The sequence below is a fragment of the Platalea leucorodia genome (assembly GCF_965183815.1).
Source record: "Platalea leucorodia genome assembly, chromosome: 17".
NCBI lineage: Eukaryota > Metazoa > Chordata > Aves > Pelecaniformes > Threskiornithidae > Platalea > Platalea leucorodia.
Genome location: NC_138839.1, coordinates 7,925,138 through 7,994,602, shown reverse-complemented (window position 1 = coordinate 7,994,602; position 69,465 = coordinate 7,925,138). Strand labels below are relative to the sequence as shown.

At 51.4% G+C, this 69,465-nt stretch overlaps 1 protein-coding gene across 2 annotated transcripts; it reads left to right on the top strand.

Annotated features, from left to right (window-relative positions):
- The first annotated feature begins 11,907 nt into the window (after positions 1 to 11,907).
- ARHGEF10L (Rho guanine nucleotide exchange factor 10 like) lies at positions 11,908 to 28,619 on the top strand. 2 transcript variants are annotated; one of them, XM_082328723.1, is made up of 26 exons: positions 11,932 to 12,092; positions 12,356 to 12,544; positions 12,663 to 12,690; positions 13,417 to 13,502; positions 13,616 to 13,699; positions 13,975 to 14,150; positions 15,589 to 15,697; positions 17,028 to 17,134; positions 17,349 to 17,426; positions 17,509 to 17,688; positions 17,907 to 18,023; positions 18,112 to 18,204; positions 18,456 to 18,629; positions 19,265 to 19,410; positions 19,967 to 20,151; positions 20,248 to 20,363; positions 20,550 to 20,677; positions 20,769 to 20,869; positions 21,778 to 21,899; positions 22,181 to 22,267; positions 22,384 to 22,613; positions 22,714 to 22,868; positions 24,380 to 24,525; positions 25,884 to 26,058; positions 27,417 to 27,539; positions 27,622 to 28,619. In XM_082328723.1, exons 1-26 carry the CDS (start codon positions 12,056 to 12,058, stop codon positions 28,104 to 28,106), a joined length of 3,657 nt encoding a protein of 1,218 aa, XP_082184849.1. In that variant the 5' UTR covers positions 11,932 to 12,055; the 3' UTR covers positions 28,107 to 28,619. The 2 variants fall into 2 exon arrangements, with proteins under 2 accessions (XP_082184850.1, XP_082184849.1); XM_082328724.1 differs by having other exon boundaries at positions 11,908 to 12,092; positions 19,967 to 20,363.
- The last annotated feature ends 40,846 nt before the right edge of the window (positions 28,620 to 69,465 follow it).

Here is a 69,465-nt window from a genome sequence, read left to right as displayed (position 1 = left end):
AAAGGGCTGCAAAGGGGGGATTTGCAAAGGGGGGGTTGTAAAAGTGGGGTGCAAAGGGGGGGTGCAAAGGGAGGGTTTTGCAAAGGGGGGGTTCAAAAGGGGGTTACAAAGGGGGTTGCAAAGGGGCTGCAAAGGGGCGATTTGCAAAGGGGGGGGTTGCAATAGTGGGGTGCAAAGGGAGGTTACAAAGTGGGTTACAAAGAGGGGGTTGCAAAGGGGGGTTGCAAAAGGGGTGCAAAGGGGGGATTTGCAAAGGGGGGGGTTGCAACAGTGGGTTACAAAGAGGGGGGTTGCAAAGGGGGATTTGCAAGGGGGGGGTTGCAAAAGTGGGTTGCAAGGGGGAGTTGTAAAGGGGGGGGTGCAAAGGGGCGGTGCAAAAGTGGGGTGCAAAGGGGATGCAAAAGGACGATTTGCAAAGGGGGGATGCGCAAAAGTGGGGGTGCAAAGGAACGATTTGCAAAGAGCAGGGTTGCAAAGGGGGGGTGCAAAGAGGAGGTTTGCGGAGAGGGGTTGCGGGGGCGTTGGAAAGGGGCGATTTGCAGATGGGGGTGCAAAGGGGGGTTTGTGGGGGTGCACGGGGGGAGTGCAAAGAGACTTTGCAAAGGGGGGCTGCAAACGGGGGGTGTAAAGGCGGATGTAAAGGGGGGCTCAAGGGGGGGGGGTGCAAAGGGACGATTCGCAAAGGGGGGGGGGGGGATTCACAACCCGGGGGGGGAGTTGCACGGCAAGAAACCGGCCCGGAGACAAAAGCCCCCCCCCAGGGAAGTGCACGGGGGGTTGGGGACCCCCCCGCACCCCCCCTGCGCTGGGGGGGCCCCGCCTGCGCCCCTGCCACCGCCGGCCTTTTTAGTTGCTTAATTTCTGGGGGGGTTCTTTCTTGTTGGGGGGGGGATGATATTTGGGGGAGGGGTGTGCAATAAAACCCCCAGCCCCCGCGTGGCTGCCCCCCCATCCCTCTCCCTCCATCTGCCCCCCCTTTTTTTTTAATTTCCCCTCTATTCTCGCCGCTGAACAATGGCATCTCTGTCTGCCCCCGGGAACCCACGTGGATCCGCCTGCCTGCTCCTTTTCTTTTTTTTTTTTAAGGCTTTTTAAGCCCCCCCCTCCCCCTTTCCCCTCCTCCCCCCCCCCCATTCCCTGCCTCCCCCCCCCCCCGGTTGCAAACCTGATTTTAGGGCGAAGGGTGCAGCATAAAGAAAGCAACAACTCGGGGCCTTTGCAATATTTTTGGTGGTGTTTCCTGTTGCAGAAAAAAGGAGGTAATTTTTTTTTTCTCTCTTTTTTTTTTTTTTTCCCTTTCCTCCCTTAGCGCCCACCCACCAGATGCACTTAAAATGTAAATATGAGCCGCCAGAACAAATGCTACAATACAAAACAGAAACACATGTATGGGCAGGAAAGGGGAAAAAAAAAAAAAAAAGAAACTCATCCTGCTTTGGAGAGGAAGAGGCTGCGGGCGCAGCGCGGCACGCACAGCTCCATCTTTAGGCCGGGAAGACTCGAGAGCAAAGCAACTGCAAAAGGCTTCCCCGCCTGCAGCAGCAAAGGTGCAGGCGCTCCCCTTCTTGCTGAGGGGTTCGTTGCTTTGCAAAGGAAAATGCATGCCTTCTTGCAAAGAATAATTACCTTTTTTTTTTTTTTTTTGCAAGAGCAAAATTGCATTTGCTCCCTTCGTTGCAAAGGGTTTTTTTTTTCCCAAGAAAAGAATGCACGTATTGCCTTTATTGCAAAGTGGGTTTTTTCCCGAGAAAGAAATGCACATATTCCCTTTATTGCAAAGTGGTTTTTTCCCCAGAAAAAATGCACATATTCCTTTTATTGCAAAGTGGGTTTTTTTTCCAAGAAATAAATGCATGTAGTCCCTTATTGCAAAGTGTTTTTTTTTCCCCGAGAAAGAAATGCACGTATTGCCTTTATTGCAAAGTGGTTTTTTCCCCAGAAAAAATGCACATATTCCCTTATTGCAAAGAGTTTTTTTCCCCAGAAAAAATGCACATATTCCCTTATTGCAAAGTGGTTTTTTTTTCCAAGAAATAAATGCATGTAGTCCCATATTGCAAAGTGTTTTTTTTTTTCCCCGAGAAAGAAATGCACATATTGCCTTTATTGCAAAGAGGTTTTTTCCCCAGAAAAAATGCACATAGTGCGTTTATTGCAAAGGGTTTTTTTTTCCCAAGAAATAAATGCACGTAGTCCCTTACTGCAAAGGGGTTTTATTCCCCAAGAAATAAATGCACACATTCCCTTTATTGCATAGAGTTCTTGCAAAGGAAAGGTGCACTTCTTCCCCTCAGTGCAAAGATTTCTGCGGGAGCAAAGATGCCTTCCCTCGCCTTCTTGCAAAGAAAGTTTTATTGCAGAGGGAAGACGCACTCCATCTCAAGAAAGATTTTAGTTTTGCAGGAGGGAAGATGCGCTCATTCTCCTTATTGCAGATTTTTTTACCAGAAGATTCCCTTTTTTGCACAGAGAGATGTTGCAGGAGGGGAAGACACGTGCATTTGCCCTGATCTTTCTTAGCAGCTTCGTTTTTGCTGTCCCCATGCCGTCCCGTCCAGGCACACCGGGATAGGATGCATCTGCAATTTGCCATGCATTTGCAATATGTGATGCAATTGCAATTTGCGATGCATTTGCAATTTGCGATGCGTTTCCAATATGTAAGGCAATCGCAATGTGTGATACAATTGCGATTTGTGATGCATTTGCAATCTGGGGACCTGGGCCCATGGGCTGCTGGTGGGCACCATTTGCAAAAACACTGCAAAATGCCAACCCGCTGGCAAAACCCCGGCGTTATTTGAGAAAAAATAACCTTGGTGGTGGTTTAAAGGGGATAAAAAATTAATATATGACTTACTGAATCATCCGCGAAGCATCTCGGCACGGCGATGTCCTGTCCCGCCGACGCTCCGGCAGGATTTGGGAGATCAAAGGTCGGATGCAGGAAACTCCGGCGCGATGCGCTGCGCCGGGAAGGAGGGCAGAGAGGCACGGCGGCCTCGGCCCATCAGCACCCGAAAAAAAAAAAGCCGGTGCAACGCTGGGGTTTGCAAAGGGCTTTTGCTGAGGAGGAATAATTTGGCGGTGATGATTCCCCTCGCTGCCGGGATGGGTTTCGGCGTGCAAGCCCGAGCGCCCGGGCCAAATTCCCCTCCCATTTACCTGCTTGCCCGTATCAACGGCCGATTTTTGCCTTAAAATTTGGGATATTTGGGGGAATATTTTGCAGTTTTTTGTCCTAATTCCGGTAAAAATGAAAATTAAAAGCCTCACTTCCAGGAGCGGGGGGGAACTTTGTTTATTTAGGGGATTTCCATGATACCGATAGCAACATGATGCAACTAAAACCCTGCCAGCGCCGGAACCCGGCCGGTTGTCCCTAAAAATGGAGGTTTTTTTCCCCCCAAACACCCACTGGGTTACACAGGGTGGATGGGAAGATTTCGAAGCGATCTTGGCAGGTTGCGTCAGGCTGTGGGTTAAACTGGTTTTTCCTGGGATAAGGCAAAACTGGTCTTACCTGCTAATTCCCAAGGTGTCTGGGCTGGGGGAGTGGCTCGCCTTGGGTAACCTTGGCCTTGCTTTACCTTCCCCGATCCGGGGTTTGCATCCCCGGCCGATGACATTTGGGGTATCCCTGGGGATGGTGATATTTGGGATGCACTCGGAAAAGGGGGTTTGCAGCAAGACCCTCTGCAAAACTCACCCCGTCCCCGGGAGAGGGTGGCTCTGGGTGCAGCGTGGGAATGGGGGCAGGGGGATTTGCATGCTCTGCCTGCAGCGAGGGAGCAAAAAACCGGCTCGTGCATCCGGCAGGAGATTTGCTGCAATAAATGCAAGTCCCTTTTCATCCTCCTTTTGCAGCCGGAGTTTTTAAGCAAGTTGCTGATGCTCTGGGAGGTGATTTATCCTGCGGGTGAAGCGTAGGTTGAACTTTCCCAAGCATTCAGTGCAAGTGAGAGGGGAATTGAAGGTCTGGCTTGCCTCCGACTGGCGGGACGTTGCAGGCAGATGGAGTCTCAGGAGGGTTTTGCTGCCAAGAACCCTGTTTTGCTGGGAATTGTGCAGCGGGGAGATACGGAGGAAGCAAGGGATAAGCTAAAAAAATGAATGCATGCCTTGCAAGCTTGCATCTGCATGGTTTGTGCATCTCCGAGGGGTTTTCAGCTGGGGCACCAGCGAGCAAAACCAGCCCAGCTGCTCTCTTGCATCCTTGCACCATGCACCAAGAGCTCCGGCATTTTCGCCTGGGATTTCTAGCAACGCCGTGATGCTACGGACATCAGCTCTGGGTGCCTCTCTGCAAGGTCTTTCCAAAAAATAAACCTCTGGAGAAGCTGGGACACCTCTTGGAGAAGGCGTCCCAAAGCCTTCCCCAGGAGGATGCCAGCAGAGGGCATCCCCGGACCAGCTCCATCACCCCAACTACATAGATCTCTATAAATATATATATATATTTATTCACATGGAATGGTTATATTTAAATAAACACCCTCCCGCCATGCACATCTGTTGCACCCCGTATCATATACAAACGCACTTACACAGATATTTAAACGCCAAATATTTAAAGTTCCTTGAAAGAGTCTCTGTTCACGCCCATGAAAACAGGTTTATTGAGTTTCTGGTAAGTTATATATCGTAAAGCTTTATGAGGAGGGTGTAAATCTGCACAGGGAGGGGTGTTAATTTTTCGCTGGGGCAGGGTTTTGCTTGGGGTTTCCATTCTGAGCCAGGCGGCGGGGGGTTTTGCAGGGAGCGGGGCAGGATGAGGCCAGCTGGGCTCCATCAGCAGCGCTGGGAGAGGAGGAGGAGGAGGAGGAGGCAGCTGCTTATTTAAGGGCTGAGCAGGGGTGCAAGCTGTTTGCTTGCCCGAATATCCTGGGGGTCCTTTCCTGGAGGTGCGAAGGTCTGGATCCTTGATGTAAAAAAACCCCCTGGCAGGGAGGATTAAACCACGGGTGGGCGAACCCCCTCCTGCACCGAGCATCCCCCATCTTTCGTGGGTGAATAAAACCACAGTGCTGGAGCCGATGGACTTTTTTTGGCTAAATGGAAGTTGCCCCGCATGCAAGCGGGAGGTGCATGAAGTTGCTTCCAAGCAAGGAGCTGGAAAAGCGTCCTTAACCCGTGCGGGTGTTTGCAATCCTGCTGCAAAAATGCAGCCCTGCACCTTGCGAGGGGGCTTTAGGGGGTCTTGGCTGGTTGCTGCAGCCAGGACCCCCCTTGGCTTGCAGGGGCGATGATCTGCAGGGTGATATTTTATCGTTAATTTATTTTTATTCTGAATTTCTTTCTTTCTGGGGGTTGTTTCAGCTCCCAGCACCCCAGGGTGGCCCAGCCCTGCTGACGCCGGCACCCAGCCCCAGCTGAGTCAGTGCCGCCGGCACGCTGGGCACCGCGCCGGTGCCAACACGCCGGCCGCCAGCAAGCAAATCTCTCCTTGCTCCTATTTTTGCTGAACGCAGGTGAGTTTTTGGGGCTGGGGGCACCCTGTGGGTGCCAGGGAGGTTAACGCTCCGGGGTGCATTGGTGCACCCTTGCAAGGGGGTTTGCAAATCGCTGCTGGGCGCGTTGGGTGCCCGGGGAGGGGTTGTGTGCGTGTAATTCGGGGTGTGCACCAACTCACCCCCCTGTGCCAATGCAACCGTGCCGGTAAACCCTGTCATCGCCGGCCAGCGCTGACTCAGCGGGAGGGTGAGTCCCTATACATCCATGAGGATGTATGGCGGTCCTGTATAGAGCCGGCTGCGGGTCCAAAGTCCCCTGCTGCAGGTGCACCAGCACCTTTCTGCTCGGTGCTGCGTGCACCCCGGGGATGCATTGCTGCTTGGCTGGTGCAAAGCGAGATGCAAGCGGTCTGCAAAAGGGTGGGTGCTTTGGGTGCTCTTTGCTCCCTTCTCTCTTTGCTGCGGCCTTTGCAGAGCTGGTTTTGGGGTGCAAGAGCCCCTCGCTCCTTTGGGAGGGCTCGAAGCCCTTGCTGCGAGGTTTCTGGGGTGGGGAGCGGAGGGTCGATTCACGATTGAAATGCAATCTGAAGGCCTGGAAAAAGAACTTGCATTTCTGTGATTGCTGCAGGATGCTTTTGCTGCTACCCAGCCCCCCCAAAGCGGGCTGTGGAGGCTCTCCTCCCTCCCAGTATCGGGCCAGCGAGGATCAAGTCCTCTCCGCCACGATGCTGAGGGCTTGGATCCTGTTCCCACTTGCAGAGAAGCTTTCCTGGCAGGGCTCAGCACCTCCACGGGCAGCAATACCTGGCAGGGCAGCGATGCCATTACCCAAAGGAAAAGGTGGTTTTTTTTCCGGCTGCCTGCGAGTCATCCGAAGGGCACTAGGATATATTTTTTTTTGGCCGGGCTTGTCGGGCTGGTTTCGAGCTGCAATAAAGCTGGCAGCTCTTTGGGTTGTTTGCAAGGGGTGTTTTCCAGCTGGGCTGGGCGGAAGGAGCCGGGTGTGCCGGCAGGTAACGCCGCGACAGCGGCAGAAAACTCCTTCCCAGCAAGAAAAACACAGCTCCAAACACGGATGAAATAGGTAAGACGGACGCAGGTCATAGCGAGGATATCGCATTTAAATAAATGCATGTGTGGGGTGGTCCTTGCATTGCTTTAACTTGTCTTTTTTTTTGCTGTACAGTGTATTTTGGGGTTTTTTTTAGGGCCTGAAAAGCTGGCGTGAGGAAAAATAGCCTTGAATGGGGACGTGGAGCTGTGTTTTGGGGACTGCTGGTGGCTGGGATGGAAAATATCCCCGAGAAAATCCTCTTTGCCTGGAAATTTTGAAAGCTCCCGCTGCAAATCCCGGGCTGTTTTTGCACGGGCGATGCTGTCGGTGGCGAGAGGGTTAACAGAGCTCCGCGGCATAGAGGGGGTTAAAAGGCAAGGAGGGGGCCAGATCCTGCTGGGGGGTTATTTATTGGGATCGGGGAACACCACGGGTGTAAATCAGAGCTGCTTGGGAAGAAGGAGACGAGGAGGGGGGAGGAGATGCTGCCCAAAATCCCGGCATCCCTCGGTGCAGCCGCTGGACCGCGGCTCCCATCCGGCTGCCAGCCCTCGGCCGCCGGGATCCGGGGCTGTTGGGGTGGGGGGTGGGTGCCAGCTGGCTGTCACCCACCCTGGGCACCCCATTGCGGGGGACGCTGGGATTCATCCCCATCGCGTTGGGGTTTGGGTTTGTTTTTTTTTTTTCCCCCGACGTCGCCTCCCCGCCGGGGGCCTGCGCGGCCGATGCGGACACAAAGCCGGAGGAGACGCGGCCTTCCCAGGTCAGCAAAACCCATCTCCCCTCCCCGCCTTGCCCAGAAATCCCTATATATATAATAATAATAATAATAATATTAATAATGCAAATCTATAGGTTATTGCATCCTCTTGCAGGGGGAGGAGGTCATCCTTCGCCTCCCCGCTGCCGCCAGCGATTGGGGCTTTTGTTATATATATATATATATATATACACACACACATATATATATATTATTTTTTTTAATTGCTTCTAAATCTATAAGCAATGGGGAGGGAGGAGGCGAGCATTCATGTCTTGTTATCAATGCACCAGGCTTATCCCGCACCCATTCCTGGGCTTTTTTACCCCATTTTCTTGCAAACTCTGCCATGGTTGCAAATCCCTCCCGGGTTTTCCCGGCTGTGGTTTGCAGCACCTGCGGGAAAACCGCGGTTTTAGGGGACTGAGAGCTTCTTTCAGGATGATTTTAACAGCAAATATTGATAATTTTCCCCTTTTTAGTGATTTTTTTGGCCACCGGTTGCATTGCGGGGTGCAAGGTTGCATTGCAGGGTGCAAGGTTGCATTGGGGTGCAAGGTTGCATTGCACGCTGCAAGGGTTGCAAAGGGGGGGAAGTCGCTGCAATATTTCCCCCCCTCTGTTTGCACCAGTTTATTATATTTTTGTAATGTATTACGCGTGTTTTAGCGAGACGCCGGGTTGCAAAGAGCAGGTTTTGCCCCAAAATACCAGCAAAAAAAAGCGAAGAAATGCATTTACAGGGTGGAAAAAGCAGCATTTTATGGGGTGCTTGGATAGGTGTTTGCAAAAGAGGGAGAGAAATTAAGAATATTGGGGAGGGTGATCTCAAATCCATGGGTGTCGCCACCTGATGCCAATTTTTGGGTCATTTTTTAGCCAAAATAAAGTGACCCCAGAGCGTCGGCGAGAGGAAAAATCACTTGCAAGGGGTGGGAGAGGTTTTAATTTGAAGCTTTGGGATAAAGCAAACCCCCAAATTGCTGGGAATTTTGAGCTGGAAACACTAATAGGGAAAAAAAAAACCCAAAACCCCAATTTTTCTGCTTTTTTCTTGTTATTTCTGATTAAAATTCTTCTCCCTTCAAATTCGTTTCTGGGATAGTTTTGCAGCGGGTGAACTTTGCAATCCCTTTGCAAAGCAGCAAAAGGTGGAGACTGGGGTAAGCATCGCGGCGGGGAGGGTTTGGGCAATATATAAGGCTTTTTTCTTGCTTTTTGGGTCTGTTTCCAAGAAATCTTTGCAAAACAGGCTCCATTTTTTTATTTAAGTGCTGTAATTCTGATTTTTTACCTATTTTTTCCCCTTTTTTTCCCTTCATTTGCACTTCTCACGGCGCGAGCTGGACAAGGGATGGATTTTTTCCGGTTCGTTGGTGATGTTGAAAAGGAAAATAAAAAGGGAAACGGCGGCAGTTTTCCAGGCCTTGGGTTTTTAACTGGAATACTTGCGGGATATTTGCCCAGAAGAGCCGTTTCAAGGCAAAAGAGGGAAACACTGTGTTCAGGAAGAGCTTTTCCCATAAGCTGATGCCTTTTGGCAAGAGTTTATATGAAAAAATAATCACAAAATTGCCTTAAATTTTGAATTTTCATGGATTTTTTCTGGGAAAACCCATTTTTTTTGAAAAAAAAATCCATATTTTGCCTGTTTTTAGGGGGAAACCCCCATCTTTTTGCTATCGTTTCATTCCCACCGCTCACCGAGCCACCCCTTATTGCCGCCTCCGCCAACCGCAACCGCATCAAAACACCCGATTTGGGGGAATTTTGAAGACGCAGGATAATTTCTCTTCGCTGGAGCCCTCGTTCCCACACCGCCGCCTTCAAATCTCCGCAACGAATTCCTTGGAAAACTGGGAAATAAACCACTCGGTCCCTAAAACACCGATAATGCGCCGCACCGACCCAGTTAGGGCTGGATAAAAAACTGACCTTGCAGCAAAGATTTGCTGATTTTTTTTTTAAAAATTATTATTTTTAAAGGACTGGGATTTGGGAGAGAAAACATCCTGGGGACCGCGCTGCTCTCCCCGGCATCCAGCGGGCTGGAAATAATCTGAATTAATTCTACTTTTTGGCCAAGGTGATGGTGGAAAAGCATCCAGGTGGTGAAATAAGCCTTGGAACCGCCGCTGGGGTGCGGGACCGTCGGCTGGAGGAATTAATAAGGAGTCGGAGGAAACTCTTGGGAGGCAAAAGCCAATTCTTATTCCTACCCTCCCCATCCCTTAGAAATAGGTTATTTCTAAGGAGGGATTAACGGGGCGGGGATGCGGAGAGGAGCGGGAGGGATTCCCAGGGTAAATCCTGCCTGCATCCCTGCTGCGATAGTATGGACTTTATTTTATTTTCTTTTTTGCAAACCCCTATATTTCAGAAAAAAGGGGGTCGGCGGGACGGGGCGGAGGATGCTTTAAGCGGTCCCCAGGGCTGGCGGCCGTCCCCGCCAGCTGGGACCTGTCGCTCCGTCGCAGCAGCTAAAAATAACCAAAATAAAGCCAAATAGTTGCTGGCTTGCTAGGCGAAGGGTCGGGCTGGGTTTAGCAGATGGCCCTGCTTTTCTGCCTTTATTTAGATCGAGCTCTATTTATTTTTCCTCCCCGCCCAGGTTGGGAGGGAGACGGAGCTGAAGCCCGGCTCGTGATGCTGCCTCGAGCTGTTTGCTGGCAGCAGGGCGAGGACCCGGCAGCTCCCGCGGGCTTTAAATCCTTATTTCCAAGGATGACATCGCATCCCTGCATCCTTCTGGGGTTATTCTGCATCCCTGCATCCTTCTGGGGTTATTCTGCATCCCCTTTTTGCTATCCGTGTCTGCTCCGGGGGCGTCTCCCCGGCAGGGCAGCTCGGTCCCACCAGCTTTTTCCCCATCCCATGGGATGCATTTGGCTGCTCCTACCCCTGACAGCAGTTTTGCTATGAACAATTATGCAAAAAAAAAAAACCCTCTTTTTTTTTTTTTTTTAATTTAGCAATTAAAGGTCACGGCGGGTTGTTTTGGAGAGTTGGTAATTCTCCTCGGCGGCAGGCGTGCTCGCGGCCGGAAAAATAACCAGCCCTGGGACAAATCGGGCTGATGGGAGCTTATGTCAACTGTCAAAATGGGAAGTGACCTTCTCCCGCCCCGCTGGCGGGATAAAACCGGGGCCGAGCGGCAGGGCCCGGCGGTGCAGCATCCTCCCGCTCCCCTCTCCGAATGCAGAAGCCGTCGGGTTGCTGGAAGGGTGAACTAAACCAGTAAGCAAACTGGTTTCTGGATCAAACCATCAGCATCTCTCTGCTGGGTTTATTTTACCCAGGTGTTATTTTCTCCTTGCTTTGTTTTTTTTATTTTTTTGAGGCATCGCTGTAGAAATACGGCTTTTTTTTCCCCCCCCCGTGGTCCTCAGCTCCGCGGCATCTCCTGGTGGGGCTGGTTTCTGGTGGATTTAGGGCTCGGTTGGCGTCGCATCCGTAGGGATAAAACCCGGAGCTTGTGAAAGAGGGAGGGAAGGGAATCGCCTGCTCCCACGCTAATGGGAAGCAGATTAGGTGCCATGTGAGAGCAGCCTCGGCTGCCAGCCCCTTTCTGCTTCCAGGGCCAGGAAAAGAGTTCACGGAGGAAAAATAAGCGTCCTCAGGTCCTCCTCCCAAATAAATCCCTATTCATGTGTTTACGGAGGCAGGGAGCTCGTTGCAAAAGTAGCTGGAAGAGGATAGTTGCGGCAGTAACGCGGGTCAAGGAGGGGAAAAAGATTTATTTTTATTGTTTTATGGCTGGGAAAGGGTGGGATGGGTGTTTGCTCGATGCTTTGGGGGGTTTTGCAGTGGGACGGGGTTGGGGTTGCCGAGCACTTTGCAGCCTGGGGGGGTTGCAGCGGCAGCTTGTGCCCGTGCCGTGATTGCAAGGGGTTTACAGCTCATTTTCCAGGGGTAAAGGTGAATTTGGGAGGGAGCCCCAGACCTCAGCTCCCTCCTGCTCTGCTCTAGACCTACCTACATACGTATATATATATATATATATGGCTCTGGAGCTGTATGGCTTGATGCAAACCCACGTGGGGCAATTGCACCCACGCTGCGCTGCAGCTCTAAGGGGTTTTGGCACAGAGGGAATAAATAGATCCTTTTTTGGGGATCATCCCGGGGCTGTGCATCCCCTATATCCCCCTCCCAGGGGAAATGAGGGTGGTCCAGGCGAGGGAGAAATCCTCCTGGGGGGGGTCACGGCTCTTCGGAGCAGCGTGGCGGCATCCGTGGTGCACCGGTTGCTGCTTCCAGCAGGACCGAATTAGCAGAGTTTGGCCCCGTTTTGCTCTTTGCAGCCTCTCAGGCGTCGTTTCTCTCCGCCACATCATCCCTCGAGCACGGGGGGTCCCCGCTCCGTCCTTCCTCTTCCTCTTGCTGACCTTTCAGGGCGTCGTGTCGGACGTCTCTGGTTACCGGAGCGGATGAGCCATCGATCGCAAGGAGGATGCTTGGCGCTTCCCGCCCTCCGAGACCTTCAGGCTTGATGCTCGGGGCTGGATTTGCTGTGCACGGGATGAATTTGCTGTGCACGGGGTGGATTTACCACGCGCAGGCTGGATTTGCCGCTCAAACTAGGACCTGGGAGCAGCATTTCTGCTTCCTTGCAAGGCTTTGCAGCAGCCGGAGCTGGATCCATTGCACCTGGGGTCTCCCCACGTTGCCGCCTCTCCCCGGGATGGATCTGGGGGGGCTGATCTCCCCTCTCAACCCATTTCTCCTCTTCTCCCGCAGGAAAGCCTCGGGGAAGGGCCCAGGCGGAGCATCCGGACCCCCCGCGCCATGGCTTCGTCCGAGCTGTCCCCTCACCCCGCAGTAGGTACTGTCAACGCGCTGGGAGGGGGTTTGGGGGGGACAGACACCCAGTCTTGTGCAGAAAGGGGGGTGCATCACCCAGGGGCATCCTACGCATCCCCGTCGGAGCCTCTCGGGGTCGCGAAAGCACGAAGGGCTGTTGCATCGTGTGGTTTTTGGGGTGCGACGCTCTCCACCGTCCCCCGCCGTCGCCTGCGCCCCTCCCTCCTTGCTGGGGTACAGCAGCGCCGTGGCGGGGACGCCAGGTGACACCGTTCCTGCTCGCAGGTGACCACCTCCCCCCGGAGCTCCCCAGCCCCCTGCCCCAGGGCGAGGAGGACCTTGGCGAAGCCTTCGACTTTGAGGACAGCGAGGAAGAGGAGGAGGAGGAGGAGGAAGATTTGGCGGCCAAGCCGAGCGGCGAAGTGGTCCTCCAGGCACCCCCTCGCAGGCGACGTGCCACCAGCTCCGGCGTCGGTGAGGAGGGCTGGCAGGGCGTCCCCGATGTCCCCACCGTGTCCCCTTTGGGTGCCCAGGGTGGCACCGCTGCAGGCCTGGGTGCCAACGCCATTTCTCTTTGCTTTCCTCTCCGCAGATGGCCTGGTGCCGGAGACCCAGGAAGGGTACGTGGGGTTTTGGGGCGATTTGGGGGGATTTTGAGTGCCTCGAGGAGGAAAACACAGCTTTGGGGGTTGTGTGTCCCCCCCATTTGGCATGTTGCAGCCTGGCGCCGTGCCTCAGTTTCCCCAAATTCTCCCCATTGCTTGTGAAAGGGGCTGCAAACAGGAGAGCCCCAAGGTTTTGGGGTGCACCCCGCAGCCCTGGGGATCTGTGGGGGCTTTGGGTACCATCGGGGGTCTGTGCTTAACCCCTCGGTTGAGGAAACCCCCTGGGCTGGGTGTTTGAAGGGGGCTGGTGTTCACCCCAGCTGCAGATTTGGGGGGAAAAGATGCAAATTTGGCTGCAAAGGGAGCTTGTCCCCCCCAGCAGAGCCCTCACGGGGCGCAGCAAGGGGCAGGACCCCCGCCAGGGATGGGGACCCTCTCCCGTGCTCCCCGATGCCGATGCATCCTCCTGCCCTCTGGCAGCACGCGGTTTGAGGCTAAAAAAAGCCATTTTGGGGTCTTTTGCATTGTGGTCCTAAAACCTGGGTGCCCCCAAATCCACGAAGAAGCAGACGTGCGATGGGGGGGACACGATGCAAGCTTTATTCTGTGCTTCTGAACCCCTGTAATAGGAAGGGGGGTGATGGGGGGGTCAGGGGCCTGGGTGCACCCGATCTGGGGGGGTTTGCACCCGATCTGGGGGGGTTTGCACCCCAGGGTGCTCCCTGACCACCTTCCCCGCAGGCTGCCAGCGGGGGTGAGCAATGGGGAGGCTGGTGGAGACCCCCACATCGGGACCCAGACCTGGAAGAGGAAAAGCGTCTGCCGAGGTGGGTTAAAATGCTGGGAAAAAACCCTGCCAAGGCTTGGGAAGGATTTCTCCATCCTGGCTTGATCCCTGGGTGCTGACCTGAGTCCCCGGTGGGGGTTTGTCCCCCCAAAGGTGAGCGCTTCGAGTTCCCGGCGGTGGAGGACGATGTGATCTATGACGATGTCCCCTGTGAAACCCTCGATGCCGAGCAGGACGGTAGGGACAGACCTTCCCCCCTCCATTCCCCAGGGACCATGAGCCCATTTTCCAGCCAGGCAAACTGAGGCACGCTCCGGGAAGGAGAAACTCATCCTAGAAGAGGATGAGGAGGGGGATAACCCTGGGAAAACATCTGGGATTTGGGAGGGATGAAGGCAGATGTGTTCCCAGAGGGGCTGCAAGACCCTGAGGATTTGGGGCGTCTCCTGTGGGTCCCTGGGAGGGGGAAATCATCTTTCTGGAAGGGAAAGGAGCCGGTTTTTGCTTGCCAGACCCGGGGACGGGCCGCAGCCTGATCTACGAGGAGGTGCAGCGCGGCGAGGGGCCGCAGGCGGGCGAGGATTTGGGCTGGAGCTCCAGCGAGTTCGAGAGCTACAGCGAGGACTCGGGCGAGGAAACCAAGCCGGAGGCCGAGCCAGCCAAGCAGCGGGCATCCTTCCAGCCCAAGGTAATGCTTGGATTTATTTTTTGATTATTATTTTCCTTTGTTCTCCCTGGGTTTGCTTGTTTAAAGGCACCAGAGCATCACGCCCGGCTGCTCCCGCAGATGGTGAAGCAGAGGATGCTGCGGTTCCCGGGGTCACCCGGTGCAAAAGCCAGCACAAAACTTCGGGGGTTTCATTTCTTTCTTTTTTTTCTTCCTTCCCCTTTTTTTTTTTCCCTCCCTTTCCTTTTGCATTTCGGCATTGCTGGAGCATGGCTGCTGCTTTTCCCCACGCTTGCTCCCTTCCCAGCTTGAGCAAAGTCGGATTTTGGGAAGATGCTGCCTGTACTGTGCTGCTTTGGGATGATTTCTCCTCCTCTTTTGTTTTTTGGCTGCTTACCTGGATCTCTTCTCTGCCTTCTCTCGCCTCCTCTGCCTTCTCCTCCCGCCTGGTTTGCTTTGGGCTCAGCTTTCTCCAGACCTGAATAGACTAAAGGAGAGATACGCCAGGACTAAGAGGGACATCCTGGCTTTAAGAGTTGGGGGGAGAGACATGCAGGAGCTGAAGCAGAAGTACGATTGGAAGGTACTGTCCCTCCTCCATCCCTTGTCCCTTGTCCCCCAAATTTCCCAGGGAGGGGAAAAAAAACCAAACACAAACCCTCCTGGAGTTTATCCAGGCTGAATTCATCCCATTTTATCCCCCAGAAGAGAAAAAAATGGAGTTAAGCACCGCAAAGCTGCCTCTCATGTCCGTCTGTCTTGCAGCTCCCCAGCCTCCAGCTGCCCGAACCGTTTGCTTTTGGGGTGTTTTGTTTTTTTTAAAGGGGCTTTTGGACGAAGCGAGGTTGCCCACGGGATAGATGGATCTGAGAAGGTTTTTCCCCCGATACGGGGTGGAAATCAGGTGGGGAAGGAGATTCTTGGGAGATGTAGAAACTTAGTGCAAAGCCTTTCCCAGTCCCAAACCATCCAGGTTGGCAGTTTATGACCAGTTTGGGCTGGGAAGGCGACGCCGATGTCAGCTTGGGCTAAAAATGCTGCGGTTTGAGGTGTGAAAGGCCACCACCCCCCCCCCTTTGCTCTCTGGCACATAAAACCCCGGCTGCGAGGAGGGGACGGATGCGCTCCTGCCTCCCTTCCCTCCCTCCTCTTCGCTTTCGCTGCATGCTCCGCTTTGCCCGCGCCTGCTTGGCCGTGTCCCTGCGGAGGGAGCAGAGATGCTGGAGCATCCTTCTTCCCCGGCCATGCGCCTCCTCTTCCTCCCCATCGGGCTGCGTGGGAGAACAGGGATGATGCTGAGAGGGGATGTCCCCAAGGGGATGGTACGGCTGCGTCTGGATCCGAAACGGGGGACGATGCTTGGAGGTGTCCCCAAGGGGGTGGCACTGCTGTATCTGGACCCGAAATGGGGTCCCGGTGCTGCCTCGAGCCTCCCGGTCCCTCTTGTCCCCCTGCCCAGATGACCCAGCTGATGAAAGCGGCCAAAAGCGGCACCAAGGACGGTTTGGAGAAGACCAAGATCGCGGTGATGAGGAAGGTGACGTTCCTGCACCGGAAAGAAGCGCCAGGTAAGCGGGGAACCCCCCTCCTTGCTTTTGAGAGCAAAGAAAAAGCCTTTTTTGAGTTTTTCTTTTTTTAAAAATTAATTATGAATCCTTACGGCTTTCAGCGTTTCCTTTTGCTGATTTATTTTCTGCATTTTAAGCTCTTATTTGATTTTTTTCACTCTTTGCATCCCCCGCAAGCTCGGTCAGTTCAGCTCGCTCCTTGCTCCAAGCACCCATGTCCTTTTGGGAGCAGGACAGTGACCCCACCACACCAGCACCCATGGGTGCCCCCCTTGGACGCAGAGCAGGATCTGCCCTGAAATACCGATTTCTGGGGTGTTTTCCTAACCCTCCCGCTGTCACGTAGGGGATGGGGAGCGGAGGAGGAGGGCGGCGGAGGCGGAAAAGCAGCCGCCTGCCCGTTGGAGCTCGAGGGTCTCCCTGGAGCATCACGGGGGAGGTAGGATCCCGATGGGCGGCCTCGCGGCTCGGCCGGGGCTGCCCGGGGGATCCGGCGTGTGTGTCCCAGCCTCGCTGCATGTCCCCGACGTGGCTTAGCCTCGCCGTAGTGGGGGCTTAAATGCTTTTGGGGTCCCTGGGGAGCTGGAGGGGGATCCCGTCCTCAGGGTGCTGCAGAGCATCCCGTCCCCAGGGCACGGAGATGGGGAGAAGGAGCTCGCGGAGCTGGCAGTCAGGGGCGGTGATCGTCCCTGCCAAAATTAGGGAAGGAAAAAGGTCACCCAGCCGCCAGCACCCTCCCCTCCAAGCCAGCCGGTCCTCCCCGTTACCGGCTATTTATAGGCGACGGGGATGGGGCTAGGGTGGCCGTAGCGGGGCGTTGCGGCCATGTGGAAGAAGCAGCCGTCCCCGCATCGTGCCGCCGTCTTGGCTCGCTCACCCTCCTCCTCCTCAGCTGCTTCGGCCTCGGGTAAGGGATCACCATGCCGGGCAGCGGGCGCTCGCCTCTCGCTTTCCCCATTTTCTTCTGCGTGCTGCTTTTGGCTCCTTTTCCTCCCCATTTTCCCTGCTTGCAGCCACCCTTGGAGGGAGAATGGGGGGCTTTTCCCCCAGCCAGGGTGGCTTTTTGGGGACAGGGACCCTTTTTGTCCCCTCCCTGTGGGGACCTGGCTTGGTCCCAGCTCGCAGCCTGACTCATGCTGGTGTCCGGTGACAGTGGCCGGGGCTTGGGGACAGACAGGCCATGCTGGGAGGACGCTGGGGTCCATCTCTGCTTGCAGCTCCAAGCCCAAATGCAGCCCCTGCAGCATCCCAGCCAAGCTCTTCTTTTGACCAAAAAAAGTCTAAAATTGGAGGGTTTTTTGGCATTTGGTTGGGTTTATTTTCCCTGCAGGGGACTCGGAGGAGGAGGACACGGGTTTCCTGGAGGTCACCGTCTCCGACATGAAGCACCCGCCGCCGGAGCTGGGCCCCATGCCCGAGGGGCTGAGCCCGCAGCAGGTCGGTGCGGGGCGGGTTGGGGGTGCAGGGGGGGTTTGGAGGGGGGCACAGCTTCCCCTTGGTCCAGTGATTGAGCAACCGGGGAAAGGGCAAGTCAGCAGAAAGTGATACCGCCGTGTCAGCACTTCTGCAGCGCGCTGTGCCTGCGTTGCCCGCCCCAATCCCATTTTTTGGGGTGAGGAGGGACCACGGCTGAGCCCCGGCGTCGTTGCAGGTGGTCCGGCGGCACATCCTGGGCTCCATCGTGCAGAGTGAGCGGAGCTACGTGGACTCCCTGAAACGCATCCTGCAGGTGGGGGACCCCCTTTTTTGGGGGGGTTCTGGCGGGGGACGCAAGGGATGCGGGGATGCTGATGCACCAGCATCTCCCACAGGATTACAGGAACCCGCTGATGGAGATGGAGCCGAAGGTGCTGAGCGCTAGGAAGTGCCAGGTGGTGTTTTTTCGTCTGAAGGAGATCCTGCAGTGCCACTCCATGTTCCAGATCGCCCTCGCCTCCCGCGTGGCCGAGTGGGACTCGGCGGAGAAGATCGGGGACCTTTTCGTGGCCTCGGTAGGAGGAAAAGTCGGGGGACCGCTGCCAAACCTCCCCTTGGACCCCTCTCGATGATAGCGGGGGGTGGGTTGGAGGATTTAAGTGATGCAGCCCCAACCTGGGGTACCACCAGCATCCTCAGCATCACTCCAAAAAATACACGAGCACCCCCATGCTTTGCTGACCCCCCCTTTTTGGGGGAGCCCCTCTCCATCGCGGCTCTGCCCTCTCCCCAGTTCTCCAAGTCGATGGTGCTGGATGTCTACAGCGACTACGTCAACAACTTCACCACTGCCATGTCCCTCATCAAGAAGGCTTGTCTCACCAAACCTGCCTTCCTCGACTTCCTCAAGGTCAGCAGGACCCAAAGGTGGGCGCACGGTGCTGCTGGTCACCGTTATGGGTGAAAACCCCTCCTTTTTTGCTTTTTTCCCCCTGTAGAAGAGACAGATGGCCAGCGCCGACCGGGTCACGCTCTACGGGCTGATGGTGAAGCCCATCCAGAGGTTCCCCCAGTTCATCCTGCTCCTGCAGGTATTGGCGAGGGGTACCAGCACCCACCTTGCTTTGCCCCCTATTTTTTGCAGCCTGGGTGCTGCGGGAAAGGATTTAGCAAGGGGCACGTTTTTGGGTTGGCAGCTTGGTTGCAGCTTTGGGGAATTTCCCAAGGACCATCTTCCAAGCTTTGATTTCGGAGGTGCTGAAAGTGCTTCCAATTGTAGCATCCCCAACTGGACTGATTTTTCTGGGGTGGCTTTTGTCCCCCATCCTTTCCTCCACCCCAGGACATGCTGAAAAACACCCCCAAGGGCCATGCGGACCGCCTGTCCCTCCAGCTGGCCCTCACCGAGCTGGAGACGTTGGCAGAGAAGCTCAACGAGCAGAAGCGCTTGGCCGACCAAGTTGCTGAAATCCAGCAGCTCAGCAAGAGCATCAGTGACCGCAGCAGCCTCAACAAGGTGGGTCCTTCAGCCTCACCTCCTCATCCTCGTGATGGGTGGGTTTTGGAGCTGGTGGTTGAGCTTTGCAGCTTCCACCTTCCTTTCCGTGTCGGGGGTTTCAGGAAGCCGGGATCCCTGTTTTCTCTGAAAGGATGTTGAGCAAAAGCAGATCTCGAGGCTGGCACGAGGAAATTCCCCTCAAGGGAAAAGCAAGGATGAGCTGCTGTCTCATCTGCCTCATTTTGCAATCGGTGGCGGAAAAAAAAAACCTAAATGAAGCTCTTGCAACACATCCTGGACTGGGGACGGCCTTGGTGGCAAAAACCGCAGCGGGGCACATGCCACCTCAGGCCAGGGATCAGGATTTAGGGCCAGGGGATGAAGAGAGACCCAAAAGGGGCTGCAAAAGGGCCACGTTGGTCTTTCAGGGCTCTGCTCTCTTGGTGGTTGGACCTACAGGGTGCAAAGGGGTTTTGTATCGTGCAGCCTCAGAGCCTGTTGCACGGCCGTCTCTGCAGAGCTCGGTGCCATGCGTGCTCCTGGCTGGAGGAAAATCCTTGCAATAAGGGAAAAGCAACCCAAATTTTGAGGCAGGAGGTTTGCAAGAGCCCCCAGGCTGAGCCCCTCCCCAACCTGCTCCATCCCCTCCGCAGCTGCTGAGCTCGGGGCAGCGGCAGCTCCTGCTCTGCGAGACGCTGACAGAGACGGTGTACGGCGACCGGGGGCAGCTCATCAAGTCGAAGGAACGGAAGGTTTTCCTCCTCAACGACATGCTGGTCTGCGCCAACATCAACTTCAAGTACGTGTCGGCGGCCCCAGACCCCAAAATTGCTTTGCAAAGCATCGACATAGCGACCTTCCCCACCTCAATTTTGGGTTGAGTGGGTTTTGCTAGCTCTACCCCAAAGGCTTTTAAATCCACCCCACCTTGTTTTGGAGGAGGAGCCCACCTGGTTTGGGGTTGCTTTGCCCCCCACTTTTGGCATGCCTCCATGCAAAGCCTCCATCCCCTGGTGCCGTGGGGTCCTGGAGCCGGTGCGGGGTCCGGGAGCCTGCTGGGACCTCAGGGCTTGATGGAGGTTGCTGCAAGGGGAAAAACCCTCCTTGAGCTCCCCATAATACCTCTTTATTAATCGCTTTTTCCCCCTCTTCCAGGCCGGTGAACTCAGGGTAGGTGTTGAGCGTGGTCTGCTGTGGTTGTGTGCCCCACGTTTGGGGGTGCAGGCATGCACCGGTGCACGGCGTGGGGTTGCAAATGGGGCACAGCTTGCAACGTGCATTTTGCAAGGGCTTGCAGGGCAAGCCACGGCACCTGCTGATTGATTTACATGTATTTTTGCATCCTCCCTCGGCAGAGGCCAGCTGGAAATTAGCAGCCTGGTGCCCCTGGGTCCCAAATACGTGGTGAAGTGGAGCACGGCCCTCCCGCAGGTACAGGTGGTGGAGGTGGGGCAGGAGAGCGGTGCCTACGACAAGGACAACGTTGTCATCCACAACGCGGGCGCCAAGAAGCACGTGCCAGCCGGGCAGGCTTCGCACAGTGAGCACCCATCCCTTGATCCAGTGTTGGGCTGGTTTCGGTGGGGTGGGATGAGGCATCCTCCATGGACCTCGTTTCTCCATTTTTCCACCCAAGATAAAGTCTATCTGGGGCCACCACGGCTCTTCCAGGAGCTGCAGGACCTGCAGAAGGACCTGGCGGTGGTGGAGCAGATCACCCTTCTCATCAGCACCTTGCATGGCACCTACCAGGTACCTACGTACCAAAGCACGGTCAAACTCATGATTTGGGTAGAACCAAGCTTGGGCGCTTTGCAGTGACCATGCGGTTCCTTGGGGACCGCTGGGCACCTCATCCTCCTGAGCCCCATGGATGAAACTTGGGGATGATTCAGGCTTGTTTTGGAGGCACTTGCATGATTTATGACTTTCCCCCAGAACCTGAATATGACAGTGGCCCAGGACTGGTGCTTGGCCCTGCAGAGGATGATGAAGGTGAAGGAGGAGGAGATCCACTCCGCCAACAAGTGCCGCCTCCGTCTCCTGCTGCCTGGGAAGCCGGACAAGTGAGTTTGCAGATCATGGGTGGGTTCTTCCCACCCTGGGGAGGAGGAGGAGGAGGCTGAAGACCAACCTGGTGGTGCTTTCCTTACACAGGTCTGGCCGCCCCATCAGCGTGATGGTGGTCTTCATCACTCCAAACCCCCTGAGCAAGATCTCCTGGGTGAACCGCCTGCACTTGGCCAAGATAGGACTGCGTGAGTAGCCCTGCGGCGTGTTGCTTGCCATCACCCTTGCTTTGAAAAGCCAAATTTGGGAGCACAAGGGGGATTTGCTTCGCCCTGAGAATCCTGATGCAAAATGGGGCAGGGGAAAAAAAATCGGAGCAAGGTGATGGAGAACGTTTTGGGGGTTTGCATGCTGGAATTGGTAATTCTGGCTCAAAATGCTTTGCGTTTGGCTGCTCTCGGGTGGCATCGGGTGGTGATGGATTTCCGTTGGCTCTCGTGCCGACAGTGTTGGGGCGGACCTGTTTTCCATGAAATGGGATGAATAAGCAAGGGAGGAGCTGCCCCTCCTGCCATTTCCCTATCCCTATCCCTATTTAACTCCACCAGCCACTGCAGCAAAAAAAAAAAAAAAATCTGTTTAATGGAAGAAAGGGAAAAAAAAAAAAAAATCACTTGAAATCCTGTTTGAGTCCTCAGATCCCCCCAGGCTGCAAGGATTTTTGATTTTCTTGGTTTTAACAGTTTATGTGGGGTTTTTTTGGTGTGTTTTTGTTTTTGTTTTTGTTTTTGTTTTTTTTTTTAATCTGGGATGCCTGGGGGATAATCCTGCATCCACGAGTTAGAAATGAAAACACATTAAAGCCTAATGTGAAGAAACACATTAGGGTGGGGTTTTTTCCCCCTTGATGTATCTATTATTTGGGTTTGGGGGCTTTTTTTGCCACTGCTCGGGGCAGTTGCTTGGCTGCGTGCTGCGGTGGGGTGCAATAGTTTGGAGGAAAGGGGTGAGATGTGCCCCAGGTCCACAGATGATGGTGGTTTGGGGTTGGAGATGAGAGCCCTGCACCCCAAATTACTCATTTTGGGGTCCCATCGGGGAGGGGAGAGATGCTGGGGGTGCCTCAGCCGTCCTCGATCTCCTCTGCTTGCTGCAGGGGAGGAGAACCAGCCGGGCTGGCTCTGTCCCGACGAAGACAAGAAGAGCAAAGCTCCTTTCTGGTGCCCCATACTCTCCTGCCACATGCCCGCCTTCTCCTCCAAGGCCCTCGACCTGCAGGTAAGAGCGATGGCCAACCTCTTCTCCACCCCCCCCCCCCCCCAGTACCTCCTTCCCCTTGACATCCAGCTTTTTTGGGGAATAAAGACGGAAATCCCATGGCCGATGGGATGGCCAAGCTGGTTGCAAAGGCAGCAATTGGTGCAATCCATTCTGGAAAATCGAAAATACAAGCTGGGCTTTGGCTGGATCCCAAATTTTGGGTCATGCGCTGATACCTGGCCATGTGTTGGGGTAATTTGGGGGTGTTACGACCCCCCGTACCCCGGTCTTTCCCGCAGCTTGGCGCCGCAGTGCACAACCCCGTACAGTCCTCGCTGCTGGGCTTCTCCGCCGTTAGCACCTCGCTGCCGCAGGGCTACCTCTGGGTGAGCAAAACAACCCCAAAACGGGGCAAAACCTGCCGGGTTTGGGTCACGCTGGCTGCAAACCCCCTCTCCAGTGCTCGTGGCTGGTGCTAACACCCATTTTCTGGTCCCTGCAGGTTGGAGGGGGTCAGGAAGGCATTGGGGGGCAGGTGGAGATCTTCTCCCTCAACCGTGCCGTGCCACGGACGGTGAAGTCCTTCCCGGTGGCTTCGCCGGTGCTGTGCATGGAGTACATCCCCGAGGCGGGCGAGGGGGAACCAGCGGGGACCCAGGAGCCCCGACCGACCACCGAACAGCCCCCCACATCCCCTCATCCCACCGTCTGCTTGGGCTTGCGGGATGGCAGGTGAGCCCGCATCTTCCGCATCCATCCTTGGGTGCGATCACCAGCACCAAACCTCGAGGACCGGCCCATCTCCTGCATCTTCCCCCCGTTCCCTCTCCAGCATCGTGGTCTATGGCAGCGTGGACACGGGGACGCAGTGCTTGCTGACCTGCAAAAGCCCGGGCATGCAACCCGTCCTCTGCTTGAAGCACAGCCCCGAGTATCTGTTTGCGGGGTTGCAGGATGGGACCGTGGCCGCCTACCCCAGGAGCAACGGTGAGGGCACTCCCGTGCATGCTTTCGGACAGGCTTTTGGGTGGGACACCCTAAAAAACACGGAGCAGGAGGTTCTTCACGCCAGCGAGATGTGCTGGCTGCTAAAATGATGATAAATCTTCATTTTTCTTTTTCTTTTTCCCCACTATTTCATTCTTCCTCTTGCAGCACAGGGGAGGAAAAAAAAAATGCTATTTTGCATTGCCAGGATGAATGCAAGAGGGGCTCGGTTTGGGGGAAAACATGTGGAAAATGTTCCCGCCAAGGGGTTGATACCGCAGCAAAGGGTTTGCTCGGAGGGTGGTTGCGCTCGGGGGCTCCGGGAAGGCTCCGACGCCGGGATGCGCAAGGATCCGTTAGAGCTTTTGGCTTCACAAAATCACCTTTTTGGTGCTAGAAACTGAGCTGATCCCCTCCAAACCCCATCCATGCAAAAGCCCTCTCCTTTATTAGCTTGATTTTGGGTTTATTTTCCCAAGCTCCAGGTCAGCCCAAGGCTGCAGCTTGCTCAAAGCCTTCCTCCCCAGGGACTCCTCGCCTGGCCTGTTAAATACCTTTGCTTCATCGCTAGAGGGTAGGAAAGAGCCTCAAATAATGTGCTGCATTGGCTTATTTTTGGACAAAACCCCTCATTTGCTCTGAGATAACCTGCAGCGAGCAGCACCCAGGCCAGCCCGGAGCCAGTAAAGCCACTTAAACTGCATTTTGGGGTGCTGCGCATCCCCTTTCCCACCTTATAGCAACCGTGCAAACCAATTAATGAAGCGGCTTTCATTTAATCTCAGTTGCATAAAAGCACATTGAAGGTAGCAAGCCGCTGGCAGGGCTGCAGGGTGGGGTTTTTAATCTTATCCCCATCTTTTTGGAAGGAAAAAGCTTTCCCAAAATAGCTCGTTTTTACGGGAAAATGAAGATTTGCTGAAAGGCGGCTCGGTTGCAAACTCCTGCCGATGGGAGCAGAGGTCTGAGCGCCCAAAGGGCTCTTTTATCCCTTGGATCTTGTGGTTTTATTTAAAAAAATTGCATTGGAAATAAGAAAAGGAGAGCAATTACCTATTGAAGCTGCTCGGGCACCGCTGGTGGTGGATTCATCCAAATCCAGATTGGATGCTGTTCACAGAGGCACTCCAGATCGGCCCCGGGTGAATTGGCTCTGGAGTGTCGCTTCAAGAGCAAATAAATTTAAAAAAACAACAAAAAAGGGAATTTCTTGGCTTTTGCAGCGAGGAACGTGCCCGAGCGTTGCAGGTGGCCAGTTGTTTGCTGCTAAAAAGCTGTTTGCACGGGGGCAAAGGGGCTTTTTGGGGGGATTGAAGCTGGGGGTGCGAGCTCCCCCCATCCGTTTGCTTGTGGCATTAAGATGCTTGGAGGCATCCGAGGTGACTCTGGGGACACGAGGGGTTTGCAGCCTCCCCAGCAGCCATTTAGGGTGGTTTAAGCTGCATCAAAAGATGCTTTTTATTATTTTGCTGAGCATCTTCTCGCCCCCCATCCCGGCACCTCTGCTCTAGGGGGGCTGTGGGACCCGGCGGAGCAGCCCACCTGCCTGGCCGTGGGTACCGGCCCCGTGCGAGCCCTCCTGACGCTGGATGAGACCCTCTGGGCCAGCTGTGCCAACCAGGTCACCGTCCTCGATGCCACCAGCCTCCGCGCCCAGGTAGGGAGCATCGCCGGGACCCCCGTGCCGCATCCGCGGGGGGACGCAGCGGTGGCTTTGGGGGGGGGTCACACTGGTTCGAGCCCCGAAGGATGCACGTGGGCACGTCCCTGCCTGTGCAACGCCCAAAACAACCTTTTATTGCTGCTTTGCATCACTTTTTGCTTTGTGTCCCTTCCCTGCGATGTCAGGTCACAGGAGGGGGATGCTGAGACATCTCCTCCAGCTGCATGAACAGGGAATGCGGAATAGTTCCTTTTTTTAACAAAACCCACTTTTCTCCCACCTTTAATTTTCATGTTTAGTGCCCAAACTTAGTTTGCATGTATCAGCTGTCGTAAATCCAGCCTAACAGCGGTGCCAGGGATGAATAATGCATCGGGGACTGGATTCGTTTTCAGTCTTTGATTTTATTTATGACAGGAGCCGGGTGGGAATTTTTGCAGAAGAAAAGTGATGGAAGGAAAAGGAAAAAAAGTGTGTGGGGGGGTGGTGTAAATAGTATTTGATGGAGAGCTGTGTCATGGGGTCTTGGGTCTGCCTGGATGGGACCGGTGCCTTGGGAATAAACCATCAGGGAACAAATCCCACGTGGGGTGGGGAACAAGGGGGAGATCATGTAAAAACCTCTATCCACCCCCATTTTGTGCAAGCTTTTTGGGGGGATGCTCTATGCCGGCCCTCTCCAGGAAGGGGATCAATACCCTCTCCTCTTTTTTTTTTTTTTTTTTTAATATAAAGCAAATTTTGAAGCAAAAAATGTTTTAAAGCCCTAGGAGAAATGAAGGCGAAGTCGCCGTGTGCAGGTTTCTCCCCCAGTGATTTAATCCTTCGATGTTAATATGAGTTTTTTATGTTGGGAAATCTGCAGCAGGGGTGATTTTTGATGCAAAAAGGTGGTTTCCCTGCAGTTTGCCTCCTGTGTCTGATAGGGAAATGCTCCGTTGGGGAGCTTGGGAAGCAGATGGACCAGGCTGTGCTCCCCAAATAGCTCTTGCAGGGGAGCGGAGCCTCTGATCGCTGATTTTTGGGGTTGGAGGGAAGCAGGAAGGTCTCGTCCCATCTTGGGATAGATTTTGCAGATGCATCTAATCTGGGAAATGAGTCTTTTAAAGAAAAAAAAACCTGGAGAGGTGGGAAAGGCTGTATTATCAGTTAAAAGAAAAGCCAAGAGGGGTTTGGAGATGGGCTGGTTTCAGTGTCCTTGAGCTGGCGAGGAGGAATGGGACCTCAGGGTCACTCTGGTCCCCTCCCCAAGGAGGTCTGCAGCCCAAAAGCAGCTCCTGGAGAGAGCCTGAGCTAGCAGCGATTTTAGGGAGCAACTCTTGATTTCCTTTTTGCAATTCCCCTTTTGGCAGCAAACCTTCGAGGCCCACCCGGACACAGAGGCCAGCGTCACGCACATGATCAAGGCGGGCAGCGGGGTCTGGATGGCCTTTTCCTCGGGCTCCTCCATCCGCCTCTTCCACACCGAGACGCTGGAGCATCTGCAGGAGATCAACATCGCCACCAGGACCACCTTCGTCCTGCCGGGTGAGCTCCCCTTTCCCCCGGCTCTTAATTGCAATTAACGGGCAAGTTGGGGCATCACCCCATAGGCGTGTTGCTTTGCTTTATGGCTGTGCTGATTTGCAGAGAAACTGTGCAAGGAATTCATCTGGTTAACGGCGTAAAGGTTTGAGCTTGGACATTTGGGCTCTCTCCTCATTGACTGCAGAGATGGAGCTGGTGGCATCTTTGCACCTGTGCACGCACCCATGAATCCCATCTTTGCACCTCTGCTCCTGTGTGTGTACCTTATCTGTGCACCCCACCGTTGCACGTGTGCATGCATCCACTCACTCCATCCTTGCATCCATGCATCCCATCTTTGCATCTGTGCACCCCAGCCTTGCACCCATCTTTGCACCTGTGCATACAGCCACATATCCCATCTTTGCACCTCTGTGCACCCTGTGCTTGCACATGTGCGTGCATCCTTGCACCATCTTTGCATCCTTTGCACGCCATCTTTTGCACTTCTGTGCATCCTTGCATGCATCCACGCACCCCATCTTTGCACTGCGCCTGCATCCTTGCAGCCCATCCTTGCACCTGTGTGTGCATCCTCGCATCCCACTTTGCACCTGTGTGCATCCTCGCACCCATCTTCATCCCCATGCATGCATCCTTGCACCCCATCCTTGCATCCATCTTCATCCCCATGCATGCATCCTTGCACCCCGTCCTTGCACCCATGCGTGCACCCCACTTATTGCCCCGTGCACCCCATTTTCCCCAGCTTACCGTCCAGCACCATCTCCCAGCCACGTCCACCCATCCTGCTCTCACCTGCCTCGGGCTTGCAAGGTTGTCTCCCTCCTTGTTCCAGCTACAAAGCGACATAATTGCGTAATTAGTTATAAGCATGATACTCATGTAAGTTGCTTTTTCTTTTTTTTTTAAGGGCATGTTAAAATATTTATCACTTCCTTTTCTTCCTGGGCGAGTGAGTGTTGGGCATTAATGCGTTTTTGAACTCGTGCTCCCTCATCCTTTTTAACTCGACAGGTCATTAATAAAGTCCTCCTGGAGAAACCGGAGTTGCATCTCCGCAGATATATTGCTTCGCTGAGTCCGACGCCATGCAGCGCTAAGTCCCGGTGATAAAATATTCATTTGCCCATTAGAAGTCTCACTTTTTTTTTTTTCCTCTTCTTTTTATTTATTTATATTTGTAGCGCTCTCCCTGGCACGGAGACCTTCATGCAAAGACGCTGCTTGGTTTTTGGGGGGCTCTGGAGTGTGTGCCCCATGAAAAATCCACTGGTGATGGGTTATCTGGGAAGATGCTGCTGCAAAATCATCCCTCACCCTCTTTTGTTCTTTTTTTTTTTTTTCCCCTCTCGCAGGCCAAAAACACGTCTTGGTCACCAGCCTCCTCATCTGCCAGGGTTCGCTCTGGGTGGGCACCGACCAGGGCATCATCGTGCTGCTGCCCGTGCCCCGCTTGGAGGGCATCCCCAAAATCACCGGTGGGCACCCAAAAAATCCCTCCCTACACGGATGCAACCTTATATTTGGGCTCGGTTTCAGCAAAACTCTCTTTTTTGGCAGGAAAGGGCATGGTGTCCCTCAATGGCCATGGTGGCCCCGTGGAGTTCTTGGCGGTAGCGTTGAGCACCCTGGCCCCCGACGTGCTAAAGGGTGACCAGGAGGAGGAAGAAGAGGGTGAGGAAGAGAAACCCCCTGAGCTGGATGGCCCCCAGCCTCGAGAAATGAGAAAAAAAGGGATTTTATTGCAATATCGCCTCCGATCCACCTCCCACCTCCCTGGGCAGCTGCTATCGGTGCGGGAAGCGCCGGTCGGCGGCACGCCGGCACACACCGAGGAGGACGGTTCTATCTACGAGATGGCCGACGACCCCGACGTCTGGGTGCGGAGCCGACCCTGCGCCCGTGACACCCCACGCAAGGAGATCTCCTCGGTGGCCATCATTTCGGGGGGTCGGGGTTACCGTAACTTCAACGCCGAATCGCCGCGCCGGGGCGGCGATGCCGACAGCACCCTGCTCATCTGGCAGGTCCCACTGATGCTATAGCACCCCGGGACCCCCCCACCCACCCGGCACCTACCTCAAAAAACCACCCAAAAGCTGCCGGGGGTGGTCCTGCCCTGGGTGCATCACCCTTTTTTTTTTTTTTTTTTTTAAAGAGGGGAAAAAAAAAACTGAAAAATGGGCTTTTTTCCCCCCAAAAACCAGCTCATGCGTGGGGAGAGGGTTTTTAACGGCGGGAGCGGCAACCTCCCTGCGGGCTTTGGAGGTGCCGGCTCTTGGGCCGAAGGCGTCTGTGTGTCTGCGTGTGAATATCTATATATATATATAAATATATATATATAAATATGATGTATATTATTACCTGTATAAAGAAGGAATCTGTATATATTGGGGCACTTGGAGTTTCAGAAATAGCGGTGGGAGCGCTCAGCGGGTGCCGGCTGCGCTGAAACAGGGGTTTTGCTGAAATAGCCATTTTTTGACTGTGAGTCGAGGTTATTTGGTACCAAAATCCCCCGGTTTTGGGAGCTGAGTACGCGCGGTTTCCGGAGGAAAGGAAATTTTGGGAGCATGGAAATAAATCCTGTAGGAATCAGCGTGTTTCCTTGCAGTATTTTGTAACTTGGTTTGGCTTCGGGTGCAAATGTTTTCTTTCCCTTGCTTCAGCGACAGCATCCCAAGGGGTTTATGCACCCCCTTGGAGCTGCACAGGCTCAAAAATCAGTAGGAAGCCCCCAAATTCCCTTTTTTCCCCCCCTCAGAAATGGTGCGGGATGGAGGGAAAATGGGCAGAAGGATGTACCCCATCACCTGCATCTCTGGTACTCAAAGCTCTCTCCATCCTCGACGAAGAAACCCGGGGCCAGGGAGGTGGAAACTTGTCCGAGGACTAAATCAATTTATAATGCGATCCTCTAACTGGCTTCAATTTGATTTTCATTTGTAGCATTACAATTATCAGATTGATATTCCCGACCGCTCAACCTTGAAATGGGACGGCGCGGCTCCTGCTGCCGGGGAGCGAAGATTATCCGCCTTGCACCGATTTCTGAGTATTTTTCTAATTAGCCATCAAATCTGCTTTGCTGGGTTTTTCTTTCTTTGCCCTTAAAGTCTTTTCTGATTAAGTTTTCTCCCCATCTCAGCTGCGTGAAACAGCACAAAGAAGGTGGCGAAGTTTCTGGACCCGCTGTGCAGCGTGCCGCAGCCCAAGGACCACGAGCATCCTCACGAGCATCGGTGAAGGCCACGGGAAGGGTGTCAAGGAGCTCGTGGCTTTTTCCACCCGTTTTTTCCTATTTTCCTTTGCAATTTTGCCACCTTTGGGGTTGGCGTGCAGGACAGCAGGTGGTTCTCAAGGGATATCACCCCATGGCATGGTAGGGAGTTCCCATGCTATGTGATTGCAACTCATCAGTTAAAAAAAAAAAATAAATATATATTTATTGCAATGCTGTATGTAATGCCAGCCATGGAGATTGCACTTTATTTAGCAAGGGGATGTTATAAAAACCATTTATGGGCCCCCAGGTGCCGTTCCTCTGGGCTCTCCAGCCCGCGTCGGCCACCGCAGCTACAATTTCATTTAAAATACCCCAAACCGAGGATGCTACATCGAGCCGTGCTGCTGCTTTCGAAGCACGGAGGAGACGCTGCTGCAGATGTTTCCCCGCCGTGCATGGCCCGACGGCACCGGGAGGCTGCTCTACCACCTTGGATATCTTTTTTTCTCATCCCAAATTAAGGTCCTTTAGCTAATGTGGATGTTTCTCGCGCCGCCTGCTAACGGTGGGTACTGTGCTCCCGAAAGGAGAGAAGAAGCATCGAAGCCAATGGCGTTTGTTGCTGCCACCTTAATGAGCCACGGTATTAATTTGCATGATGGCAAATCTTTGCTGTTTTAATCACAAAGTGCATTTAATGCGCTAAATGCAAATATTTCTATGCTGGTACCCTTTGGAAGATGCTTTTTGCAAGACTTGAGCCTGCTCTCCCTCATCCAAGTTGGGGATGGGTGCACCAAGACTCATCATCTCTAAGCTTATTATATTTTTATTTTTATTTATTATTCTCCTTTTTTTCTTCTCAATGTTCCCTGTATCGATCCCTTCCTCCAGCCTCATTATCTCACCCGGATGCTAACGTGCCAGGGCAGCCGGTGAGCTTGTTGCAGGCAATGTTTGCAAACTGCCAGCACGTGCTATTAAGCAGGAGGCTCCCTTTAACGCCTGCACCAACAAAAATGAATATATAAAACGCCAGGGCTCTGGTTTAGGAAAGATTTTTTGCTTATTGTCTGAAAGATGCTGCCTGGTGGTGCTGCAAGGGGCTTGGGGCAGCACCCTCTGGCTTTGGAGAGCTTGCGGGATGTTTTAGTTTTTTTTTTTACTTAAAATGGAGATTTTTGCTACCTTGAGGGGTTAGAAATGGTTGGGGGGTGTTTTTTTTTTTTTTTCAGATGTGTTTAAAGGAGAAACAGGCTCATGACCCTTGTCCCGGGGGGATGCATCGTGCAAGCAGCATCGCACGTGCAAGCATCTTTGCAGCTGCTTTTGCAACTTTCTGGTCCACAGAAGATGCGAAGAGGCATTTGCTGCACCAGTCGGCCAAAACCAGGTATGGACAATGGGGGAGCTTCTTCCATGATGTTTTTAATCCCTGAGGATGCAGGAGCCTCCACCTAAATCAGGCTCTTTGCCCATCCGTATGCAGCTGGAGTCATCCTTTCCCACCTTCCTCCTCCTCCATCCCCTTTGGTTGGCACCAAGCCCTGCCCAGACCCTGGTGGCCGATAGTCTTCAGCCCTCAGCCGTGTTGCAAAGAGGATGGAGAGTGATGGCGTCGCGAGCAGCTCCTGTCCTAGTGCCTCCCTGAGCGATTGAAAAGCTCCTCCTGGTTTGGGCTGACCAGTGGCCAACGCCGCACAGCTCTCCCCGGCCAGGGGACTAAGGATATTCCAGTTGTGCTCTTGGCTGAAGGTCAGGGGATGAATTATGCATGGCTGTGCTTTCCACCTCGGAGCACGGCGTGGCGTGTAGTTGGGCAGAGAGTCATGGATGTGCTGTGGTCCAGGTCCTGCGGTGGAATTGTGGCTTGGCCACCAGCCCGGAGGGCAGTTGTAGGCCCTTGGGATGAGCTCTTGCTGTGGGAAAAGGTGTGGAGAGCTCGGTGGGGTCCCTTGGCTTCCCTGGAGAGCTGCTGTGGGAAGGGCATGTTGATAGGGCTCAAAAGTGCCGTGGTGGCATCTCCGAAGGTTTGTTGCGGTGGTATGTCCCAAAGGTGCCATCTCCCAGGGATGCCGTGGCGGTATGTCGTAGAGAGGTGCCGTGGTGGCATCTCCACAGATAGGCCATGTTGGTATGGCCCAAAGAGGTGCCCAGAGAGGATGGAGATGTGGGGCTGTGATCGATGGGGTCTCTGTGGCTGTTCTTCATCTTAAAGACCCTGCTCTGCTAACTGAACGTCCCATTGCAAAGATAAGACGCGTGGCCGGAGCAGCCGCGTCCTTCAAGCAGAGGGTGCCTGCGCAGGGAATAAGCTGGGTTATGAGATGGCTCAGCCGGTCACAGCCATGGGAGGAGAAATTTCCTTTCTCCCCCCCCCCCCAAGATTTTGGTGTGGAAAACAAATCTGAGAGGTTTCTAGGAGGGGTACGTGGTCCAGCCTTGCTGTGCTTTCCCTCCTGCTTCTTCCCCAGGAGCCGCAAGCGAAGCCAATTCCCTTCCTCGCTGCCCATCATCCCTCTCCGTCGCCTTTAATCAAGCTGGTTTGATTCCTCCTGGATTTTCCCCATTCCTTGCAAGCTGCGGGTGGAAAAAAAATAGAAATAAGTTTATAATAATAATAATCATCATAACAAGCAGCGTGGGAGCCCGGGGGGGAAAGGAGCAAAGGAGAAATTGCTTTGAGCTGCAAAGGCAGGACGGCTCTGAAGCTGGGCTCGCCTGAGATTTGGGATGAGAAACCTACCTTGAAAGGAGCAATTAAAAGAGGAAAGCAATTAAATCGCTGCAGAAAAGCGGGGTGCAGGAGCCGGGGTGGGATGGAGAGGGCGGGGGGGTTGCACTGGGTGCTGCATCCCTGGCAACGCTCCTTGCTCCTGCGTTGAGCAGCGTTCGAATAATGCATGTATATGTATGATATATTTTATACATGTGTGTATATATATAAAAATATTTAAATATATATCTATATATGCGGCAGGGAAGGCGAATGTTATTTCCACAGGATTGAAGTTAGGGTCTTTCTGAAGATGTTTGGTTATTAAGTCCTGAGGAAGCGCGGCAGTTGGGGGGCTTTTGGCGTGGAAATTATCCCCCCAAACACAACAAGTGGCGGCCGGGCGGGATGGAAGCAAGCTTTGCCTGAAAATAAACACTTGACAAACCGGACTTGATCTGCAAGTGTTTTTCTTGCCGCAGCAAGCGGCGAAGTCCCTTGGGCTCAGTCTCCCTCCCTGCTCGGTGGGTGCCACCTCCTCCAGCACCCACTGAAGGGTGATATTTCCCCCTTGCTGGGCACAGGAGGAATTTAGGGATTAAAATCCTTGCTTGCTCTTAAAATCCTTTCTGGTTCTATTTATTATTCTTCTTTTTTTGCTTTTTGCATGCCCCCTCCCCAGGCTCTAGGGCAGGAGAAGCTCCACTTTCCCCCCATCCCTTTGCTTTTGGGGGCTGCAACCCCACCTCTTTATTTCCAAGGGTCTCTTTGCACTAATTAGCCCTGGATTACAGCAATAATTTCACCTTGGGTCTGGTTTTCATCCAGTCCCTCTCCCCCATGGGGCAAGGAGCCCAGAGCTGGTATATACACATCTACAATTATATATATTTATGAATAAAGCTCCATTGGGGATATATTCCTCCAGAATTCACCAAATTTAGCGCAAATCCTTCAGGATCCGGCCCTTAAACCCGCCTTGGGCCAGGCTCTGCAGTGGCAGAGGCTCCAACCTGCTTTTTGCAGCAGCCCTGGCGATAAGGACATCGCCACACTCCTGCTCCCCGCAGCGAAAGGGGGATTTGGAGCGGTTTACGTGGGAATCAGCTGGGGTTTTTAAAAAAAAAAAAGCATGTCTGAGGAGTGGTTACATATGTAAAGCAATGTTAGAAAGGCTTATGCAGTACTGCCTCCCCCTATATATATATATATATATATATATAAATTTATATATATATCCCATGGCCATAATGCACAAATGAATAGGCTGGCAATTGTCATTCCCAGGCAGAAGAGCTCGGAGACACGAGTTTAACTGGGAAACAAAATGAAAAATCCCTTTTTTCTTATTTTCCTGGAATGGGAGCTCTGCTGGGTAGGAAGAAATTACATTTTCTCTTCTCTCCCTCATCCTCAAACTCATAAAAATAGGTCGGGAAGTCGCAGCGGCCCTAATTTACGCCATCGCCCAGCTCCTTTTTGGGGTCACAGCCCCCCGCGCTGCTTACCCCCACCGGTGCCTTCCCCGCCGTAACTCAACCAGCAATGATTAGCCGAATAAAATTTCCATCTGTTGAGGACTTTCCGGGAGTTATTACCGGCAATAAAACCCATGCGAGGCGAATGATGTATCCGAGGGGTAACTGCCTCCATTATGAGCAAAAGTGACTTTTAAATAAGGTTACGGGCTTCCTTATCAGCCTGAAAAATCCCATTTTGGACTGTCTGGAAGGGGCATCCCCTAAATCCTGGGAAAAATCCCGCTGGGAATGGCTTTCCCAGGTTAGCCAGGATGGATAAATGCAGGGAATTAATTGTTCCAGGCTGGTGAAGGTTTTGGGTGCTGGGATGCTGCTGCAGCTCTGGCCTCCCTTGGGATGCGGCACCTTTTGGGACCGGAGCTTGCAAACCGTGTCTGTGAGCATCGCTTCATCCCTTAAATCTGCTTTCCCTCCAACACAACTCAAGGAGCCGGCGTCCTTCGCTCGTTCCTTTTGCTTATCTGACATGATTGAAGCTGCCGGGGTTGGACGTGCAAATCCTCACCCCCCTTTTAATTGAAGCGGAGGGTTAACGGCTGCGGCTCTTTGCACGCTCTCCCGGCGGGGAAATGGCTGCCTGCTTAAAAAAGATGGGATGCAGAGCTGTTTTTCCAACCTCCTCTTGCTCTAAACGAGCTGGTAGCAAAATATAATGCCCCGGAAGAGCGACTGGATGCTCCTTTAAAGCCTTTTTTTTAAGGGAGGAGGAAGGATTGCATGCAGCAGGATGGGTGCCAAGGTGCAGAGCCTGTTGCAGGTGGATGGCTGGATGCGAAACCCAGCTGTATTGCAGGGGGATTTGCTGCCCTGCAGGAAAAAAAAAAAAAAGGGATATTTCAAGCTGCAGCTGCATCTCTGGCTTATTTTCCCTCGCACGTGCGGCCGGCTGCTGCAAACATCGAGCCGTGCCCGGGTTGCATCGGTTTTGGCTTGTAAAAACTATCGGGGTGTTTGCACAAAAAAGCTTCAGCAAAACAAAGCTGCGGGGGGGACTGATAGAGAGCAGCGGGATGGAGTCGCCTCCCGCAGCTAACAGGCAATATTTGTGCCCTCTTAATTCCTCCAAGTGAATTTTTCCTCAGCAATTTGGAAGGATTAAACCCAACTGAACAGCAGGTAATAATCCCAACGCTGGCAAATGCTTAGCCAGCCGGCGGCCGGCTGCGTCCTCCGCCCAGCGAGCGAGGGTTTTCCCCTGCCCAGGGCATCTCCAACGTAGGCACGTTGCATCTCGGTTCGCTAGCAGACAGGAGTTGGGTGGCAGCTCACCCGGGGATGCTTAAATTCCCCCGGATCCTATTTATTCCTTGGGATTTAGCAGCGGTGGGGAGCAATTTCTAGCTCTACACCTTCATTTTCTCACCTTTGCGACTGCTGAAGGGTAAAGTCGCTGCAGCATCGTCCGCGCAGCCTGGCTGAGGGCGTATTTGGCATTGCAAGGGGGACAGCAAAGGGGTGTGGGATTTGGGGTTCATCCCCCGACCCCACCTCGGAGGAATTTTGCCAGCACGGGGGCTTGCAAAAGCCATGCTGCAGCTCGGTGCTAACCTGGTTTGGGTTTGGCTACCAGCCCGGTGCCTGGCTTAGCCGGGATGGCTTTCGGACCCCACTCAACGTGCTCTAATTGCCTTGAAACTGGCTTTATCCTCCCCCTGGAGCCAGGCTTTGCTTTCCCAAAGGAGCTGGGTCCTGCCCAAAATGCCCCGTTGCCCTCGGTTGGGCCATGCACATTGCTTTTGCTGGGGATAGAAATGCCATTGGGGCTCAATTCAGGCTGGGATTTAGGGTTTTAACCCAAAGCGGGTTCGGGAAGAGGAAAAAAAAGGGATAATAAGCCCTAGGGAAGTCTGGAAAACATCCACCCACCTTCCCCGCCAAGCTATCAGCCCTGCCAGCATCCTCAGCAAGGTATTTATTTGAGCTTTAATGTGCTCGTGACACCCAAATGGCTCTTCATCTTACCATTGCCTTGCCTGGGACATTTCCAAAGCCTGTTTAAGACAAGCTTTTTATTTTTTAGTTCATCTCCTCATGGGCGATGGGGGGTTTCCCTGCATGGAGGTGCATTACTGCTCCGTGGGAAACTGCAAGGAGCAATTTAGGGGTGCAAGGAGCAAAAGCAGAGGCTGGTTTTTAAGTGAACCAGAGCCAGGGAGCCAGACTGGAAGGGGTTTTGCTAAAAGCTGACCCCTATTACCGGCGTTTGCACGTCGCCGGCGCAGCGCACGCCAAAATCCCCTTTGCAGAGGGATGACTTGGGGCTTTGCTCAACTCCTTTGCAGCTCTCGCTGGCTTTTGTGCCTGCTGTTAGGGTTAAGGCAAGGCCAAGTGCAGCTTGCACGGGGCGAACGTGCTCTCTTAGTGCCGATAGCCACTGAAACCAGCTACAGGCATCGCCGGGAGCAAACGCAGATGAATTTCAGATGTAAAATATCCCCCATGGCATCTTTGTCTCTGGCTTATAGAGCAAGCAGGGGAGCTAGCGACCCGCCGGGCTGCGGCTTTCGGTATCAAAGCCCAGCTACACAGCTCCGGCACAAAGAGCAGCCGTCTCGATCCTGGGAGTGATGATAAAAAACCTCCAGAAATTCATGTTCATTCGCTAGCTTTCCTCCGGGCTCTGCCCCTGGGGAGCCGGCAAGTGAGAGACATCAAATATAGCAGCAGAGAGGAGCAGAGCAGAGGAAATAAGCTCTTGTGAAGCTTGAAACTGAGTTTGGGTTCAGGCTTAGCAAAGCTGCGGTACAGATGCACTGCAAGAGCATCACAAACGGCGATAGGGACTCTGGGCACTAAATCTTGATTTTTTTTTCCCCTTTTTTCAGCTAGATGCTCTTTAGCAGAGCATCCTCTGCTGCAGGCAAAATAAATACTATCTGCTAATTGCCTCTGCAGTGCAATACTTGTGTTTGAACCTTAAGGACGCGACTAGCTCTGGAGCAGCGGGACAGACCCGACCTCTGCTCCCGGGTGACTCCTGCCATGAATAAGGCACTGAAGGAGCATCTTCAGCACAACCTCAGCTGGCAGCTCTGGTTTTATCACTCACCATTAATATTTTTAGAGACACCTGGCCACCGATAATAACCCCTCCCCAGCTGTTATGACTTCAGCTGGTTTTAATTTAATTAAGTGCAGTAATGGGTGCAGAGCAGAGGTAGAAATGAGTTCCAGTGCTGTGCACCTATGGTTTGTTCCTCTGGTTCGCCTGTCCCAGGTAACGTGGGTTTTGCAGCCCCGTAAGCGGCTCCAAGGGAGGGATGGAGATGGGGGATGATGGGGTTGTCCCCATTTCCATTATTTTTGGTGCCTTGACCAGCTGCTTCTCAAAGCGAGGGGAAGCCAAGCTCCAAAGCTCTTATTTTGCTCTTGGCCGAGTGTTTGAGCTTGGAAACAGTCACCTTGAGTTGGGCGGAAGGGAAGCAAAACACTTGAGAAATGTCAAAACACGGGCTGTTCAAAAGTAATTTGCTAAACTAACAATTTGGGCTGCGAGAAGAGCCGTGATTGCCCTCTTCAGATATCTTGGATGGGTTTGTTTTTCCTCCTGGCTCCACGCTCTCCAAGCAGGATTTTGTTTTCTCACTCCTCTTCCTCCGAAACTGTGGAGGGAGGGGGAAGGGACCCCAATTTCTTCCCTTTTTAGCCAATAAATAAAGATGCCAAAGCCTCCGTGACCATCTCGGATGCTCATCGGGGATATTTTGCCCTGCTTTAGCCTTGCCCTCAGCCCTTGCACGGCTGGTGGATGCCTCTCGCAGCTTCATTGGGATCGAACAACTATTAATTACCTTGGTGGTGACTGCGACCCCAAAGGGGCTGAGCCAGCCCCAGGGGCCTGAATTATCCTTAAAAAAAGAGGTTTTTCTGCTCCCACGCTTGCTTGCAACGCCCCGGTTCGCTGAGCCAGGGACTGAGCACTCGTAACTGCTGTACTTCACTACGAGGGCAGCGCTGCCTTCCCTATAGCCACTATATAATGTAGAGTTGCTATAGGCGCCCTGCCAGGCTCTGAATTTGGGTTGGCGGGTTAATTTTAGGGCAACCCTCGCTCCTGACTTGACTGGGGCTATCGAGGCCAGCCACCGAGGCTGCCGTTTAATAACGATGCATGCTTTTGAATGCCCAGCTTGCTAATAGGAGGTGCCATTAAATGGCACTTAAATGCTTTTAACATTTCACCCTGGCATGGCTCAGCTCCTTGTTTGCCTGTTCATGCTGACAAACACGACTAGTCTGCATCCAGCCAATTTCATGGTCTGATTCCTGCGCACAAGCACAATACAATAGTGTCCCCGGCTAAAAATAATGCAACGTACGCTATATTAAAGGCTGATTCATGATGTCTCTATGAAGCAGTTGCTTCGGCACCTTCCATGCAAGGAGGGGGCTGGAGGATGGTGCGACAGCCGAAGCGTATGCAACTCGTGTGGTCTCGTCCTGGGCTTTTTTTTAGCAGCAATACAGGGATGGTGAGCAGAGCCCAAGGGTTGTCCTGCTCCTGGCTGCTCTTTTGGAGGACGCGTTTGCCGCGTGAACACCTTTCTGCTGCCATTCACCGTGCTGGTGTGCATGCGGGGAAGGGAAAGTTGGACCTGAGACGTGTCACATCTTGTTTCAACGGGAGCTGGAGCTGCTGGGAAGAGTTTCCCCTTCCCAGAGTAGGATATTAGGCAGCTGTCTTAATCAGGCATCATTGTTTGCAAGAGCTGGACCTCCGCACGCGTTGCTATTCCTGGTGATAGGGCTCTGCCAGCAAAGGTTGCCAAGAGAAGTTGGGTGAGCTGAGAAGTAGCTGCTGCCTTTGGGGAGCTTTGCTACAGGCATAGGTTTGGGAAAGGGGAAGGGAGGCAAGGGGGAGGGTGAAGCCAACCCCTGCCTTCAGCATGGCTCTCGGCGAGCCCCGCTATTGCTGGGGGCGAGGATGCGACCCAGGGTCCTGGCAGTCTCGCCCAAATAGGTGGAAAGATGTTTGGTGACGTCTGGCAGGGCTGGTTGCATCCTATGCAGGACCAGCTCCTGCGCTTTAACCCCACGTAGGTCATTGCACTCGTGGATGGTCATAACTGGGACCATTAAGGCTGGAGAACTGGGCTGGAGAGCCTTGCGATAACTCCCTGTTTGCTGAGCTCGCAATGCCAAACTGCATTCGAGTGCTTCAATCCACCCAAGCCAAGGACCCACGGCTTCCCCGGCTAATGAGGCTCGGTGAGCTCCCGGTACCCCTGACGAGGGAAAAAATAACTCAAGAATTTACTAATCTAATTACATTTTCCTAATGCGGTTGACCCAAGCCGTGCAGTGGAGTGCTTATCAAAGCTGCAATCTCCCAGAGATTATTGGACTCTTAATAAGAGTCAATCAGGTGCCATTCCTTGCCGGGTTGGACGTAGCCGTCCCCTGGGAGCGCGGTGGCAGTGGCGGTGGCTTTGCTTTTGCATCGTGGTGCCGACGCAAAGGACTGCAGGAGTTTGCTGGGAGAGGGGATGGAGATGCTCCGGATCGGGGAGGGTGGGATGGGGACCGCAAGGCCTTGCGTGGTGGGGGTAAACCCCTTGGGTATGGATTTGGGGGTCCTGGGTTGCTCGCTGCGGTCTCATCCCCGGCTCAGGGATGTAAACCATCCTAATAGGATTGCAGGCTGCGAGCGGCGAGGGGAAAAGTGCTCTCGCAGGAGCCTCTCGCAGAAACAAGGCTTAAACACTCTTTGTGTCAGAGCTTTTTGAAGTCCTTGTCAAAAAATGACAATTTTCAGGTTGTTAGCCAAAACCCCCCTCCGACAAACCCCAATCTGTCAAGTGGACACGTCCTTTCCCAGCCGCCTTGACAAAGCCGTTTTGATCCGCTGCTAGCGCCAAACCCCGAACGCCTTTGCCGGAGCAAGATGCTGCCGGCGACGCTGGGTCATGCCGCACGGTGGGAATTTGAGGGGGGAAAGAGGGTTTAAAAGGCTGGAGGGGGGACAAAAAAGCAACCCCCAGGAGAGGGTGGGGAGCTGGGAGTGAGGATGTGCCCAGGCTGAGGTGGGATGCAGCAGGGCAGGCACCTCCTCAGCAGGGATTTGGAGTCCTGGGAAGGTCAAATCCTGCTCAAGGCGGGGAAAAAATCTTGTTTGAGAGTGGCCAGGTCCTTTGCCTTTGCGAATGGCGATGCTTCGCCCACGTCTGGGGGCAAAGCGTGCCTGGGTAGCACCCCGATAGTTCCTTCTTCTTCCTATTAACCCACGTTCAGGCCAGAGGTTAACGGGAAATTGAACTCAGGGCTGAGCATCGCGGCTTTGCCTCCTTCCAGCCCTCTGCAATTAAAGCCGGAGGAGCAAATGAAGACGCTAATGCAATAGGAAAGAACTCGGCAAGGCTGGCGTTCGTTCCCCAGCATGGGGATGGTGGAGGCAGTGGTGAGTTTGGGGCTGCATCTCCCCGTTCTCTGCAGCTGGGGAGGGAGAAAAGTGCTTTTTTTTTTTTTTTTTTTGTAACTGCTTTTTTTTTTTTTAATCTGCTCATTCGTTTTCAGGGGTTTAAGACTGCAAAGATCCCGCCTGGCTTGGTTTCAGGTTGCCTGACAGGCTATAATCTCCTCTTCTCCAAACAATTGACAGTCTCTGAAATGGTGCAAAATAGCCATCTGCAACTTTCGGGGGGCTTTTTCTCCCCTGCCAGCTGCTGCCAGGCAGGGGAATTTCCCCCTTTTTTTCCCCCCAAAAAAGGTGTTTGCTGGGGGGTCTTGCTGTGCACCAAAGCCCGAGGAGGTGGATGCATCCGCTGCCTCATGGCTGTTTAACTGGTTTATAATGGTTTGGGGGGGTATCGGTCAGTAGATGCCGGCTCCAAGCCCTGCTCCGGGTTGTGGAATCCCACCTCATCCCCTTTGGCTTGCTGAGAAAGGCTCTCCTGAAGGATGCTTTGGACGTGGTCCTGGCAGAGCTCTGCGGGGCAGGATGCGGCCCTTTGGGTTGGAGGATGAGCGCGGATGCTCCCATCCCACGCCTGGCCGCTTGCTTGAGCTTTGCAGGGGACGCAACAACACAGTGGTGGTGACGAGCGGCTCTTTTGGCCTTTTTGGGCTATTTTTGTCTCGATTTTTACGCAAAAGGGCCGTGGAATAAGACATTATTGAATTTGCTTCCTCTAGGCTGGTTTCCTCCTGTCTTTATTTCCCTGTCTCTCTGATCTCCCTTGAAACTAGCTTTAAGGCTGGTGGCTGTCCGAGCTTAAGCTCTCACAAAGGCTTATCTCTCCCATACTCCCATTTTTGACAACCTTTTCAAGCCACGCAACTGCTCTGTGTCTCTCTTTCCTAGATAATGAGATTAATTACAGCCAGATTTGTGTTCTTTGCACTGGTTTTGGAGGAAGTGGTTATATATGTTGATGGCTTTGCGTTCCCCCTCCTTCTCTCCCTGGCTTTGGGCTCCTTAACAGCTTTGCTTGGAGCTAATTAGTGACCAGGAGGGTGGAAGATGATGGTGTAAATCTGCAAGGCTGGAAGCTGGGAGGGTTTCTGCAAACCATGCTGGGCAAAAAGCTCTTGCCACACTGGTAGGGGATGTTGGAGCGATGGCCATGCTGCTGGGTAAAGCCACCCCACAACGATGCTGACCCCATGGCAAACCCATCATGATGCTGACGGGGCCATGTGCTGCAGCAAACCCTCACCCCAAGCCTCAGGGATGTTGGCTTGATGGCCACGCTGCTGGGCTAAGCCAACCCACGATGATGCTGACCCCAACCAACCCCAGCCAACCCCATGGGAACATGGTACAGGACCACGTGCTGCAGCAGACCCTCAGGGATGCAAAACAGCCAGTTGGCAGGACAATGTTGTCCCCCCCACACCCTTGACCTTCAGGATGTCCAGGTCCACCTTCAGCCCCATCCTTGCATGCCCTTGGGCTCTAATTATGATCGCCGTGTTCTCATTAAGGCTCAAGCCCAGGCTATTTCTCAGCACCAGCATCCAAGCCGCGTGCAGCTGGGGAGGAGGTTAGCCAGTCCATTCATAATTATAGGGCCAGAGCCCGCGTGAACATCAAACCATTAGTCTAATTTGACTATCTAACAAGGAGCTGTGATGTTTTATGCATGGCGCCTAATTTTACCCTTGCAATCTCCTGCTATATTTAACATCATTAATCATTGATTCCCATGGGGCTGGAACCCTGATTAGTGTCAGATGTATTATGGGAGGAAAGGGATTTAAAATAAAACCCCTCGCCTTTTTTCCTGTGGGAGATGAAGCCGGTTCGTCGGCGTTGAGCTGCCATTCCTTGGCTCGGTTGAGTCTGCAAATGCGGCTGGAAGAGATCGGTCCTTTGCTGGGCTTTTTGATGATGTTTTTAGGGCAAGAATGGGAAAACACAGATGATGTGGGACCGTTCCCCGCTCTCCACTCCCTACCCCGGTCTTATTAGCTATGTTTACATGGCAGGGATGTCAAGTGATTAATTTTTAATGGCTTGGTTTATTGCAGGTTTGAACGGTTTATTGAGTAATTCCCACATTTAAGTGATTAATTCCCCAGGGTTGGGAGCGACTGGTTAGTGTTACGTTAATCAAGCCGTCTGGATGCCAAAGGAGGGATGATCAATCAATCCCCACCGCCAGCAACAAAGATGTTAAAAGACCTCAAGGTGCAACGAGGTTAAGGGAAAGGAGTAATTAAGGCTCTGAGTCCCCTTTGCAAAACCAGTGCCTGGCCAGCAGTCATCTGCTCCCACTTTCCTCCTGTTCCCCAAGCAAAACCAACCCCCCTAATTAATTTGGAGACCGAGCTCTTGTAGCTCAATATGGTTTCGTAGGGTTGGGAGCAATACAGGGGGTTTTATGTGCACATGGAAGATGTTGCTGCTCTCAAATCCTCCAATGCCTGAGCTGAGATCGATGCAAAACCTCCTCAAGGTCAAGCGTTTTAAGTAAATGACACTAATTACTGTGAGACGATGACTTCTGGCGTTAATCACCGCTTGCCGGTGATGCGCCAGGGGGATGGGGGGATGCCATGATGGTTTAGGGGGGCAACCAGCTTCTGCAGGTGGCTGGTCCTCTGCCCGCCGCCAGCTTCTTGAGGTGATCACCCGTGAGGATCTGCTCTGCCAAAATTGGCCTTGCAATAAATGAATAGTTTGCAATGTGGGGTGGTGTATTGCTTGGGGAGACACTGAACACTGGTTTGGTCCATCAAATCTTATTTTTTCTCCCTGTGCATGCAGAGATGGAGGCTTGGGTGGTGTCTACCAGCATCTTCCAGCTTGCAGAGGTGCCGAGGTCCTGCTTTTCCACCACCCCACTTGGTTTAAGAGGTTTATTTCCCTTGCTCAGCTCCATCCCTTGCTATTTTGCACAGAGGCAGCTCTCTCCCCTCCTGCACACACTTTTTTTCTCCCCAAGCTGTGCCAAACCCACCTGCAAGGGAGGTGGGAAAGCAGCGAACAGGTGCTTTGCAGGAGATCTCCCATTGCTCCGGGGCTGGCAAGTAAAACAAATGACACGGGTTTATTTATTTTATTATATATATATTTTTTTTAACACCTCCACATGGAAAAGGAGCCGTTTGCTGCCAGCCAGGCAGATGCAAGCTGCTAATGACGGCTGCCGAAGGCGCGGGGAGCCGCTGTCTCCTGGCTCATCAAAGCAGACGGAGGTATTTTTAGCAAAGGCTTTGCGCTTGCACTGCGACTGAAGCATCGTCGGTAGAGCACGAGATGTGCGTGTCTCCCCCCCCGAGGCTCTTTTTGCAAGGGATGTTCAAAAATCAAGCCCTTAACCAGTAAAAAAAAAAAGGGGTTTTGAGGTCTTAACGGCACCGTCTGGGGACATGCAGTTTTGCCACCATGGGCTGTGGGTGAGGGAGGATGGAGATGCTTTTTGTCACCTCCAGCAAGGATTTAATCGACGCTTTTGGGAGCACCGACTCTTCGAAGTGCAACGAAGCCCTCCAACTCCTCCATCTTCAAACCACCATCATACGCCAGGCGCTTTGCGAGCGAACGTGTGTCCAGCCAGCATCAGGCATCACTTCTCACCCCAAATTTGCTGCTTCTGTCCCCGTTTTGGCCCCGCAGCTTTGGAGCATTGTGCTCTTGCTTTTTGGGGTGCATCGCTATGGCTTTGTGGGTCTCTCCTGCTGTGCCAAGGGGGGGATCGTGACCCAGGGATGTGCACAGGGAGGGGGGGGACAGTTGGTGCAACAGGGTCCCATGCACCTTCGGGAGCTGCTTTGGTACCCATTAGATATTTCCCACTAAACTACTCCAAACTGGGAGTCTTGTGGTTGGTGGGGCTGAGCATGCAAGTCCTGGACTGGGGGAATATTGGGACCTGCAATTGCAGAGCTTTTTTCCAAGGGAGAAAAAAAAAAAAAGAGAGAGAAAGAGGGGGGGGGGGAAATTAGCAAAACAAGGGATGCAATCGCATCTTCCCAACGCACAGATGGTGCAATTAGAGGACGAATCCTTCGCCGAAGATGATACCACTCCAAGAAAGCAAACAGTTCCACGGGGGGTCCTTTCCCTGGTTTAAAAGGCTGCCAGCAGCATGTAATTCCTTGATGGAAATTGTATATTTAAGTACTTAAGACGGTTATGAGAACAGCAGAGGACACGGAAACGAGCGCTTTCCACCCTGCAAAGTTCAACACAGCGTCGTTCTTGGGGTGCTCTGCGGGGAAAGAAGGATGAACCCCACGCAGATAATTTCAGGAAGCCCCAAATCCCGGGAAAAAGAAGTATCCAAGTGCATCACCGCCCAAACCAACGGCTTCAGGTGGATTTGGGGTTCGGGGTGCAGTGGGCACAGCCCTGCCTCCCTCCTCGCCTCCCTCCATCTTCTTGGGTCGCTGACTCGGGCTCTGGAGACCAAAACCAATTTCCCAACGCTTTAAATTAAGTGCTTCCTATATGAGAGTTTAATTAGCACATTATAGGATAGTTACTGGGCATTAGGGTTTTTTTTTTTAATAATTATTAATATCGTATTAAACAATGAATTATCGCAAACAATTAAAATTAATTACATTTCTCCAAGTTAATTAAATTATTCCTATAACAGGGAGACGAGTGTGCTCCACCATAAAAATTAATGTCCCTCATGGGAGAGCCGAATAATGTGTCACCGGCAGGAGCGGGGTCGGTGCTCCCAAATTTCACGTCTCTTGGTTTCCCTTATTTCCCTGCTCATCCCTGTCCCATCTGCGCGTCCTCCCGGCATCTTGCTCCGCGGGCTTGGGTACAGTGGGTTTTTCAGCTATTTCTCCAAGGAAAGGTTAAAAATTGATGTCTTTGGTGAGTTCTTCTATAGGAAAAGGGATTTTCTTTAAAATAAATGATGATTTTTATTGAAGCGGCTGGAGGCAGGTCTTGAGCCAAGGCTAAGGGACATGCCCAGGGTGACCCAGGGAACGCTGCAGCAGAGCATCAGCCCATGGCAGCACATTTCCAGTGCTGCCAGCCCCCAAAACACCCATAATTCAGGAAATTTTCCCCCTTGCCTGACCCAGGCTTGGTTATTCCCGCACCAACACGGGTTTAGAAAATTGCTCTTCATTGAGGGGATATTTTTAGAGGCTCAAAATCCCCTGTTCCCCGTGAAAACAGCTGCACAGCTGCCTTGCACCAGGATCAGGCCGTTTGACCTTCCCCGTTCTTGCCCGTAATAACTGTTATCCTCCATAATCGCTCGGAAATAACTCGGGGTCATTATGCACCTTCTTGCGATTTTCCCCCATTTACCTGCCGGTGGCTTGTCCTGGCTGGGCAGGGATGGGATGTAATGGCTTTATTTGATATTTTTTCCTCTCCCTTTCTTAGCTGGATTAACCCTTTGTGGCTTAAAAAAATGGGATATTGAGTTATTTCTACTCTGCTCACGAGTTGGCCAGTCCTCTGCAAAAAAATAACCTTGGTGATAATTTCTATTTGGGAACGGCTCCTGCACCTTTTTTTTTTCCCTTTTTCCGAGTAGCTTTGTAACCGGCACCTTAACAGGGAAGGAGAGAAAGAGAAAAGCTGCAAGGAATGGGAAAAAGCCATTTTTCTCTCTCTTTTTAAGTCTCTAATACCCCAAGATGGAGCAGTGCAAATCCCAATGGGACGGGATGCTGCAATGGGTTGAAATAAGCACTTTTGGGGGTGTATTTAGTAGCTGGGGGGTATCTCAGCCCCCAAACAGCCTGGTTTTAGCTCCCTTGCCTTGCTCTGTGCCTCTCCCGCTGCCGGATTCATCTCCCTGCCCTGGATTTATTTACTTCAAGGACTTTTCTGCTTAATGACTTGCTTTAAATTGTCCCTATCTGTAAAGTTCCCATTACACAGACAAGGGGAAAAAAAAAAACCCCTCGGATTCCCAAAAGACACATAAATGCAGAAAAATCCCACTCCAACCCAGCCAGGAAAGCACTTAAGCACCTCCGTGGCGATGCTAACACCGCTGCTGCGATTAGCAAGGACTAAGTGCCTAAATTTTGGCTGGATCCAGCCCGGTTGCAGCTTCTGAGAGATGAAGCAAGGGCGGTGGGAGCAGGTCCCCGTGCCCGGGTGACAGCCTGTCCGTGTTTTACAGCCTGACCTATTTGTTTCCAAGCAAGCATCCCTCTCCTATTTGCATCGGTGTCACCGAGGCGGTGACACGAGTCGGAGCCAGCCTGGGGAAATGAAAAAAACAAAAAACCCCTCTATTAATAAAACGCTGAGCATGCTGAGGATGGCCGGGGTTCTGCTAAAACTTTATTTCAGCAAAATCTTGCAATATGGTGTATTTTGCTTTGCAAGGGGGTTGAAACACAAGGAGAAAAATGCATTTATTGTAAAAAAATTCCTTATTTTCCCTGCTCCCCTTTATAATACTGAGATTTTTATAATACTGGGATTTTTATAATACCGAGGTTCCTATAATACTGAGATTTGGCCCTTTTAAAGCTGCGTTGGGCACCTCAAACACATGCACCCCATCGTGCCATGCTGCTCCTGCCTCCCTAACCATTTAAACTTCAACTTTTTAAAATGCCATAAGGGAGGGGAGTTTTGCAGCAGGGGAAGAGCATGAATAGGGGGGCAAGGAGCTAAGCTCAGCCTAGGTTGGATTTAGGTGCTGGGTTTGACCTCAGCAGGAGCTGGAAATCCTTCCCCAAGGGGCATTTGCAAAAGCAGGGGATTGCTCCTGCGAAGCAGCAGCTGCTTTTTGCAGTTCCCCTTTAATTTTTGCAGTTCCCCTTTAATTTTTGCTGTTCTCCTTTAATTTTTGCAGTTCCCCCTTAATTTTTGCAGCCAAATGTAAGTGGGGAGGCAGGAGCTTATTTGTCTCAGGTGGGGCATCACCTGCAGCTCATCAGGAGCAGGTGGAACCTGTGATGGCTCCTGGGCTGGAGAGGCTGCGTGGGCTCTTGCTGCTGGTCATTTCAGTATTTTTTCCCCCAAAACTAGGGGAAAAAATAGTTCTACCAAGCCTCATCCTCACCAGTTTGCTTTGCCTGGTTGTGGGCTTGGGCCTGGAGGAGCTGAGGTCCTGGAGATGCTGGTTTTGGAGAAGGAAAGTTGGGACTCGTCTTGCAGCTCTTCACCTCCTGCACCGAGGAAGCACGGTATGTCCCTGATGTGATTGAAATCCAAGATTTTTTGGAAATGATGCTTTTTAGGGAGGAGATTTTTTTTGTGAAGCCTTTTGGTCTAGGTGGGTTTGTGCTTTGTAGGGTTTTTTGGAGAAGGTGGGCTTCAGAAAGGGGGTTTTTGACCTTATCTCATGGTCTCTCCTCTCTGTGATGGGTTTTGCACTGGCTATGCGTCCCATCAAGGGTGAATTTGCATCGCCTGCTTGAGCTGCTCCATATATCCCAGCCTGGTCCGGAGCTGTTCGGAGCTGCTGGGATAAATGCATCGGCTGTGGTCCCTGGGATGGGGGATGCATCCCTGGGGGCACGTTTGACGTCCAGACCTGCTTTTTGGGGTCCCCCCCATGATACTGGTGTCCTGGTTTTTGGGCTCCGCTCTACTTCGTCCTTCCTCTGGCCTAAGAAGGAGTTTAATTAGCGGGCCCTGTAATTAGGGCATTTATCTGGGAGGTGGGAAACGCTGCTCAGTGTCCGCTCTCCGAGGATGCGTCACATCCCGGGGCTGTGCATCCCTTCGGCTGTATCCTGTGTGCAACCTCCTGCATGCTGGTTGTGTTGCATTGCACCAGCTCACGCTTGCAATGCATGCAAAAAACCCAGATTTGGGCGAAAAAAAAATTAAAACCAGCCTTTTATTTCCCCATTTCCACATGAGTGGCTCAGAACTCGGCTGAAACATCGATGCTGGTTGAGGTTCAGTGGAGCAAAGCTGAATTTTTCCCAAAGCTCATCCCAGGGCAAGGAAACAAAGATTCCGTGCAACCTCCAATTTTTAAAATAAAAGCTTGAATTGGGCTGCAAAGGAGGAAAATGGTGCATTTTCTGCAAATTTCGGTTCCTCCTAAATGCAGAACATCCTAGGGAATAGATGGACGGGAACCAGTCGTGCCATTTAGAGCCGTGGCTAAAAGCTTAATTCGTTTTGCTAATGGGTGTGAAGGTAAATGGAAAGCAATGTAATGGTGTGGGTTTGCAGCAGCAAAGTCACGGGGCTTCTATAAATGGAGAGGAAAGCGTAATTAATGGGATAGTTTTGAGGGATTTGTAAGCTGGCTAATGGAGGCGTTATGGCGTGATGTGCTCGTTTAGGACTTGAGTGAAATCGGGCTGGGTTTTTTCCGAAAATAGCTGCAAAGTTGATATGTTGAGTGGCAGGATGCTGGTGTGGAACTGGGTATACTGGGGACCTGCCACCAAACACATCTAAACTACTTAGCCTGGCGATATTTTGAGATAAAAGCCTGTTTTTTCTGTAAGGATAACCATCCTTTTTTTGATGTTGTCCGAGTGTCCTTCGTTGACCTCCCACTCCGGCATGCCACAACTTGGCTTTTTGATGCAATTTTCCTTCCTCCAAGCCCTGAGAGGGGATGAGATGGGGATGCCTTTCCGATGCTCGAGCTTCCCAGCTCCGAGGCTGGATATTTGTCCCTCCGGGGTGCTGCAGACCCCAAATTTAGGCTGTGCAGGGAAAATAGGCGCAGGTTAGCAGGGATGGGTGCGATGTTATTGCTCCGGGAGATCTTCTGCCCCTTGTGCCCAAAGCATCTCCCCATCTACTCCGCCTGCTAAAGCTGCTTTTGCAAATCTGCATTATATAGCTATTTTCTCACTCTCATTTCCCATCCTTGCACCAACCCACGGGGCTGGGAGATGCTGGGAAGGGACGGCAGAATTGTTACCGGACCCATTTCCATGCCATTTATCCTCCTCGCTCCCCATTTATACCCTCTACACTTCTCTTTCATTTTGCCAGAACACCGTGTACTTTGCTCGCTGCTACATCAGCACAGGTATATATAGACACAGGTGGAGTAAATTTATAGACAGCCTTTCTCGTCTCACCCTTGACTCTGAGCGTTTCTATCGGCGCTCCCTTGCTTGTACCATATAACTTGCAATCCTCTATTATTGTCTGCTCTTTTTCCCCTACCTATAGTTTAAGTGCTTTATACTAATGTCCTCGGTTCCCGGGTTGAATTGCTTGCTTCACGTGTTACCAGGCGATGGCAGGAAATAAATGCAAGAACCAGGCTTTTAAGGGAGGGAAAAGGAAGCATCGTTTCATTAAATTAAAATCTACCAATGTAAATACATTTTTATTATCAGTAGGAAAAGTGCAGACAAGGCAAAGGAGACTTTTAAATATGAAAATGTCTTTATCTGGAGGTCTGCACGCGCTTAAGGCGAGGGAATGGGAATTGCAGTAGATGAAGTTGTTGCTGGCCCTGTTGGGGCTGTATACTTTGGGATTTGGGAAAAGATGGATATTTCCACGCTGCCCCACCTCGCTGGACCCCTGATGGGGTTTTCCTGGTGCTCTGCAAAAGGAATTAACGGATTTTGCAAGGGGCCAGGGGCTTTGGAGGTGCTGAACCCAAATAGTGGACACCATGGCTTGGTCTTCTGTCCATCTGGATGGAGAAATTGAGGTCTGGGGGGGCTCAGGAAAGGTTTTTGGGTGCCCCATTGAATATATCACAAAGGTCCTCTTGCCTTTGATGCTCAGAGCTGGGGATGCATGTTTTCTTCTTAACCTTAAATATCCCTTTCCAAAACTGGAGTGGGTCTTTGACCACGGGTCGCTGGCTCGGCACAGGAGGTGCCGGCCCTGGTGAACGCTGGCCGGGATTCCCGGCGTGCCGAAGAGCTGCTTTGCCTAATCTGGTTAGAGGGGAAAGAACTAAACAGTCCCTTTGGACGCGCCGTTTCACGCGGTAAATGGTTTAGCAGCAGCTTGGTGGGAATTAGCGGGGCTGGGCGATAACGAGGAGGAATTGTGGCGCGTGGAGGGTCTCCCCATTTATCTTCCAGCTCGGGCACGTTTTGGTTGAATTCCCAAGATTTTCTGTGCAATCACAAGGGGGAGAAATTGGCATTTCTCTTCCCAAAGCCTGAGCTGCTCGTGCGATGATGAGATGCCGGGAGCCTTAAAACCACAGTAATCACAAGAGCTGTCAAACAGCACATTAAAGTAAGTAATTACAAGCGTGGAGGGTTCCCAATTCTGTGCAAATTTTAGCTTAACGCAATTTTTCATACAAAAAAAAAAAAAAGGAGATCGAATAGATCGTGACTGGCTCCACTTGCAGCCTGTTTTACACCTGCATGCCTGGTGCTCCAGGGACCAATGTTTTCCATCCCCTTCCTCCATCCCCTTCCTCCATCCCCTTCCTCCATCCCCTTCCTCCATCCCCTTCCTCCATCCCCTTCCTCCATCCCCTTCCTCCATCCCCTTCCTCCATCCCCTTCCTCCATCCCCTTCCTCCATCCCCAGAGCTGAGATGCTATGGCACATGGTCAGGAGGAAAAAACCATGTTTGGGGGGATTTTTAAGCTGTAGGGTTTTTTTCTCGTCTTTGTGGTCACAAGAAGTTTGGCTATGGAGCCAATGATCCCATGATATAAAAAAGAAAACTCAAATATAGGCTCGTAAGTGGTTCAGTTTTCATGAAAGATCTTTTGATTTGGGAGACAGAAGAGCAGCTTAAGTTTTTGTCAGTGGTTTCGGATGAACCTTTTTTCTGTGGAGTGCCTTTGTGGAGGTAGGGAAGGGTGATTGACTGACAGCAGCGCCACTTTGAAGACGTTTCGGAGTGATTGCACTAGGTTTTTTATGTTCTGAAATTGTCAAAATGGAGCAGCTTTGTAGCTGCAAATGATTTGCTTTGGAAAGTGAAGCTGGTGATGGGAGGAAATTGAAATCGGGAATGAGCAGAAACACACCTGGGAGCCGGTGTGCCTCTAAGCGATGCAAATCCATCACCCATCGTGGTCCTTTAATGCAAGATTGGGCTTACCTGTTGGCTCAGGAGCAACCCCCTGACCTCTTCTTGGGGATGCTTCAGGTGACAACGGGGGTTTCATGGCCCCAAAAGCTGTGATGTGGCTTGTCTGTGGCCTTTAGTTCTCCCTTGGTGGCAGCGTTGGTGGTAGACCTCCTGGTGAGGCTGCAGGGAGCTGCTGGCTGCTGGTTGCGCAGCCAGCCCCGTTATTTATGTCCCAATTTTGGGGACATTTCTGCTCACAGCAAGGAGGTAGCCATGCGCGTACCTCCTCCACCAGGATTTTGCCCGTGAAGCTCTTTCTCCTTTCCTTTTTTCCCAGCAAAAAGAGGCTTGCTGGTGCTCCAAGAGCAGAAACCGCTGGTTTTATGATGTTGCAGGCACTGAAAAAGATGCAGTTGGGTAACACAGTGATCTCCCTGCTTGTGTTTTGCCCAAAAGTCCCAACATCCCAAAAAAGCTTCGTGCAACCAACCTCAAGAGCCTTGATTTAGTGTTCCACCCTTGGAAAGGCTCCTGGGCAACCTTGCTCATCTCCTTCTCCTGCTTGGCCTCTTATTTGGCATCTGGGAAGGAAAGAAGGGGAGAAATAACCCTCTGTGATTTGGGGATAAACCCACTAACGGGGCTGGAGGCTTCAGGAAGACCCAAGTACCCCCTGGGATGCTTGCGGGATGTGATACAGATCCCATCCCTGCCTGCGCCGAGGTCATTAATGACACTTTATATGCAACCTTCCTGGTTGCGTACACTGAAGGAATGGGGAAAATAAATTAAAATGAAATTGGGAGGCTCTTGAGTACGAGCAATGTGTGGTGAAGCCCCATTAGAAGCTGTTTTCCTCCAGTCTCAAGTGCATGGGATTTGCATGGCTGTTTGCTTTACCCGCTCTGCATCGTGTGGATTTAAATGGTTTCGGGGAGAGGAAATATTTGGGGTGAAATGTGGTATTTTTTCAGAATAATTACTTAGTATGGGGCTTCTGCTGCCTGAAGTCCTGCCCCATCACGTGCCGCATCTCTCCTCTCTGCGGTATCCCTTGTTCGTGGTTTGTTGGGGTTTTTTGGATTTTGGTTTTTTTGCAAACCACCCCGTGCTACACCTAGTGCTCATAATCCTACAAAAATAAGAGTGATTTCCTTGTGGAAAGGCAAAACTTTGCTCCTTCCAGAGCATTGCACCCAGACATGAGGGTGCACCTCTAGGAGCCAGCGCAAATGCTTCCCCCAGCTAAAAGCTGCTTTATTATATATATTGATTTGTTTATCGTTATTTAACATTTTTCTTCCCTTCTTCGTTGGCAACCCAACTATTTTCCAAATGCATTTCACCCCACTCTGCTCCAACGCCGCTGCCAGACCTCACGGGATCCCCGCCACGCGTGCCAGCGACGTCGCATTGCTCTCCGCATCTTGCGCATGAATTATTCACGCCGTTTGCAGGCTGCCTTGTGCAACCCGGAGTCATCCCGCTGTTGATTTTAAGGCGTCGTGACAGGTTGAGGACTGGATCGGTTGCGTTAATACGCGGGCGTGGGGCACGGCAGCGCGGTGGAGCAGATGTCGTGTAAGTCACAGTGCGTTAACGCTGTGATGAGGCATCGCGGTGACGCTGCAAAGATGATACCACCCTGGAGAGTAAACGGGGCGTAGTGGTAATTAAGGATGCTCTGCACCACGAGCATCTCCGATGGCCTTGCTCTGTTAAATCCTGGTGAGGATCCAAGCCCTGAAGCTTTGGGAGACGGGATGCTGCAGGAGGAGGATGTGCTTTTCCTGGGTTTAGGTACCTGCGGTTAAGATGGTGGTACTGGAGGAGGTTGTGCACCTTCCCTTAAGGATCAGCAGAGAGAAATAAGTGCCTTTAGGGTGTTGTTATCTTGGGCTAATGTCCCTTTGCTTTGCTTTCTTGCTCATACATCTCCTTTTTTCCCGGTTGGCTATTAAGAGCGTGAAGGTCATGGCCAAGATGTGAATATCTAAAAGACATCTCTGGTGGTGAAGGTGAAGCTCACCTTGGGTTTCTCTTTCGGTTGGATGCCAGGTTGGCCAAAAAAGCCGATGCGTGAAAGGTCTGCTCCCTTTACTGCTTGCAAACTGCCTGTATCCCGCTGGCATCTTTGTGAGGAGCAAGTCAACTGGAAGGAAGCAAAATCTTGAACTTGGATTCAAAGCAGAAACCAAGCTCTGTTTGTGCCAGGCTTGGAAACGCTTGCTTCTGTCACAGCATGGGGGTTTGTCTTTGCAGCCTTCCCTGCCAAAAAAAAAAAAAAAACCCCAGGATTACTAGAAACCTCAGGCAGGATGGCTCGTGTTATTTCCAGCTCCTTCGCAGGAGGATGGCAGCCCATCCAGGGCCCTCACCAGCATCCAGGGCCCTGTTGAGCATCTCCAGTTGGGTTTGGGGGTCTCTTGGAGCCAGGTGAGCTCCGTACCTGGCGGAGAGGGATTTGAGGAGGAGATGGCATGCGGTTTTGCTCAAGTTCAGCCGGCGTGCCAAAACCCTCATTAAAATTGCATGAGCTTGGCAGTATATAAATATGAAACTTGGACAAAGATGTGTTTTTTTCCCCCCGAAAGTACAATCAATTCCTTCAGTCTAAGTAAGAGCATCTATATATAGTGATGGGAAGATGCTTAAGTATTGCAAAAGGCTCTGCTTGGGGGGTGGGTGTATTCACCACACATGAAGAAAAGCCTCCAAGAGCTGGAAATTTGGGGCTAAAGACTCCTTTTTTTTTTTTTTTTTTATGCTGGCTCTGCAAAGGCAGCTGTGCATCCTCAAGAACCTGCGATGATGCCTCTTTGCTTTGCTAAAAAAGAGGCTAAAGGAGTCCAGCAGCTCCCAGTTTGGACGAACTGAGGGTTTGGGCTTAAAAAAAAAAAGGCTTTTTATTTAAAAGAGGTATCTATGAGAAGCAGAAGTCCATAATGGGGTTAATGACTCAGTCGATGGTTCCCCGCAAGCCGGCAATAACCTGATAAATTGCTGAGTACACTCAAGCTCGCTTCGCCCGAGTCCCGGCTCAGGTTATTTCCTGCACGGTAGAGACCTCCAAGTAGGTCATTACTGCCTAATTACTGCCTAAACGCCCTCATTTGTCCTCCCCTTGTCAGCCGAGGCACCGGACCGTGCCACCAGCACGGTGGAGATCCCTCCTGGCCTCATCCTTCTGCATTTCCCAGGCCATGAGAAAACAGGGAAAAGAAATTAAAAGCAAGTTGGTTTTTTTTTTTTTTTTACTTTGCAAATAAAATTAATTCCATGCCAGCATGTGCTAGAGCCTGGCTTGGCTTTTTCTTTTCGATGCAAGCTGAGCGCGTCGTGTCTTGCGCGCTTGCAGCCAGGCTTGTCCCGTATCCTTGCTTGCTTCTCCTCTTGCCTTTGCTCGCTTGGGTGCGAGCAGCCGCTGTCAGCTCTTCCAGCCAAAACAGCTGCCAGTTTAGGAGTATCTTCCCAGATTTCATGTTATTGGGATGGATCATCAAGCTTTGGGTGGGTTTAGATTCTTTTTTTTTTTCCCCTCTTCTTACTGACGTGGGTTTTTTTGCATTGCGCTCGCAGCCCGGCTTGTTGTCGCTGGGTGACAAGTTGATGAAAGCTGCTCCGAAAAGAGGGCAAGGAGATGGATTCGTGCAGGGGAAAAAAAAAGGGAAGAGGAGGGAGGGGAGGAGGTCGCGGAAGGAATAACAAGACGTCGAGATGCCACTTTGCCGCCAGCGCTTGCCTTGATTATCCGATTGCGGCTCTTCGGAGCTGGAGTGCGCGCCGCCTCCCTCCTCCTCACGCGGCGTGATTAATCCCCTCCTCCGTTTCTGGTGGCTTTTCCTATTTTTATATAAATATTTATATATTTTATACATATATTTTTATATATATATATGTATATAAGCAAGAGCCATCTCGGTGCCAGCTGCATCCATGCAAGGTGGGGTGGGGAAGGACAGGCGTGGGGCTGGGGTTGTCCCTTCCCCACCTCAAACCTGCAGCACAAATATCTCCAGGAGGGCTGCTGAATGCAAAATAGCAGGCAAAATGGATCTTTTGCTTAAAATAACGTAGGCTTTTTGCTCTTAGTTCTTCGCCCCCATGGAGAAGGTAAGAGCTTTGCAGGCTAAGTTAATAAAGTGGTTTTTTTTTATTAATAATACAGTTTTGAGCTGAAGCTTGGCTGTGGAAAATGGTTTTCAGGACTTGGGTTTCCATCCATGGGGCAAAGCGTGCAGGGAATTGTGGTTGGATCCAGGAGGGGTTATTTTCCCTACCTTTCCCTTGGCAATCAGTCGGCAGTCGTGCCCTGTGTCTAATCCTCCGCAGGGTCCTTCGTCTGGGTTTTGGGAGCCAAGAGCTCCCCAAAGCCAGCAGCATCGATGCACCCCAATTTTACAGCAAGAAGGAAAGTCCATAAAGTCCAGCCTCTAATTTTGTGGCGCGACAGTTTTGCAAAGGATGGGGTTTCTCTGCACGGGTGAGAAATGACGCAGAGAAATGCAAATTTTTTTATTATTATTATTTTATTTTCCCCCTTTTCTTCTTACCTTGCACTTCCCCCAAGCTGTCGCTGGCAGCAGCCTCCTCCCCAAGGCAGCGGCACCTGTCTCCAAGATTATTTTTACCATCTCTTTTTGGCATCGCTATCTCCTCCCGCACAAACCCACGGCCTATAAATAACTCCAGCCTGCGCTCGTGCTCGCTCCCGCCCTCCCTCGTATCGCTCCATCTTCCTTTCTCCTTGCCTCGTCTGTCCCTTCGCCCGCGCAGAGGAGACGCTGTAAGAACCTGGAGCGGGTGCTCGTCTTATCCAACACCCCCGTGAGCCTTTAAATCGGCTCCATCTAAGGCACGTGGGGGATACCCTGTAACTGGATTATTTGCAGAATAACCCACCCTAATTTTCTCCCCAAACCTCCATAACGACCAATTCATATACAGGACTGCCTTTAATTTCTACCCCGCTTGATGCTCCCAAATCCAGGCAGCTCCTTCCTTAAGATTCCCCCGAATCCATGTACTTGCCTGGTTTTTCACCCCCAAAAAAATCCTAAAGGTGAGCTTTTCCTGAAGGAAAATGCTTGTAATGATATTTTTCAGCCCTTTCTGCATGCAATCAAGCCGGGTTCAAATAGCTTAAAGGGGGGAAAAAGCTGCACGTGGGTTATGAAGGGGGTCCCTTGGCCTGTGGGAATATATAAGATTTCCAGAAATAATCACTGAATCCAGATTAAAAGCTTCAAGAAGCAAAAATTACCCCAATGAAAGCGTGTTAATTTTTGGACCCATCGGGGAAGAAGTTAAAATGAGCTTGAACTGGGGGAGCATGAAGGATAAATCTGGATCCAGGTAGCGGAAACTTTGCACCCCATGCAACTGAAAATCAATTTGGGAAATTAGCCCAACCCCTGGGGGTTGCATGGATTGCGAATTCAGCTTTTATTTTGGATTTTTTTTTTTTCCTGGGGATGGTGGCAGGGGTTGCGGTAATGAAATGCTGCTCACGCTCCCTAATGAAGTGCTGAAAGACTCGGCGCTGGGCTCCCGGCAAATTAGATCTGGATTATTGGAGCAATGAGAATTGAACGATCCGAGATGTTATCAGAGGGGGCGGGAACGCCTTGCCTCGCCTCACAGCACTGAGCGGTGTGTATTTAATAACCTGGAAGAAAATAAAAGGTATAAACCCCCCCCAAAATTTGGACTCAAGGAGGATGAGAGGGGAGGGACCGTCGTCCATGGAGGTGATGCTGGGTGAGCAGGGATGCAGCAACCGAGACGTGTAAATGGGGCTCTCCGGAGCATCTCCAGCTTTTCATGGGCTGCATCTCTCCAGATTTGCTCACAAAAGAGCTTTTTCTCCAATTCCTGGCTGGATTTGCCTCCATGCTCCTTTCCAAGAGTTTCTTGGGCACATTTGCATCGTGGTGTGTGGTCCAAAAGCCGCATGTTTGGGAAACACCATGCTTAAGCATGCCTGATGCTTGAGTTTCCCAGCAAAAAAATGCTTCTCCACCAAATTTGTACCCAATTCAGCCCCTTTCACATATGGGTGCTCACCAACGCGCTTGCGACAAGCAAGATCCGGCCGGCGTGTCCCCCCTTCTCCCTTGCAACCGCGCTCCCTGGGGAAGGAGGGCGCATCGGAGCATCCTCCCCCTGCCCCATAATGGAGGCTCGATGTTCATTTAAAAGCAGAGAACAAGCAGATTTAATTAAACATAACCTTCCCTTTGGCAAGAAAATAAACCGCCTTCTCCTTATAGGACAATTAGTATTTACAGCCCCCCCTTTGCTGTGCTTTCCCCCCCTTAATACTTCTCCTTTATTATCCCTGGCTGGGAACAGGTGCCGCTCGATTTCCATAAATTAGCATGAGGAACTGGGAGGGGGGAAGAAGCAAAAAAAAGCTGGGAAAAGATGGTATTTTTAAGCAATGAACTTGCTACAGAGAAAGAAACAACACGGCTCCCCGGCTGGAGGAGGGAGATGGCAGGAGGAGGTGGGAAATGATGCTTTTTTTTTTTTTTTTTTTAAAGTTCACCCGGTCCCTGGTGTTTCGCGGGAGATAAAAGCTTTCGCCGGCCCGGGCAGGGAGCCAAAATCCGTGTTTATCTGAACACAAATATAAAATATGATCTGCACAACAGCCGCTAATTCCTTGGTTTGAGTTGGTTTTTTTTTTGTTTTTTTTGTTTTTTTTTTTTTTTGTGGGGAGGATCTGCTGCTCTCCAGCTTTTCTGTGCTGGGGAAATGCCAGCTCAAAGCTCCTGGGTGTTTCGGTGCAAGGAAACCCCCCCCAGTACCGCCGAGGTCGAGCTTTGAGGATGGGATGCAACAAAACCTGGGGCTTTGGAGGTTCATTTTGCTCCCAGACTGGCTTGTGCTGGGATTGACGTGAAACCCCACCATGAGAGCATCACCCAGGTGGAGAGGAGGATGCTGAGCATCGAGGGCCACGACAGCCCCATCTCAGATATGTGTTTGGGTGATGCGAGTTTAACAAGTCAGATTTATCTGTGTTGAGTATATATTGAACAAAAATGATTTAATGTCCAGGTTTGGACAGGTGAGGAAGGCTGAATCCCAAACCTGCTCTGTCCTGACCTTAAAAAATGTTATTTAATGTCGTTGTGAAGGTGACCTGCTTTGCTCAAAGCTTTCACAGCTAATTGCTGGTGACAGAGGACCATCAAGATCTGGGAATTTTGCTTTTTATTCTTGGTTTCTGAAGTGGCTGCGCTGTAATCACAGAGCAAGGACGTGCTGTGCTCAACCATGTGGCTTCATCAAGCCCCTTGGTCCCCAGTTTCTGGACCTGAGGCTGGAGCTGGTGCACCAGCAGCTGATGTTCCTCTGGAAGGATGTCGTTGTGTTGCATTCGCATGATGTCCCCGTGCAAAGTGTTTGCAATTGCAAAGAAAATATTCGCAATTGCTGCTTTTATGGGTCCTTCCAGCTGCTTTGTGACCCAGCAGTGGATAACTGCAAGGCAGAGCTGGATGTGCGTGCTTTTTTGGGTAGTCTTCCTCCTGACGATGGTTTGAGGGGTTAAGAGCTGGGAGAGTGGGCTTGGCATTAAGGAGGTGTTGGGATGATGCTTGTCCCCGTCCCTTGGAGCCTCTCCATTGCCACCAGCTGCCTATAGATGATGTATATCTAAAGGCTTGATGATGATGGGCCATAGTGCACTTCTCAATCCCTTATCTAAATAACGCTTCTGAGATAGCCAAATAACAACCGGTGGAACGCCCTGATGAAAAGCCGCTTGCAGAAGAGCAGCTCGGAGAGTTTTCCATCCCCAATGAGAAATCGGTCCCTCAACCCAACTCGTTGCCAAAACCCGGCTGGTTTTTGGGCGGAGGTGGATGCAGAGCAGCTTTGGGAGGGGGACTGCAATAAATAAGCCACTCCCTCTTTTCCATGTCTTAAAACCATTGTGTTATTATTCTCTTTCATATAATAAAACACTTTATGGGTGGAAAGCGCTATCTGCATCGTATCTGTTTACGCTCTTATCCCGAGCCGTCAATCAACTGTCCTGATTATGTAGGTGTGATTGACAGGCGCGCAGAGGTGACATCAAATCTGCTCACAATATTTGGAGGGATAATGAATGGCTTGCGGTGATTTATGATGACGCCGATCGAGGTGCGTGGTCACGTCGAAAAACCCCCGGGTTGCTGCTCAGCTCCTGTCTCAGCAGCATCCTTAAGACAGATTTAAATCTGCAGGATTACGAGTGGTTCAAAAGTTACGGTTTATGTATTTTGGTCTATTTTGGGGATGGGGAACGTGTAAAACAGCTGAAACATGTAACTGGATTTGAGGAGTTATTATAGGAGCACCAGGACTCAATCTGCTCTCACCGAAGAGGAAGAAATTCCCAGAAAGCCAATTTAACTGACACGTCTGAATGAGTTTTTAGTTAAAATCACATGTAAATGCCATTTTCTTCTTTTAAATGACCTCGGTGAAAGACGACTAACCTGACATCGGCTTTTTGCTGCCTGGTCAGGCCCTTGCCTGTAGACATTTAGAGACAGCAATTACCGAAGTCAGCTTCCCCCAGCGCTTGCTCATCCTGCGATGGAGGGATGTCTTTCGGGGACAAGGGTAGGAATAGTTGTAGAGGGGGTTTTACCGGGCTTTCTGCCCCTCTGAGGCATTTTGGGGGGTGCTGGAGCATTTTTCCAGCTCTCCTTTGGTTTTCCAGGCTGAATTTGTTTCCCTCCCCAGGAGACTTTAATTTGGGCTGCCGATTTGGGGGTGTTTATAGAGATATTTTCTTTTTTTTTTTTTTTATCTGGGCTTGAGTTTGCTTTTCCCTGTGGAAAAGCAAATGCGGTCTTTGGAGGCAATGGCAGAGAGAAAATGAGATTTTTAGAGACACACGCATACCCCCAATTCTCGCCGTGGTCCCCTGGGGCATGCACCACCCTGGCACAGAGGAGAGCATCCCATGGGGAAAAAAAGGAGAAAAACATCATCTTTCAGACAAGAGAGAGAAAGCAAGGGGTGAGGAGCTGCAAGCTGGAGAATGCCCTCATTTTTTTGCACACTGCCACGCTCAGCATCCCTAAAGCTACCTCATTTCCCCCCAGTTTGTAGGTTGCTGGCTCATTCCTGCACTTGCCCTCCCTATTTTTCTCTTGGTCCCTATGAATTTATGTGTATATATATATATAAAATAAAAATCTTTATATATAAAAAAATTCGAAATATATAACTAAATATATAACTCAATATATATAAAATATATATAACTACATATACACACATCTCTCTGCATGTGCCTGCAATTTCTCCAACCTCTCATTTTTTATTTATTTATTTTTTTAAAGGGAGTTGATTTTTTCACTTGATAATCCTTTGAATGTTGCCTCTCTTCCCCACAAAAATCCCCGCAGCTGTTAGGACTTCAAATCCTTCATCCATCAAGAGAAGCAAGGAAAAAGGCGGGGGACCAGGGGAGGAATGAAAGAGCCTCCCGTCACACACAAAAGCACCAGGGCCTGGAAAAAGGCGCCGGCGATGCGGTTGATGCATAAACCGGGGAAAATTTCTGGCACTCGTCGTATCATTAATCTGTCTAAAGTGGCTTTGATCTCTTCTGCTTTAATTAACTTACAATTATAATGTGATTATATTATTTTTTTGTGTGTGTGTGAAGCGGTTTTGCAGCGGGGATGGGCTCTGCCCATCGCTGTCCCCGTGGGGATGGGTGACCCTTTCCAAGGCACCTCCATGCACGAGTCCCTTTGGGGGACCTGGTTTAAGATTCATTTTTCTTGAGCATCCCCTGGGGACTCAAGCTCCAAAATACCTTCAAAAAGGCCGTTTAGCAAGGAAATGCTTGTGGCAATTTGAGTTTTGGGGTTACCCATCTCAGCACCTGGCACCAGCAGTGATCTCCCTGGCGTCTCCCATACCCAGGAGCAGAGGAATTGGGGATTTCTGGCCACTTTGCTGCAAAAAAACCTGCAGCAGTGATGAAGTGATTCATGAATTGACCAGATTTCCAAAATAAGGGGGAAAAAGAAATTGGGGTGAGGTGCATGGGGCTGCCCCAAAAGCTCAGGGGGACCTGGACCACAAATAGCCCTCTACAGGAGCAACTGCCGTGGGGATGGGGACCAGTTTGTGCTCGTCAGTAGCCCAGTGGAGTTTTTAAACCTTATTTTGGGGTCTGTTTACCTCCTTTCACATCTCTGCATCCTCCGATTGCTTTATGAGCCTGAGGGTGGATATTTGGCTTTTCCAAATGGGACACCTCTGCTGTGCAAATTGGCTTCCTTTAGGAAGAATTAATGAGGATTGATGGGCTGGAGGTGCAGAAAAAACACCCCAAACCATCCTTTTTGCAGGCACTGATGAAGTGTGTTTGCCCTGGGAAGGGGAGAGAGCCGGGATGATATTGGGTGATATTCCTTCGGGTGATATATATTCCCCCAAAATTGCTGTTGAGCGGCTGCTTTGCACCAGCACCTGGGTTTTGGTGCTGTGGGGAACACAGAAAATACAGCAAAAGGGGGATTTGCACATCATTTTTGCCTGTAACGGTGAAATACTGCTTTATCTTGAGTTTTAAATTGTTGGTTTTCTGTGTTATGCTGAACCGATGGGTATTAGAGCAGGGACGGAGGGATGCCGAGCTGTGTTGCCTTCCTAGGCAATATGGGGGCATTTAGCAGCTCCTGCTAAATGCGGAGCCTGAAGTAAGGTTGGGTTCGGTTGGGGTCTTGCTGATCTTCCACGAGAGCCATGCAGATCTCTCCAGCCACCCCCAAACCCTCGAAGCACCGGGGGCTGCTCCCCGCCTGCTTTCTGCTTCTTTTTTTTGCCAACGCACGAGCGGTTTCTGCATCCAAATTGCAAATTAACGTGGGCGGTCGAAGGAGCCAGTATCGATCCACTTTGTGCATCTGAAATTTCGTGTGCTGGTCCGTGGAGGCAGATGCAGGCAGGAAAATTAGGGGGTTTAGTCAGTAATAACTTCAGCAAGGAGGTTTGGGCATGCCGGTGGACGCTCTGCAGGGGTTGTACAAGGAAAACAAAAATGCATCCCTCCAAAAAACTCTTTGGCATAACGAAGGGCTAAAGGCAGGACTATTTCCTCGGAAACTTTTGGAGCCAAGAGCCAGCGATGATGGTTATTTAAGGGATATACCGCCAGCTGGAGCCTCCTGGGTCACCTGCATCCATTGCACCGCGTAATCCCCGTCCTTGCGTCTCAGAAAAAGAAATTCTAACTCACGGGTTGCCTCAGCTCTTCTCCTTCCTGCAATCAGTGCCCGGATCTGCTGGATGCGCCCGAAGCTGGTGGCAACAGCAAGAGGATACGGTTTGGATGGGTGGGAAGGGAAAAGTGAGATTTGGGTGATGGTTTGGATGTGTAGAAGAAGAAAAGTGAGATTTGGGTGATTTCAAGCTATTCTCATTGATGAAAGCATCTTGCGCTTAAGTCCACGGGCTGTTAGGCTCACCAGAGACTGGATTGACCTGAGTCATTTGCTTGTCTGACCGCGATGGGATGGTCCGTTTGTCTGTCTACACCGCAGCCCCTGCGCAAGAAGAGAGGCGGAAGCGGCCCCGGGTTCCCTGCCCGGCTCAGAAATTCAATTAAAATGAAACGCCTATTGATTTTGCAATCAACATTTCAGGAGGACTCTTCTGCTTGCTTGCTCCGAGATAATCAGCCCCGTAGGAAAGCTGGTGCTGCGCGGCCGGGGGGACGCAGCAAAAAGCAGTTGCGCGTCTTCATTGCGTGCATGGAGTTGTTCAAGATGAGGAGCATGGCCAAGACACACGTCTTGGCATCTCCTGGGGATATTTGATGGTAATATTGCCTTTGGACCATGGAAAATTTAGCCATTCCTCTCCCATAAACTACTCTGTGGTGCGGCGGTGGTCTGTCCCCAGACCCCCGGTCATGGAGGAGCCCAGTTGGTCAAAGCTTGAGGAGTTTGGGGTTGTCCCCAAGGGTTTGGAGGACGCCAGTGTCAGCACTGGGGTGGCTGTGGGACCTGGTTGAGCTACTCCAGCTGTGAATACTGGCAGCTGAGGACAGCGTAAGGCTCTCCACCAGGAGAAATGCTGCCATCACAGCAGCACAGTGCCCATTTCCAAGGCCGTGACATCTCACCAGAAGATGCTCATGGAGAAGGCTGCAACGAAGATCTCATTCGCACCTGACAGGCTGGGAAATAGGCACCTGCCAGCAGGAGAAATACCATATCTCACCCCCAAATTGTATTTATTGGTGGCGGGCAGCACTGGGGGCCACTGCCGGGTGACACGGGTGAGACCAAAAATCAAGGGACTGAGCTTGTCCCCGTCATTGGAGCCACCCCGGCTTCACGCAGGTGCCACGAGAAGGTCCCGTTTATAAAAGCGTCACTCGGATGCGTTAATATATTAGAATTATAATTTGCAAAACCAAGGAGCTGGTTCTTAAAGATGCACTTGGGTCCCCAGGCAATTCGTGTCAACTCCAGCGTTGGAGACAGACTTGCGTGAAGGTGGCAGAGGGTTGGTACATCTAACAGGAGACATCTTGACTGAATTCTAATCGATTAAAAAAATCCCAATACACTGCAAAAATACTGCTGGTTTTGCCAGGATCTTGTTTTGGAAAGAAAAGTCCAGAGAGAGCAGAAATGCTTTGTTTCATCTTTTTTTTTTTTTTTTTTTTCCAAAACCTAAACACTTTATTTATTTATTTCCCCCACTTTGAAGCATTCGGGTTTCAATTTGGTTTTGAAATACATAAGCTGATGTTTCAGAAAAGCCTAAACCGACACTTTTGGAGGAGTTTTCCTCTGGAGAGATGGGGAAATCTGGATTTTTCTTTGATTTCTATTTTTTCTTTGAGGACATCAGTGAAATCCAATTTTCGCGTTCGCAGGGCGCGAGTTTCTGAACTTGGTGGTTATCTGCTCGGGATAGGTGTTGCTCATCATTCAAAAAAAAAAAAAACCACCTGAATTTCTTTGTGCTGCCTGCTGCACGCAGGAGATTACAGGTACCCCGAGGAATTTATAGCAATACAGGTCACCCTGCAAGGGGAAGGTGGAAAAATCCTCCCCAGAGAAAAGATAACCGGCTCCTGAGCTTTTTTCCCTCTGTGCCCAGCCCTCGTATTTTTTTAACATGAGATAAATTCACATTTTTTTGGTTTATATTTTGCCTGTGCTCGAGGAGCAGCTCCCAGGTGGGTTTGCACCATCAAGAAAAACTTTAGCCCATTGCATCGCTGTCCAAAATTAAATTAAAACAAGTTTCTGTTCTTCTTGGGACTAATGCCTGCTTCGATTTATGGTGGATTTGGGATTTATTGATATTTATTGATGGACTGTGATCTGCCAAAGGCAGACAGCAAATATAGAGGGGCTGTTCCCCCGGCGGGTGTAAATCGGTGTCGCTCCTTGGCAATCAATGGGACCGGGCGGGATTTACACCATTTTACCCATAGCAGACCAAAATTGACTGATTTTGTAATATTTTACATGGATTTTTGTGCCCTGCTCCATAGCAACGGGTATGGGGATAGAGGGAAAATGGGTATTTTCTTGGGTTGGCCGAAAACGTTGGTTCTTGCACAATTTGGCCAACATGGATGGATGTTGAATTAAGCTGCGCACCTCCTAAGGGTACTGGGGCATGGAGGAACCACTGGATCCCAGTAAAAATCAGGTTACTGGGCTGGCTGAGGCTGAAATAAGACCCTGAATGTTGCTATTTGGGATAAAAGGGCTCTGAAATTCCCCTTTGGTGCCGGCGGTAAGAGATACATCAAAAAAACCCCATTGCACGGCCAGGAGAGATGGGAGCTCCCAAACACAGCAGCAACTTTCATAAAAAATAATTTTAAAAAGGGCAAAAAAAAATCTAATATAAAAAGTCTGAGCTCTTGCAACCTCAGCGTAAAACCTGGGGTGAGCCGTTACAGGGTCTCACAGCTCGGCGCCGAATTAAGCAGCAGATCAATGTTCTTTATTTTTATTATTATTTTTTTTTCTCCCCAAGCAGAATTCATAATGTTTTATGGCAAAATCAATGCAAATCTCCATGAATAAAGCAATGGCATGGTACAGAAAAATGAGAGGGGGACCAAAGCCGTTCAAGGGCACATCGTGCTTGGAGGAAGGGGTTTTTGGGACCAGCCCGGGGACCGAGCGTGATGCTTGGCCCCAAAATCCCATCCCTACCTCGGCCCATCCCTGGGGAATTGGGACCGAACCTGATGGATGGGATTTTTTAGGTGAAACAGCTCCTGCAGCTTTCAGCCCTGATTTCCATGCTTTTTAGCCCCAAAATGCTTAACGTGCTGCCTCTTCCCTGCTCTTGGGATGAAGCTGCGGGATGCTGGGCTTCTTTGCAAGGATGCTAGGAAAGCGTTGCATGCTTTTGCCTAGAAATAGCCAAAATAACCTGAATATTCATAACTCTGGCTGCGGTTTGCAAGCGGGCGTGGGGTGCTGCCATGCATCGGAGGAGGCTGTCGCGAGCTTGCAGAAAGGCTTATTTTTAGGAAATCCACCCTGAATCCATGCGGAAAATTGGTTGCATGAGGTTTAGCTCCTGGGAAATAGTGGCATGTTGCATTTTTCCTATAAAAGCATCAAAACACCCCAATGAGGGAGGGGCACATTGGGATTTTGGGTCAGAGGATGGAGCCCGTTGCGATGTCCTGCCCAGCGCTTGCTCAGCCAAATCTCCCAGTACTTGTTAAAAAAAATTAAAAATAAGATTTTTTTTTTTTTTTTTTTTTTTTTTTTTTTTTTTAGTCTGCAAAGGTGCTTGCAGGCTTCGGCTTATGCCCGACAAGATATCACCTTTCCCGGGAAATCACGATTGGGAGCAAAATACGGCATCCCTGCTGAAACGTGGCAGATAAAAGGCAGCAGGCGCCAATGGAAATGTAGGAAATTAGGATGGAGAGGGGATGGAGGTGGGATGCTCCCGTCCCGCCGCCTCCTCCCGCGCCCTGGCACCCGCTCAGCCCTCGTCTCCTTATTCATCATGATTAAGCCTCGAAATTGGCCAAAGACAGGGAAAAAGGTGCCAATTAGAAGCTTTATTTCGGCTATCCGTCTTCCTTTCAGGCCCTTGGCTCGCCGGAGAGGGACCGATGGCAAATGAAGAAAGACTTAAACGCCCCCAAATGACTTCCAAAATGTTTAAATAAGACTTCCATCAGTCTTTCCCCTTTTTGACCAGGCGTTTCGGCGGGCTGGAAACGGGATGATTTACAGCCTACGGCTCCCTTAATGGGCTCAGCATCGCCCCGGCGGCTGCGGGGGGAGGAAGAGGTGGAGCACGGGGGTGATGAAGGCTGAAAGTCAAGGGAGGGGGGGTTTCAAACTTGGGGAAAAAGAAAAAAATCCATTTAAGGGTGGTTGGTTTTCTTTTTCTGGGCACTTGCGTTTAAAATTTGGGGTCTTTTTCCTTGGAAAAAGTAAAAAAAAAGAAAAGGCAGGGAGGAAGAAAGGAAGCATTAAATGGTTGAAGCCACAGTGGAATGCATTGATTGAACCGATCGGTTTTTAAAAGCTTTCAGTATTCAGACCTTCTGGAGATTATATATAATATATATAATTATATATAATATTTCCACCCAGTTGGGGGCACAAACATTTATCAATATCCTGCAGAGAAACCGGTCCCCTGGTCCTGTCCTCCCGGGGCAAAGCTGGGCTTTAGGAAGCAGAAACCCGCAGCATTTTGTGACGTACGGACACGTTTATCCCCAAATTTGGATTAAATACAACATTTACACCACCCAATTAGTTTCTCTCTGTCACCTATATGTTTCCCCCCCTGCCCCCTTTTTTTTTTTTTTTTTTTTTAATCCCATTAAAGACAAAGTTGAATCTCTATTGATAGGGTTTGCCAGGGCTGGCTGAGGTTGAACCCCCTCCTTGCCTTCATGCTCTGTCTTTAAAATGCGATTTTTTTTACCCCAGCTTTTGCTGCTCTACCATCACCAGAAACACTACGCAAAAGCAGATATCGGGGGGGAAAATTGAGAAAATCGTTCATGGTGGATGACTGCAACCACCTCTGAGGTCTCGGTGATGGGGGAACATTGGGAATTTGTGGAAATAAGGGACTTTTTTTGAAGGCTGAAGGATTTCTTCGCCTCTACCAACCCCTTTTGCCCGTTGCGCTTGTGGAGCAATGAAAGGAGAGCAAATCCTCTGGCGACAATTCCCGAGTCAGGATCATCAGTAACAGGAGTGAAAGTAGCCGGAATAAATCTTGTTGGGAAATTAAAGCAGCTTAGGAAGAGACAGGAAGGGTCGGAGCGGGGGGGAGAAAAAGGCCATTTACAGATCTCGGCCTTAAATGAATGAAGCCCAAAGAAATGCAAAGAGGGGGGAGAGATAAATGTAATTTTGCTGTCCGGGATGAAGGCAGAAGCTGCAGAGCAATATTCAAGCGTGTCCCTGCGGGCTTGGTTCATCTCGGCCCCGATTTATGCAAAATTTAGCTTCAAAGCTTTCCCCAGCACCTTCCTCCTGCCTCCCCTTACCCTCCCCGAGGCCAAACCCATCCTTTATTTCTTCCCCAAACCCATCTTTTTTTCTCCCCAAATTCACCCATTTTCTCTCGTGGCCTCTCCGTGAACTTGCATGCCAATGTTGGGGTGGATTTTGGGTTCGGAGAGTGCCTTTTTGGGTTCAGAGTGAGACTTTTTGGGTTCAGAGAGTGGCTTTTTGGGTTCAGAGTGAGCCTTTTTGGGTTCAAAAAGAAGCATTTTGGGTTTGGAGCGAGGCTTTTCAGGTTCAGAAAGAGGCTTTCTGACTCTGGAAGCAGAATTTGGGAGGGATGGGAAGGTTTAGGGTAGGTTTTTTTTTTTTTTTTTTTTTCTATGCTCATCATCAGATTCAGCTCCTGAGCAGGGTGAGCAATGCAACATCACGTTGGGGAGCAGAAAAGCAGCCTACCCGAGGCTCGCAGAGGTTTTGGGGGGCTGCTCCTTACCGAGTCTGCAGTGGTGAAATCCTGGGGGGCTTTTTTTAGGTGCTGGGCTGAATTCAAGCCGAGCATGGACCCCCTGTCTCTTCCCCCAGGGAGTTTTAGCTGCACGTGGGTGCACGAGGTGGATTTATCCATCACTAGGTTCTAGTGGGACTGGTTCCCCATCGCTTTCCCTTATTTATAGGCAGCCTACGGGGGCTGGAAAAATCTTAATATCGTGGGGTTATATAATGCCTTGCATGCCAAAGTGCTTGATAAGGTGGGAACGGCTGCACCCACCAGTGAAAAGGAGTTGCTGCGGGAGTGGGAAGCTCCACGGCGTGCAGCGAGCAGCCGGGATGCCGCACGCAAGCGTTTTGGGGAGATTTCTACCAACTTCATGCGTGTTGTGGGGCAGGGTTGGCTTTCCCCGACATGGGACGATCTGTCCGGATCTGACCCCAGCAAACCAAGGGGAAGGGATAGGGTTAGCGGTGCCGACATGGAAAAGCAGGAGGGGGGAAGTTTTGCAGGAAATCTGGGGGGTTTGGGGGGTTTTTGCGAGAGCAAAGCAACTAATTTATGCCGGGACGACGACAGATCTTGTGTTACTGTAAAGTTGAGACCACCGACAGTAGGATCTTCTCCCTCCTTTAATTAACCTGAGCAAAATTAAGAGCAAGCGTTGCAGGGGAGAGGCGTCCGGCTGATTCAGCACACTTGGGAGCTGTGGTTTGGGCTCTCTGGGTTTCAAGGTTTCAATTTTTTCAGTGTCGAGCCCTTGGCAGCAATAATGTTCTGCCAGGAGTAAAGGGCAGCGATGCAGACCCAGAGGGGAGATGGGGCGCTGAGCCTCAACGCCTTCATCACAGGGATGGGGTGCAGAGAGCTGCCAGTAACGGGAAGATTTCCAAGCATGGAGAAATGATATTAACCCACCGGGGGCTTGAATTAGTTATTCGGAGATGAGGGATCGATGGGCCCTGATCCTAAATGGAGCATTAATGCATTAGCAGCAGTTCTGCGGAGCAGCAGCGGCCCTAATGCGATTTCCCAAGGCCGTGGCCAGCTGCCCGTCCTGCCCACACCCCATCCCTGCCTGCTTTCAGATATCCAAGACCAAATTCCCTCTTTCATGTCATTTAAGAGGTATTTCTTAGTTTTCAGAGGTCTCCTGCACCCAGTCGGGATTTTTTTCCCCTTCGTGTTGGGATGCCTGTGAAAAAGTATTTACCTAAAATATTTTCCCTCCTCAAAAATCAGCTCGGTGTGTCCTCACCCAAGCAACGCTGAGCTAATTAGAGAATTACTGCATGATGGATTTTTAAAAAAATACTCAAAACCCGAAACAATTTCTAGCAGAGGAATTAATTTGGCAAATGTTTGACTTGGGCGCTGTCATCCTACCCTTTCCTTCTCAGTGTCAAAAGCAGCGCTGGCTAAAAGGACTTTGAGTAATTTCCTATTAATCAATCTCTTTTTAAGAGGACCTCAAAGGACGTTCAAGGCCAAGGATGAAAATGAAGGCACGGGGCCAAATTAATCCCCGGCGCAACGTTATGGACTCCAACGAAGGAAGGC

Coding starts and splice junctions, on each gene's coding strand:
- ARHGEF10L (XM_082328724.1), top strand. CDS start 12,056: ATGGCTTCGTCCGAGCTGTCCCCTCACCCCGCAGTAG. Junction 13,503..13,615: donor GAGGAAAAGCGTCTGCCGAG/GTGGGTTAAAAT, acceptor GTCCCCCCAAAG/GTGAGCGCTTCGAGTTCCCG. Junction 22,268..22,383: donor TGCCGCAGGGCTACCTCTGG/GTGAGCAAAACA, acceptor TGGTCCCTGCAG/GTTGGAGGGGGTCAGGAAGG.